This window comes from Humulus lupulus, chromosome 9, assembly GCF_963169125.1.
Source record: "Humulus lupulus chromosome 9, drHumLupu1.1, whole genome shotgun sequence".
In the NCBI taxonomy this organism is placed as follows: Eukaryota; Viridiplantae; Streptophyta; class Magnoliopsida; order Rosales; family Cannabaceae; genus Humulus; species Humulus lupulus.
The window spans coordinates 132,858,337-132,930,425 of record NC_084801.1 but is presented as its reverse complement, the minus strand read 5'-3'; positions in this window follow the sequence as shown (position 1 = coordinate 132,930,425).

Here is a 72,089-nt window from a genome sequence, read left to right as displayed (position 1 = left end):
CCCTGGCTTAGCTCAGGAATGGTATTGGAAATTCAAACCTAAATCCATCACTTCTTGGGAGCACTTCAGAAGGAATTCTGCAAGGTCTTCAGTGCCGGACGGATTCAACTAGTTTATGCCAACCAGCTAGCTGACATCAAGCAAGGATGAATCCCTGAAGGACTACATCCAGAGATTTATGAGAGAGGCAAACCGAGCATCCACATTAGGAGATGAAGGGAATTTTGTTGCCATCTCGGCAGGAATAATTTATCGTAGTCCCTTGTGGGATAGCATACACAGGAACCCCATCAACACCTTGTAGGAGTTCTTGGACCGAGTAGACAAATACATGAAGCTAGATGACACTATCATGAAGGACGAAAAAGACATAAACCATTCGACCATTATCAAGGCAGATAAGAACGACGCAAACCCTCAGAGCGGCAGTGGGGGAAATGGTAAGAAGAGGAATATCTTAGGTGCCGAGCAAGGTGGGGAGAAGAAAGCTAAGTCAGCACTCGCCGACAAACAACCTAAGCATCAGCCCTACTAGCCCAGGTTCACTAATTATACCGTCCTAACTACATCAAGGGCTGAGATTTACTTGGCAACATACCAGGAGGTGCCATACCGAAATCCACCACCCTTGTGCTCAGAAGGAAAGAGTGATAGGAATAAGTTTTGTCGTTTCCATAATGATTATGGACACGACACAAACAAGTGCAAAAAATTGAAGGATGAGATAGAGTTTCTTCTCCGGTCAGGAAAACTCTCGAGGTACCGAGTCAAGACTGAAACCCCGTGCAAGAATCCAGAATTCCGAAGGCAAAGGAGTCCACCACTAGAGCCAGCGACTATAGACTTCACACTGGATACCATATGTGGGGGGGGGGGGGGGGGCACATAGCAGGTAACAATAACAATTCTTGTGAGTGATATGCAAGGACCTTAAGACATGAGGTAGGGGAGTCTCCCAGTGCATGGCAGTCGAGGAATGGTCTCCAAAGAATCCAAAGTATGAAAGTGAAACTCTCACTTTTATGGAGGATGACGCCAGTCACGTGATGTACCCCCACAATGACCCTCTAGTCCTTACCATTCAAATCGCCAATGCCTGAGTGAAGAGATGCTTGGTGGATACGAGAAGCTCAGTAGATATAATTTACAAAACATCCCTTGAAAAGATGAAGCTCACGGTCAAGGACCTGACACCGTGTTCCCAAGTGATATATGGGTTAATGGGAGAATACCTAGCACCAGTAGGAACTATCAGACTACCAGTCACGATGGAGGATTCCCCCAGCCACGAGACTATGATGACAAAGTTCCTGGTGGTAGATTGTTCATCAGCTTACAATGTAGTGCTCGGGAGACCCCTCTTGATGGCGTTACACGCAACGGTATCTATCTAGCATCTGTCTTTGAAGTTCCCTACAAGCGTAGGGCAAGGATGCGTACAGGGTAACCAAAGGGAGGCACGAGAATGCTATAATGCGTCAGTGGTCAAGGAAAAGAAATGACCATGCATAAACAACATGGTAGTAGCCTGCTGCAAAGAGAAGGAACGAGTCAATGAGGTTGTCAACATGGAAGTTGATGTTGAAAGAAACACACTACTGGAGCTGAGGGATCCTTTTAACAAAGGTTTGTTATTATAGCATGTTTCCCAAAGCGAGGGAAACGACAACAATCCTCGCTTTGGGGATGACTTCATGGGGGTAGGACTAGTCAAAGATCTGGACGAAGTCCTACTAGATGAGGAGGACCCGACTAAAGTAATTAAAGTCGGGAATGAGCTAAAGGTGGAAATTAAGGCACGGTTGGTAGAATTTTTGAAGAAGAACCAGAACGTCTTTGCCTGGTCACATAAGGACATGGTTGGAATTTCTCCATCCATGATAAGCCATGTCCTCAATATGGACAAGAACTACCCACCAGTGCAACAAAAGAGGAGACTACTTGACAAAGATCGATCTCAAGCCTTAAATGAGGAGGTCGAGGGACTGAAGGAGAATGGTTTTATAAAGGAGGCCAAATGGGAAGTGGAGAACATGCGTGGAATTCATAGATTTGAACAAGGCCTGCCCCAAAGACTGCTTCCCACTACCCAGAATAGACCAATTGGTCGATGCAACTGCAGGATATGAAATACTCTCATTCATGGATGCGTATTCTGGGTATAATCAAATAAGTATGCACCCTCCCGGCGAGGAACATACCAACTTCCGGACAGACAAGGGATTGTACTGTTATAAGGTGATGCCATTCGGCTTGAAGAATGCAAGAGCCACCTACCAGCGTTTAGTGAATGGCATGTTTCCGAGACTTGATCAGCAAAAATATGGAGGTATATGTCGATGACATGTTGGTCAAGTCCAAAGAAGCTGGAGGGCATTTTCTAGACTTGGAGGAATGCTTTATAATACTTAGAAAGTATAACATGAAGTTAAACCCTCTTAAGTGCTCATTTGGAGTTGGTTCTGGTAAGTTTCTCGGATACATAGTCAATTCACGTAGAATCGAGGCTAACCTTGAGAATATCAAAGCATTGATCGACATGAAATCACATACCACAATCAAAGAAGTGCAAAGCTTAATAGGGTGAGTAGCTACCCTCAGTAGGTTCATATCAAAGTCTACGGACAAGTGTGTCCCTTTCTTTAACTTACTGAGGGGCAGCAAGAAGATCCAATGGACCGAGGAATGTGAGGAAGCTTTCCAAGCCTTGAAGGAGCATCTTGCTCAACCTCCCATCCTAGCGAAGCCAATAGATGGTGAAGTACTATTCATCTATTTGGCAACACCGAGCATGCAATCAACATTGTTTTGGTAAAAGAAGAGAACAGGGTACAACACCCTATGTACTATATCAGTAAAAGGCTAGTAGGTGCGGAGTCTAGGTATCCCCCTCTTGAAAAGCTATCCTACTATTTAGTAATCGCCTCGCGAAAGTTGCGTTCATATTTCCAAGCTCACTCGATTCGAGTCCTGATCGATCAACCACTGAGACAAGTTCTTCAGAAACCAGAGGCCTTGGGACGATTATTTAAGTGGGCAATGGAACTAGGATAGTTTGACATCACTTATCATTTGAGGACGGCGATAAAAGGACAAGCATTGGCAGACTTCATAGTCGAAGGCACCAACCTTGAAGACCTTTCCTACTAATTGGAGATTAGAGATACTGAGAAAGAAGAAGATACTCTTGTATGGAAGCTATATCTTGATGGAGCATCCAATGAACACAACTCGGGTGCAGGGATCATGCTGATCACTCTGGAGAATCACCGAATCCATTGTGCTCTTAGATTTGGATTCAACGCTTCAAACAATGAGGCTGAGTACGAGGCATTATTAGCAGGATTACGCTTGTCTCAGGATGTGCATGCACAGTCCCTGGAGATATTCAGTGATTCCCAGCTAGTGGTGTACCAGGTACTGGGGGAGTATCAAGCCAAGAGACTTAGGATGGTGCAGTACCTGAACAAGGTGAAGGACTTGTTGGCACAGTTCAAGAAATACTCAATTATACAAGTCCCGATAGCAACAGAATGCCAATGCTGAGGCCTTAGCCAAGCTTGCTAGTGCCAAAGATGTGGACATCCTAAATGTCGTTCCCGTTGAATACTTGGCAGAAAGAAGCACAACCGAGCAGGAGGCACTACCTGTTGAGTTAGGAAATACATGGATGACCCCTATTATTAACTATTTCAACCAAGGAGTAGTACCTAGTGATCGGAATAAAGCAAGGAAGTTGGTGAGACAAGATGTACGATATGGGACAGTCGAAGGGGTTTTGTACCAACAAGGGTACTCCCTACCATTGCTAAGGTGCGTTACACCAGACCAGTCAAAGCTGCTAATGAGCGAGGTACACGAGGGGTTTTGTGGAGATCACGCTGGGGGCAGAGCCTATCAAAGAAAATCCTAAGACAAGGATACTTTTGGCCGACGATGAATGAAGACTCGATGGAGTATGTCAGAAGATGCCACAAGTGTTAGATGTTCTCCAAGATACCCCGGGCGGCACCTAACGAATTAACACAAATGCAAAGCCCTTGGCCCTTCGTTGTATGGGGGATCAACCTGATTAGAAAGCTACCTGTGGAAAGGGGAGGAGTCCAATTTGCTATTGTAGCCGTGGACTACTTCACCAAATGGACTGAAGCAGAACCGCTCGCCTCCATAACCTCAAAGAAAGTCTTAGACTTTGTGGTGAAGAATATCATATGTCGATTTGGTCTACCAAAGAAGATAGTCTCGGAAAATGGGACTAAATTTGACAGTGATATGTTCACCGACTTTTGTGCGAGGCATGGAATCACAAAGAGCTTTTCCTCGGTAGTGCTCAGGAGGGTGTTCCCAAACACTAAGGACACTACAGCAGGGGTACTAGGACCTAACTGGGAAAAGCCATACCTTGTGGAGGAGGTGATCCCACCAGGGTCGTACAAGATAGCTTGATTGAATGGAGAAGTAATCAAGAACTACTGGAATGGTGAACACCTTCGCCGGTACTATTAGTGAAGTTGTTCAGCAGCGACACAAGTTTTAATTTGCAATTGTAGTATTTTTCAAATTATCTATATAACAGTAGTTGTACTTCAATGAATGAATTTTATTTCTTAAGTTTCTCTTAATTCTTTAAACTACATTCAACAAGGAACAAGTTCTAGGACCTTGTCACCAAATTAATGGATCATGTTTGATCTTGGTTCTTGAGGAGCCTTTCGACCCATACGATCCAAAAGAGAGACAGGTCCTAGGACCTTGTCGCCAAATTAATGGATCATGTTCGATCTTGGTTCTTGAGGAGCCTATCAACACATACGATCCAAAAGAGAGACAGGTCCTAGGACCTTGTCGACAAATTATGGATCATGTTCAATCTTGGTTCTTGAGGAGCCTATCGACCCATATGATCCAAAAGAGAGAAAGGTCCTAGGACCTTGTTGCCAAATTAATGGATCATGTTCGATCTTGGTTCTTGAGGAGCCTATCGACCCATACGATCCAAAAGAGAGACAGGTCCTAGGACCTTGTTGCCAAATTAATGGATCATGTTCGATCTTGGTTCTTGAGGAGCCTATCGACCCATACGATCCAAAAGAGAGACAGGTCCTAGGACCTTATCGCCAAATTAATGGATCATGTTCGATCTTGGTTCTTGAGGAGCCTATCGACCCATACGATCCAAACAAGAGACTGGTTCGAGGACCTTGTTGTCAAATTATGGATCATGTTCGGTATTGGTTCTTGAGGAGCCTATCGACCCATAAGATCCAAACAAGAGACTAGTCTGAGGACCTTGTCGCCAATTTATTTGATCACGTTCGATCTTTGTTCTTGAGGAATCTACGACCTATATGATCAACAAAAGAGACTGGTCCGAGGACCAGTCACCATCATCGGATCATAATCGAGTCTGGTCCTTGAGGGATTGATCGATAATTTGATCTACGACTCGTTACAGGCTCAATTAGCCCATCTAGACCTGGTTGGTCCAACTTAGACACTTCTGTTTACAATCATTAAATGAGTACACGAGAGATTACGTAGATCGTGATCGACACTTGCTACACAATCTGCATCTGTGTATAGGTATCATTACTACTGAGTATGAAACCATCACCCTACTACCAATGAGGGACAATCATTTGCTGCTTGCATCATTGGGTGAAAAGGATAGTACTATGTGTCTAAACGCTCGAAGCAAGGCATGGTCAAGTAGCAAGTGACCAAGGCTTTTAAACCCATGATCACTTGGGGGGCATATAGTACATACCAATTGGGGTATACAAAAGAAATGAGGATGTAACCTTAAGTACTAAGCAAGCTCAAGTTTTTCTAGGACATTTGTTCAACATATGTTCCGAAAGTGCAAAAAAACAAAAACAAAAAAGGCATTGGTGGTCAGCCTATCACCCATGGGGTGGTCGACCTGGCCTATTTTGTTCATGGTACTTGGTGAAGTATCATACTACTCACATTACCATGGTTGTTAGCATGAAAAATATAAAAGAGTAAGGTTAGTATGCCACGTGAAATACATGTGTTCAGAGTATATTGATACCTGAACCAATGAGGGTTGTGAGTTGATATACTTAGTAAGCATTGGAAATAAAAAAAATTCAACCAATACACTGAGTACTCATAACAAAAAAGCATAAAGGCATAAAATGTCATATGTAAAAATTGTAAAGTACAAGGTGTCTCACCAATGAGGAAAGATAGAATAAAAGACCAAAAGAAGACTAACTAGGGCGAGGAGTATAATCTAAAAGACCACCCCGAGCCTCGGCAGCCTCACGAGCTAGACACTTCCTAAGCTCCTTCACTCGCATCTTCTCGGGAAGGAAATCCAAGTTCAGATCTTTGTTGGACTTCTAGATCAAGTAGAAGCAAAAGAAAACTGTCTTTGAATACTCCTCTCGAGCCTTGTCTCAGGCAGCCTTAACCTCTTTCTCCTTCTCGACAAGAGCATCCTTCCGCAATTGGTCCATGTCAGCAATTAGCTTCTCTTTCTCAGCTTCAGACTGTTGGAGTTGATCGGCAAGTTTCCCCTCCATCTAGGTTATCCTGAGAGTCAACTCGGTCACTTCCTACTGCTTAAGCTCCACGGAACTGTGGAGGGTGTCGATCTCTCCATCCTTTGAAGAAATGTCAGCATCCCTAGAGTCAAACACACGCCTAAGGTCCAGCACCTTCTGGCGGACAGCTTTAAGCTTAGAACAAAGGTTGGAGAACGTAGAGGTATACTCTACAGACCTATTGAGAGACCAACATCAGTACCTACAAAAAATATATAAGTGTTAAATAAACGTCAACACACAAGCTAACGAGACAAGAAGAGAACTGTAAAGGACTCACACTCTGAATTTCTAGGAGTGACTTCGTTAGAATGGTGCTCAAGTCCTCATTCTTAATGCCATTAAAATTCACTGTCGTCTGCTCCAGATGAGATGCTTGATCCATGAGGGCACCTAAGTTCCCTATAGTAGACTGGTGTGACTCAGATAAGGGAGCGGGCGCAGAACAGGAGGCACCCACATCAGTGAAGATGGGAGGAACTGGTGTAGACAAAGATGGCTTTACCTTTGCGATAGGATTAGACGCCAAAGGAATCATAGGAGGCACCTCGGGAGGAACCTCCATTATCGACTCAGCCTCAACCCTGGTCCTTTTAGCCGCTCGGATAGAAGGACTGGCCTCGGTGGGAGTCGACCTCTGCTGGGTATGAACAAAATAGAACATGTCTGAACCTATAGAAGAAGATCCAATGTTCAAAATATATTAAGCACACACGAATCATAAAATAAAACTAATAAAGCGTTGAACCTTCTTAATGAGATTCGGGCTCGAACGTAGTCTCCTCAAAGTCATTCGAAGCAAGCAATGAGTACGCGATAGGTGCACCCACCTCATCACCCTCCTGTCCAGCTAGAAAATGAAAAGAGGGTGCCTCCTTGACATGAATGGGTTCTGGGGAGTCTATGGCATTCACGGGCTCGGGACCATCGTCATCCGAAACATCGGCTATAGTAGGAGGAAACAAGCCAACCTTCCTAAGGTTCTCTGAAGTAACGAGGGTCTTTACATTTTTCTCCTCAGGGGTCATGGAAATCAATACCTTAGCCCTAATCGTCATAGCCTGGGTCGAGAGCGGTCTATAAAAAGGACCAACGTGCTTAAACTTGGAGTAGTTGGCCTCTTTGTCCTTAGTGACGAAATAGTTGTTGGCATAACTAAACGCCTTTCTATTTCCAGAGATCCAGAAGGTGTTGGTACCCTCGCTCATATAATGGTGGATGTGGAAATACCCTGAGTTGCATTGAAAAGGGTTCGTCTTCAGGACAAATAAGTAGTGGATCTCATGAGGCATTGGAGCAACCCATTTTCTGCGGTGATAGATAATGTACAATGCAGATAACACCAAGATCACATTGGGAGCTAGTTGAGAAGGACTAATACCAAAGTAATCTGCAACGCTACGGAAGTATGGATGAAGAGGAAGTAGGGCGCCAGACTTGATGGCAGAGCGTTTCCAAGCACACATACCCAAAGAGGAGTCCTCAGTTATGTCATTTGGACCAGGGATAGTAATAGACACGCCAGAGAGTTCAAAGGTTTTCCTTAAGTTCTTTACCTTCTCTTCAGTCATGTCAGAGGCAGCCCCTTTGAACCACACAACCTCGTAATCAGCAGGGCGAGGCTTCTCAACGGGTTTCCATATGATCTCATTGGAAAAGGTGGCCCCATAATCTGATGAATGGTACTCTTTTTGTCATCTCTTCTTCTATTGTGCAGCTAGCGAGAATGTCTTGCTCTTGGAAGGAGGGCGAACCACCTTAGGCCAGAATCTATGAATGAATGCTCCTGAGGATGGGTAGCCTGGCGATGAGAGCCCTTGGTATGTTCTCCCTAAGAAGAAGAGTGATGGGGAACCCGACTTGTATCCTAATGCAAAGGGCGTTGCAATGAGTCTCGCTGACCGGGCATATTTCGTTGAGAAGAATGACTTCGCTGAGATGTGCCTTAAGAGCCGCGGGGCGTACTATGGTGAGAAGTGATCTGAGAAGAGCCAGGCGAAGAGCCTTGAGTGATGTGCCTGGCAATATGAGGATCATATTCGAAAGGTTGCCGAGTTGTCTATTTTACTCTCACCATTGGGCTATACCTTTTCAAGAAGTCTTCCTCATTGAACAAATATAAAGCGGAGCGAGGGAAAATCCTTTTCACCCTTTCCAAGAATTCCTGGGGAGTACGCTCGCTTACTAACTTGTCTGATGAAGAGGAGCTGGACATATGCAACAAAGGAAAAATAAAGAGTAAAGTTAGTAAGTGAACATAATGAAGCCAATAGATGGGGGCATATCCATGAACTAGGGAGCAAAAATAAAGAAATCAGGGGAAAAATTCTATATAGGGGGTCGGCCCAGTGAGACTAAGCTCAGGCCGACCACCATAGGACTCCCCTAGATTTGGAAAAATTGATCGAAGTCTTAAAGGGGGGTCGACCTAGTGAAACTAAGCCTGGGCCAACCACCTTGACTCCTTAAGATTACAAAACATGAAAGAACGGGCATAGGTGGTCGGCCTACTACCTTAGGCCAACCACCCCAGGGATGCAAACCTCAGAAAAATGCCAGAGGACTAAACTACAAGTCTCCAATAAATTGTACAGTACAAGGAAGACCCCAAAGAAATCAGTAAGAGAAGAGAAAAAAAAAATTAGGGTCCCAAGTGGTCGACTTATGCTTGGGCTGACCACCCTGGATCCCTTGAAGTCGCCCAAGGGTGTGGTGGTCGGCCCATGAGGTAAACGCTGCTCGGCCCATGAGGAAATGGACATCCTTGGAAATCGCATAAGGCAAGGGAAATGCAAGGGAAGTCCTAGAGGTACTTGGCCCATGATGGAAACCCTAGGGGTGGTCGGCCCATGAGGGAATGGACATCCCTAGAAATCGCCTATGCTAGGATTTGGAATCCTAGAAATCGACAGGCTAATGGATCTCAAAGAGGTGGTCGGCCTAGGGTTTTACATCCCTGGAAATCGCCTATCCTAGGGTTTCACAAACCTAAAATCGCATATGCTAGGGTTTGTAACCCTGGAAATCGTCCAGGCTAAGGAAATTATAGAGAAATCGTAGACTTGATTCAAACAAGTCAATTATTTTGGATCAAAATAAAACAAAACAAGAAGATTTAGACAGATTCAAAGTATTTCTTCTAAATCTAAGCACATTTAAATTAAATGATATAAGGATTAGGAGAAAATACTTACCCAAATAAAGATCTGAGTTTGATGAAGAATTGGAGAAATCAGGCTTAGAGACTCCTATGGGTGAGGCGCACAGAGCAAGGAAGTGAGAAGTGAGGCCCAACTTATAGCCTCTCAGGCTAACCATATATTTTTAGGAATTCAAATTTCCTTGAAAAGTATTTGGTATGGTTAAAATTTCAAATTCCTTAAAAAATATCTATATTTTTAGGAATTCAAATTCTTTGAAAAATATCTTATATTTTTAGGAATTAAAATTCCTTGAAAAATATTTTGTATTTTTAGGAATTAATATCCTTGGAAAATATATTATATTTTTAGGATGTCAAAACTCCTTGAAAAATATATTATATTTTTAGGATTTCAAATTTCCTTGAAAAATATACTAGATTTTTAGAAAATTAATTTTCCTTGAAAAATTTAGTTATTTTTAGGAATTACCAAATATCCTTGAAAAATTCGTGTTGAGAAAATTATCGATAGTTGATAAAAGTACTACGTAATGTCCCGAGGGACTTTGCTGTTAAAGTACTACTGCGATATGTTTCTAGGGCTAGATCAAGTTTACCGTAATGTTGAACACATTATGATAAACTTGGGGGGCAAATGTTATCCCTCAAAAATCCAGGGATGACGTGGCGAATGAGAAAGTGGCACGTGGCATCACAAATCAGGGAAAAACGTTGAAGTATTGAAAAAATACCGATGAGCAAAAAAGATAGGTCTAGGACCTATAGGGAAGTCGACCAGGCCTAAACCCCCTAGGGGTGGTCGGCCTGAGATGCCCAAACACCCCTCGGGGTGGTCGACCTACCCTATCCTCCATAGGGTGGTTGACCTACACTCCTGAAAAGGGTAAAACTCACGCTCATTCAGATTGAGATCAACAGGCCTTGTACCCAAAAGATCAACAGGCATAGCACCCAGAAGATCACAGGCCTAGCACCCAGACGACCAACAGGCCTAGCACCCAAGCTCTAAAGGGTCGTCGAGCCTAGCACCTAGACCAATCTAGACTTAGCATTTTCCCAAAGGTTTCAATCATGCATTGTCTACCACGATCCAAAGAAACAACGAGAAGACCCACGATCTCATAATCATGGGGATGTGGACACGTATCTCCACTACTTAATAATCGTGTACCAAACCACGATCCCAGTACTACTGATCATGTAACAGCCCCTGGGTACTATAAATAAAGGACCCAGGGCTTCATTGAAGGGGGATCTGAGGGATATTTGGGGAGAAACTCTGGGAAATTTAGTAATGAGTGAATACTTTTGTTCATCAGTGTAATTATCTATCAAGTGATTCAATACTAAAAGCTAAGTGGATTAGGTTATTACTGTTCATCAGAACAGGGTTGAACAACTATAAAATTTCAATGGGTTTGTTTAAGATATTTGTACTCAGTCGTTTATTATATTTATTTCGTTCAAAAGGTGTCGTATACTGTACATACGACCTTTGGCCAATTACACAAGTCAACATTGTCTAAATTTTACAACCACTTGTATATTTCGACAAACAAGTTAAAATATTTGATATCCAGTCTAAAACTATCAACAACCAGTTTGAATATTCAGACAACCTGGTTAAAACATTACATATCAAACCAAGTCCATGTACAAGTAAGATGGGAGTTTTGGATAACTACTTGCCGCTGAACGCCTTATAAGTTCCTGTGCGCACTCTCTTGCCTTCCAATAACTACACTTTACACCAAAATTCTTGTTCATTTCATTAACTATTTGTGCTAGATTTGGAACTTTTTCATACCTTCATATCTCATTTTCAAGTGCTCTCCAATAATAGAACAAGTTGCTTGCCGATGATAATTTTGTAGCATTTCTAAAGAACAAGTGTGCTCAATACAATGTTTGCGAATAATAAACAAACTTGTTGCATATGCCTTTGTCGCACAAATTCTCCACTTACAATTGGGGTCAACACAAACCAACACCACTAATTTCTTGTTTGACCTTTTCACTTTGAATTCAAAGTTGCATTGTATAGCAAGCATGTGTACTTTCATCTTCAACTCTTTCTTATCCACAAAATATTAACCAACACAAAAAAAATCTCTTCATCAATACTTGTTGCATTTGAGCTTGGTGTACTACTAACATGACTTCTTTCATTACAGTGATCACTAGGGGATACACAAGGAAGTGGACCAAGGTTATCTTCAAGAGTGTGAGGTGCAGAACTAGCATCAGGAACATTACATATGTATGTACCATCAAAGTAATATTCAAAAGTTCTATTTTCAGGACATGGGACATTCAAATTCACCTAACCAAGACCATCATCAATACTGTTTCTTTCCCCTCTTCATCATCACTATCTTTGTTGCCATCGTCATCGTCATCATGATCATCATCCTCATCATCCTCACCATCATCATCATATAAACCAATATTGTTATCATCATTTAAACCAGCATCATCAAAATCATCATCATTAGAAAGGTCTGCAATAGAATCAACATTTGTAATAGAAGCAATATTAGTGACAAGTTCATCCTTAATGAGTACATTTTCCATCTTCTTGAACAAACTAACAACGTCTCTACTATTTTTTATTACAATTGGTTCAATCTCCACCATTGTCGTTATCTTGTAAGTTAATTCTATGTCAAAGAGGTTGCGATCAATTTCTGTAACTTCATAAATATGTTCAACTAACTCCTCATAAGTTAGGTTAGTTTGTACCAAACTTGATCTTGATCGTGAGCCATTTGAAATCTATTTCCATGAGTCTTCATTCTTTTTCCACAATCTGTCACATAATATTACAATATTTTAGAATGACATCTGAAAAAAATACAATAAACAAATATAAATTATTAGTATTACTTACATTAAAAAGTTATATAAAAAATGAAAATCAAGTTGAAAACCTGGAAATTCGACAACCTGTCTGATAATTCAACTACCCGTATAAAAATTCAACAGGTGGTTGAAAATATACGACAACCTGTCTAAAAATTAGACTACCTGTCTAAATTCGATAGGTTGGTCTAAAATTTAGACAGGTGGTCGAAAATCTACGATTATTGGTCTGAAATATCAGACTCCTTGTTGAAAAATTAGACAAGTTGTCAAAAAATTATGAGTTTCTCTATCTCGAGAATGACTGAAACCACCACTAATTTTTTTAGATTTTCAAGCTTTAACCTTCATAAAACTCCAGAAATAAACCTAATTCCTTACTTATACTTTCAATATACTAAAACAATCATTTTGCATTTTTAATCTACAAAAATAATATAAAATCTCATTTTTGATAAAAAAAAAACTCTATAAACCAACCTTTTGAATGAGTGGTGGCCGGATTTGTGGAGAGACGGTGGCAGTCAATGATGAGTAGTGTTCACTGTCAGCGGCAGCGACAAGGGGCAATGATCGTTAGTGGCGGGGGTGGCGGCGGCAGGATGTGAGTGGGTGGTTGTGGATGGGGTGTGGTTGGATTGGTGAGAGGAAGAAGATGATAGTTTTTAGGGTTTTTGTTTTAAATTATTATTATTATATTTCAAGGGTAAAATAGGTAATACAAAAAATTCATTAATAAAATAGGCTATTTAGCTAAAAACTATTGAAACTAGGACAAAGTACAAATTGCAATATAAAAAGAGGCCATTTTTCCAAGGAGCTCTTTACAATGATAAGTAAAACTACTCTAATTTAATATGTGAATTCTTTTTTTTTATAGCAAGTACCTCAACAGAGGACATGGGGATATATTGAAAAGGCTAACGCTAGATGTCCAAACAACCAAACTAGCGAGAGCTACCAAAGAAACAATCCAAATTAAAACTAGAAAACTAAATGCGTTACAACATAAATGGAACACAAGAACTACAACTAGGACTAGTAACAAAATTGTCCACTGAGCTAAGCAGACTTAATTCACAATCTTGAACATCCTTGTAAAGTTTGTTAATAGACCCTTTCCAATCTTATCAGGTGCAATCTGACCCTCCAACTTGTTGATCCTTGCCCATTTGGCTAAGAAGCGAGTTGCATAGTTTATTGTTCTTGGAATATGGTGTAACTCCCACAACTACCACTTATCCACTGCAACTCTGAACTGAGAAATTAGTGCTCTCACCTTGGAATCCACCCTGCTGAAATCTGTTTCCTTCAGCATTTGGACAGCCCCAAGACAATCTGATTGGAAGACAATTCCCATGGAAGCGTCCACTTCACTACACTCAGCTATTTTTACCAAAGCTAACATCTCACCAATGAGGGGAGTTACACAATGGGGGGTTTGCTACCTTGTCATTTCTAAATAGAGCTGCCAGCGATCCATCTAGGCAGAGGAGGAAGCCAATCAGTTAACCAGTGATCCCCATGGACATTAGATCCCTGTATTTCGTTAAGTCTAAAATTGATTTTCTGAGCCAGGCTCAGAACACTAGACTTGTGGCCTCCACAAGTAACCTTGGTTCCTTTGGTGCCAAATTTTTTTCCATTATGAATGCAGAACCTTCCAAGAAGTTGCTAAAAATAAGCATCGATGGTCTATGATTGTCTTCCTTAAACCATTGCAACAAATCCTGCCAATTGAGTGTATTATACCCTATAGTTCCAACCCCCCATTGGGTAGCAAACCAAATATCTGTGGCATAATTACACTCCCAAAATAGATGCATTGTGTTCTCTACTCCTTCATCAGAGAGGGGACAAAGAAGGGATTCCAGTTGAACAAAGCAACTTAGTTTCTGTCTAGTAAGTAGAGCATCTGAGAGGACCTGCCACCACATGAGCTTCAGTCTAGCGTGGATTTTCGCTCCCAAAATCCATTTCCAAGACATCAAACTTGCTTGGAGTGGATTGATCATCTCGAATTAATCTATAAGCTGGCTTGATGGAGAAGGCTCCATTATTTTCCTTAGTCCACAAACAACCATCTTCTCTTTCAACATAGGATAGCACAATGTTGAGAATTTGAGAGGCATCATATGCTAAGAACCAATCTCTCACACTCTGTTCATCCCATTGGTTGTCTTTTATGAAGTTTTTGACCTAAATCAGCCCATAAGTAGCATCTTTTGTGGGTCTGGGTTGCATTTTCTCGACATCAAATACCCAGAGATGAAACCAAATAGAAGTGCTTTCCCCGTTTCCAATCTTCCTGCAAATTCGGTTTCGTAGGTGCTCCCTAGCCTTTGGAATGGCTTTCCACAGCACCGAGTCAAACTGCTTGGGTTCGATGTCTAGAAACTCCACTTGGCTACCATACTTGCTTTTCATGGTGATACTCCATAGGCTTGTGTTATCTATCAAAGCTTTTCAGGCCCATTTCGTGAGAAAAGCTTTGTTCATAGCCTCAGTTTTGCGAAACCCAAGGCCACCTTCCACCTTGGGTTTACAAAGTGTGTTCTAAGAGACTGTGTGTAGCTTTCGCCGAACATCCGAATCTCCCCACCAAAATTCCCTTAGAACTTTATCTACCTTTCGACAAGTTGCCAAAGGTATAACATCTGATGCAGAAACATAGTGTTGGTATTAAAAGGGAAAATCAGAGATACGCAACATAATGAGGTTTTAGAAAATTTATTAATACCAGTCAGGATCATACATATATAGATATATTAAATCACATACAAATAGATTAGAGACTACCTCTTAAAACCTATCAAGTATCCACGAATCTTTCGTATAAATCAATGAACTTCCAAGCCAGATTCTGAAAGCTCACACCTTGATCTTCCAGACCAATCCTCAAACACACAAGGATGTGTATGGGCATGTAGGATTCAAAATGTTGATTTATGACTCTCTAGATGTACTCAACACATGAGATCTAGAGATGTTTGATAGAGAGAAGATGTCTTGAATAGTTTTTTAGGTTTAGGAAAACTATTGCTTTCTTTTCAGAGAGAGAGATTATGAAAGTCTATGAAAACACTTCTTGAAAAGTATCGTTTCTTTTATGGTTTATAAAGATAATTAACTAATTTAATTAATCTATTTTTTATTTAAATTAAAACTGATTAGTTATAACCAATTTAATTATTTAATTTAAATTATATTTAAAAAATAATTAAATATATATAATTAAATAAACAAATGATTTGAAATTCAAAATTCAAACCCAAGGATAGGAAATCCATGTGTGTGGTGCCACACTCACTGTACAGTGAGTGTGTCGCCCCACATATTAGGGTTATCCCTAATTTTCTCATTTGTTTAGTTTAATCAATCTTTAAGGCAATATATTTATTCCAAAATAAATATTAGTTAATTCAAAATTAACTTTATCTTAAAACATCAGTTTTAAATAAATAAATATCTTATTCTAAATAAAATAATTATTAATATCTCTTTTTGTATTAATCCAAAGATAATTAATATTTATTTTAACTTATAGTTTTTCAAAATAAAAACTATATAGTTAAATAATTAATTAATTAATTCATAATTAATCAATTGCCAATAATTATCACATAATTATTTCATTGCCCTGGAAATTTTTTTTTTTTTTGCAATTAAGTCCTTCTCTCTACAAATATTTATTTTGACATCCCTACCCTTGACAGTGTAGGACAGAGGTCATCTGGGGACCATGGACCTATAATACGAAGCTCCAATAAACCAGATTGTTAATTAAACTCTTTAATCTAATAATCTTATTTATTAATTCCATGATTAATTCAGTATAAATATGGAATTGCACTATAAGTGTTTATAGAATTATATTTATAGAGTTTTCTCTTGTAGTCCATTGATATAATCAATAAATGTGGTTCTGTCATCCGTTTATTGGTTCGTTAATTAGAGCTGGTGAAGATTACCGTTTTAGCATTCTAATTACCTCTTGATCCTTAAGTATCATTAATTCACTAGCGAATAATTACTCTATAATCAAATTATAGATTTGAGCTCAGTAACTATTCAATTCCAGAATTAACCCTTAAGGGAACCAATATTCGATCCATTAGGTAAGTATGGATTCCATTATTGTAAATCATGTTCTCAGCCATTCATGATATTAAATCTCAAAAAAAAAAGTCATTAGCCTCATTATACTAAGAAACATTAACTAGTGAATCAAAAGATCCAATAAACACAAACAGGAGTTCATGAATACTCAAGATTTAGACTGATCTACAAATGATCATCTATTATGATAAGAATTAAATCTTTATGTCAAATGACAAGTTTATAAAGATAATTAATTCTCATCAGTCATGTAATATATAATCTCTATTATATACAACAATTTTACTAAGATGTCTATCTACATCAGTAATCCGAATCTAGATCACTTGCATCTCGTATGCTTAGTAAACCGCACTAGTAATCATTCATTAAAGATTCCATACTTTAATATGTTACTGACTATTTTATTCATTATATATGATATTAATTCACTCGTAGTAATACAAGATTATATTCTTATGAATGAATAATAAATTTTCTTAATATTATTATATAATTAATTCAAACAATAATTATAACATTCAAATATAATAAAATTGTACTTTTATTTAAATCAATAAAATGTCATTACATGCTTTTAAGGCATTAATTCTAACAATCTCCCACTTGCTCTTAAAGCAAGTGAGAGTCTCCCTTTATCCCATGTTGCATACATGACCCATAAATGACTTTGCAGAAAGTGTCTTGGTAAATGGGTATGTCAGGTTCTATTTCGACGCTATCTTCATAACAGTCACATCACCTCTGTGCACAATCTGTATAACCAGATGGTATTTCCTTTCTATATGCTTTCCTCTCTTGTTGCTTCTAGGTTCCTTGGAATTAGCTATTGTTCCATTGTTGTCACAGTACAAGAATAGTGGCTTATCCATATCTGGAACTATTTCCAGATCAGAATAGAACTTCCTCAACTAAACTGCTTCCTTAGCCGCTTTACAAGCCTCTATATACTCGGCTTCCATGGTTGAATCTACAATATTGGATTGTTTAATAATTCTCCAGACTACAACTCCTCTACCAAGAGTGAATACTGATCCAGATGTCGACTTATGACTGTCCTTGTCTGATTGGAAATCAGAATTAGTGTATCCAGTAGGGTTTAACTCACCCCTTAAATATACAAGCATATAATCTCTCGTTCTTCTAAGATACTTGAGAATGTGCTTTACAACAATCTAGTGTTCCAAACCTTGATTTGATTGATAACGACTCACAATCCCTACTTCATAGCATATGTCAGGCCTAGTACACAACATAGCATACATAAGACTCCCAACTTCTAAAGCATTGGGATACTTTCTCATGTCGTCTTCCTCCTGTGGTGTCTTTGGACATTGCTCTTTGGAAAGAGTAAGTCCATGTCTTGTCGGTAACTGACCTTTCTTGGAATTCTTCATAGAAAACCTTTCAAGCACCTTATATAATTAGCTTGAGAAAGTGCCAAGAGTTTGTTCTTCCTATCCCTTAGGATTTGGATTCCCAAAACATAGCTCATCTCGCCCAAATCTTTCATTTGGAACTTTTTGGCTAACCACTTCTTTACGTTTGACAGTGTCTCTACATCGTTGCCAATGAGGAGAATGTCATCCTCATAAAGAACTAAGAAAACCACCACTTTTCCTGTGATATATTTATATACACATGCTTTGTCGACATTTTGTTCAAAGCCATATGTTTTAATTATTTCATCAAATGTGATATTCCAAGATCTGGATGCTTGCTTTAATCCATAAATGGACTTCAACAACTTACACACCTTTTGATCTTCCCCATTCTTGATGAACCCTCCTCATTGTACCATAAAGATACTTTCATAAAGATAGCCATTAAGGAAGACTGTCTTGACTTCCATCTACCATATCTCATAATCATACATGGCAGCTATGGATAAGAGAATGCGAATGGATTTCAGCATGGCCACAGGAGAAAGTGTTTCTTCATAATCAACACCTTCTCTCTGAGTGTAACCTACTAGCCTTGCTTTGAAAGTCTCCACTTTCCCTTCTACACCTCTTTTCTTCTTGTATATCCATCAATGGGCCTGACATCTTCAGATGGGTCTACAAGTTCCCAGACAAAATTGGAATACATGGATTCCATTTTTTGGTTCATGGCTTCTTACCATTTCTCCTTTTTAGGATTATCCATAGCCTCTTTGAAGGTTAATGGATCGTCCTTGTCTGTGTCAGAAACAAGGACATGTGCCTCATGTTCATAGTGAGATTGTCTCACAATCCTCCCCTATGATAGGATAGATTTTTAATACTTTTAGTCTTAGTTTATTTTAGTTTTATTATTATTATTTTATATTTTTAGTTCTTTTTATGTGTGGTTCTTGTATTTTCAGGTTGTCATTTGTTACATGGATATTTGAGAAAAATTTACAAATTTATTTGAAATATTATCTTCAATCAAGAGAAAAATAATATAATATGTATATTTGAATTGATTGGAGAAGATAAAGAAGAATTCAAACTTAAATTGTTGGAAAAATCTGAGATATTTTGAATCTGAGAAAGTTTCAGTATTTTGATTATATCTCCTGATTCAATTATCTAATTTATGTGTTCTTGGTGGCTTTAGAAATCTTATTCAAAGCCCTACAAAAGCTTGTTTCACAAGAAAAGTCAAAATCAGACGTTTACTTGGTCATATTTGAGCTACAAGATTACACAAGCTAGAGTTACGAGATTTGAAATTCAAATAAAGATATTTTGGAGCATTATCAAGTAACAAGAGAAACATCTAGAATTATTTTCACATCTTTATCACTATAAAAATAATGTTTTAGATTATTTGAGATCTCTCTATTCTCTTATCTCTCTTACTCCTCTCTCTTTCTCTTTTTCTTCTCTTTCATCTTTTCTATTCTTTTCCATGTACTAATTTTCTTTTTAGAGTATTAATGGATTATTCTTGAAACCTTAAGATTATCTGATGCAATTTTATGAATTTCCTATCAATATTGTGAATTGTTTGACTTGTGTTTAATGGTTGTTGTTATCCCTGTTTTCCACCCATGACATGTGGCAAGACCAAATGGGTCTATGGGCCCACAGAGAGGTCTGGGCCCATCCTGAGCCCAATGAACAAGGAAGAGAGACATCTCGATGGCCCAAGCGATGTCCGGCCCAACAAGAGTTGACAAGCACAGTTTGAATAAATGTACCGGGATAGTATTGCAGGCTAAGTTACCTTCCCGGTCCACACAAACCTTATCATGAGTCCAGGAGAAGTCTCCATCATCACAAGGTCTACCTTGATAAATGAACCCGGGTATTGGTGAGCGAACCAGGACCCCAGTAAAACAGACCGGGACATTTGTAAATGAACCTGGACCATACGTCCAGATAGGGTAAGCCTGACCTTCCCTGATGCTGACATGTCCCCGAGAAATCTGGCAGTTGGTCCCCTCAACTAACCTACATAAGAGGTTACGCGTGGAACGTACGATGTTCCTAGGAAATAGTACTGCCACTACTCTGACTGTTCATCTTTAATTCTTTCTTTTTAGCTCTTACTTCTTAATATTTTCTAGTTTCTGAAAACATGGTAAACATTTTGGTGCTTTCATTAAGAGCTGAAGGAAGCTTGAATCATTCTCGATCATCTATGAAAATGGTGAACACTAGGCATACCGTGTTTGATTATGCTCATAAGCAACAACAAGACAATGGAGAACCATTGCCCAACCAACAGTTTTCTCAAGACCAACCAGAGAACATGCCTTATCAGGGGCCTCTGCCCAATGATTCCCAGAATTTTGGAGATAGGGGTGACTATGACTAAGGCTATTACGAGGAAGACGAAGGGTAATATGTGGATCGCGAGGCTGAAAACCCCGTTGATCTTGATGAGAAAGATATGGATCCTGAACAGGAGGATTCAGAGGTGGTCCGCTTGAGACAACAAGTCCTAGATCAAGAAGCCAGAATAGTTGAACAAAAAGAAGCCACCCGCCAAATGCAAGAGTCCCTCCTGGCTCTTCAGGTCCTTATTGCTGCCCAAGGATTGGCAGCAAATCCTTCATCCATTCCTCCTCTAGAAATGCAGTCACTTGTCCCACCTATCAGGACTGGCGTGCCCAACGATGCTAGCCCTATTCCGGGACCATCCCCGCATCCCAGAGTCGGCCCATCGAATCTTGCTCATGAGAAAGGAAAAGCCAAAATGGTCGATGCTGTTGGAAAAACAAACCCCCAGAAGAAAGCTCACCCCGTTCTAAGAACTGGGGCTAACCCAAGGCAATTCCCTAAGAAAGAACGGATGAATCATGTCCCAAGATAGGATCACTCGAACGATCTGCAGGGGAAGAGCCTGCAGGGTATTAAGCTCTAGAACGTCCTTAAACAGGACAAGCAGAAAATACGCTTTTATCCCAGCACCTCCGTGAACAAGGATCACAGAGGGCGCAAACGTAGAGAAGAGCCAGAAGCAATCAATTTGGGAGATGATACTTCCCGAGTATACTAGCGTGACGGCCTCAATTCTCGAAAGGAGAGGGCTCGCAAGGAAAAGATTCGTCCCCGAGGAGGCAATTTGAGGAATAACCTCAACGACAGAAGGAACTAGAGAGTCCCCTTGGATGATGGAATGGCCAGACAGTTCATGGAACAACTGGCTGCTCTTGAAAAGGTCACAAACCGCTTGGTCCAGAAACAAGAAGGCAGAGGTTCCGATTCTGAAGAAGAAGAAAAGGAGCCATGCGCCAAGCACATATTAGTTGTTATGCTACCAAAGGAGTTAAAGATGTCGGACCTACCTGCCTATACCGGGAATATGGACCCCAGAGATCACTTGTCTCGCTACAATCACCTGATGACTGTAGCTCACGTCTATGGCAACGGCCAGTGCCTATGTTTCTCAATCACTTTGGCAGGACCCGTAGAAGAATGGTGGAAAAGACTTAAGGTGGGATCGATCCAGTCTTAGTCTGGATTACAGTCAGCATTCCGTAAATAGTTCGTGGCTTCCATAAAGCTGGACATGCAAGTTAGTGCGCTGGAAAATGTCAAGCAACATCCCACAGAAACCCTTAGGGCTTACATCCAGCGCTTTAGGGAGGAAGCCTAAAAAACTAAGGTGGATGACGGACAATGCCTGGAGGCTCTCCAGTCCGGGATTAGAGCTGGTTCCCCTCTCTGGGATGACATGCAGCACAGCAAGGGGTCCAATATTGAAGAATTCTTCAGGAGGACCCAAGGTTTCATCAATTGGAAAGAGGCCCGAATCCAAGCATTTGGGTGGCATCCAGTATCCCAGTCGACTGCCCAAACCTTCACCAGATACGGAGCGCAGTATCTGGAAAATATCTATCCGACACCCCCAGTGGCGTTCGGATCCGCTGGGACCCTTGGAATGCAATCCATGACCCCGACAGTCTATGGACCCACTTCAACAGGGTATGCTCTGGCTCCATCAGTTTCATTTTTTGGGTACGGAGTGGCACCCACCGGGTACAGTGCCGCTCCCGGCGATGCCCAACCGCCTCAAGTCGAAGGAGCTGAGGCAAGCATAAACCCTTTTCGTGGAAAGAGATCAGGCAGGAGCTAGAACCATCCGAGCCATCAAAGAAAGGAAAAAAGGGGTACGAGCTCCAATACACGGAATATACCAACCTGGTGGACACCTGGGAAAATATCTACCTGGCAACGGGCAACGTAGTCCATTACCGGAAGCCAACCCCCATGTTTAAAGGGGGAAAAGAATTTGAGGGACACCAACAAAAGGTTCGCTTACCACAAGGACGTGGGTCACATGACTGAAGAATGTCGTCAGCTGAAGAACGAGATCTAGAACCTGATCAAACTGGGGCATCTCCACCAATGGGTCAGGATGCCAATGGGGGTTCTGGGACTGTCAGCAGTTCCCGGACAACCTATGGCCCCAGGTGCACCTAGATCGTACTGGCCTTCTCAGGGAGGGCACGCTACAAGTTCAAGAGCACAGGCCCCCTAGGGGGGCCCAATAGTGCAAGCACCTGGGCCCGGAATGCCATATCCTCCTGAAATTATGCCTCCACGGGTAGACGGCCACGTGGCCACCATATCAAGAGGCCTGCATCTGGGAGGGCCATCTCGAAATGATCAGAAAAGATACCTCAGCGAGCTCGATCATGACCATGAGGTATACGCCTTGGTCCAAACTCCAGCCTATCGCCCAAAGTTGATGAACCTGCCTATCACATTCATGGAAGAGGATGCCCGAAACGTTCATTTTCTACAACATGACCCCTTGTTCATTGATGCCCAAATAGCCAACAAAAGGGTATCCCGAGTGTTGGTGGATGACAAGAGCTCCATCAATGTACTGTTCATGCCGACCTTCACAACAATTGAAGTGACAGAGGCAGATCTGGCTTCATGTCCAACACAGATCTACAACTTCAATGAGGATTCAATTCTCCCGATGGGTAAGATTCAACTACCCGTGACGTTGGGGAACGAGGTTCAGGGCTCGTTCAAATATTGCACTTTCATAGTGGTGGACTGCCCCACTGCGTACAATGTAATTTTTGGTCATCTCGCTTTAGTCGATTTTGGCTCCATCACCTCCATCTGCCATCTTTGCATGAAGTTCCCATGCGATAATGGAGGAGTCAAAACTGTGTGGGGAGATAAAAAAAGCTCCTGAAAGTGTTATCACGTCTCTGCCCGACCAATCTTCATGGTCCGTGAAGAGCCTCTTGAAGAGGTAAATGCTGATCTAATCCCACCACCACAACCAACATGAAGGGTGATCCGGGAGGAGGATGAATTGGATCCGCGAATAGTGCATTAGAACCCATGGAGGAGGTGGAAGAGGTGTGCATCGATGACACCGACCGGACCAAAGTGATCCGAGTCAGGAGAAACCTGAACTCGGAGGTCAAGGCTGCCATAATGACCGGGATCGACCGCAATGTCATATGTCACGCCTTGAACATTGACGAAAATGCAACTCTTGTCCGACAGAAGCGGAGACCCCTAGGGGCGGAGAGTGCGGAGAGGGCAAAAGCCCTCAAGTTAGAAGTCGATAAGTTTTCCTCGATCAACTTCATTCGAGAAGCCTTGTATCCCATTTGGCAGGCCAATCCGGTATTAGTACCGAAGCCAAACGGGACATGGAGGGCTTGCATCGACTTCATCATTCTTAACAAGGCCTGCCCGAAAGATTGCTTCCCTCTGCCCTGGATTTACCAGATGGTGGATGCTACATCCGGGTATGAGTTATTGAGCTTCATGGATGTTTACTCTAGCTACAACCAGATCTCAATGCATGTAGTAGACCAGGAACACACCAGCTTCCAGACGGACAAGGGTGTATACTGCTACATCTTCATGCCCTTCGAGCTTAAGAATGATGGGGCCACCTATCAGAGGCTGGTCAATAGGATGTTCCAGAACCAACTAGGGAAGAACATGGAGGTCTATATAGACGACATGTTGGTCAAGTCCAAGACCTCAGCTGAACATGCGAATGACCTGGCAGAAGCATTTGCCATTATCCAAAAGTATAGGATGAAGTTGAACCCCAAAAAGTGCACTTTTGGTGTGGCATCCGGGAAGTTTCTGGGCTTCATAGTAAGTTCGAGAGGAATAGAAGCAAAATCGAACGAGATCAGAGAATTGATCAAGATGTCAGCGCCCCGGAAGTACAAAGACGTTCAAAGCTTGACGAGAAGAATAACAACTTTGAGCCACTTTGTTTCGAAGTCCACAGATAAGTGCATCCCATTCTTCAATATACTTCATGAAAGCCAGAGGTTTGAATGGACGGCCGAGTGTGAAGAGGCCTTCCAAAAATTGAAGGCACATTTGGCCCAGGCACCAATCTTGTCGAAACTTTTGGAAGGGGAGCCATTGTACCTGTATTTGGCAGTGTTGGAACATGCCATCAGTGCCGTTTTAGTGCGAGAAAAGGGAAAGGTCCAGCTCCTGATCTATTACATAAGAAAAAGGTTGTTGGGCGCAGAGTCCAGATACCCATTAATCGAGAAACTGGCATTTTGCTTACTGTAACGACCCAAATTTGCTAATAGGGCTTAAGGCCTTGATTAGCGTGCCTGGAGGGCAATAAATGATTTAATATGTTAATATGTGAATTTATGTGAGTATGTGATAGAGATGCATGTTTAGTTGAGTTAAATGTGCATGTGGGCCCCGTTTGGATTTTAGGGGTATTGTACGCCCTGATTTTCCCACGGGCTGATTAGCAAGCTGAGCTGCGGCCTAACCTTGATTATCTCGTGGACATCCCTCGCAACCGGAGCTGCGTCGTAAGGTCATACCTCCTTAGCTCGAGGATGGTTGGGGGTTCGCCTCTGATAACTTAAAGACAGAGTCCGGGCTACGATGACCGAAGGTCGGGTCAAGCATCCAGCCCGCAGTACGAGCTGGGGTTGAAGGTTGTGACCCTTTATAAAGTCAGCCACGCAAGGTAAACGTGCATATATCAGACATCACGTGTCTGATATATCCCTGACTTCTCGGACACGCAGCAGGAACGTGCGTATTCAGACATCCTCAACTAGGTTGGGCCGTGCGGCCCATTATCCCCTTACCTATTGATTTGACCACACTTATGTGTCAGGTTTAGGAATTAATCATGAATGTCACAGAGTCGACATGATGGGTAAGAAGGTCACGGGATGGCCTTCTTACCAACTCCCAGGTGCCTTCTCCTATAAATATGGAGACCTTGGGAGTTGATAAGGGTTGGATTCTCTCTTGTAACAAAGACCTTATAATTGTATCCCCTGAATATAGCAATAATATCGACTAGTGGAGTAGAAGGATTTTAACCTTCGAACCACTTAAAAAACGTGTCTCGAGTAGCCATCTCTTTTTCCTAAGATCATATATCTGTTTCGGTTCACCTTTAGCACTAATCCCTTTCTCTTCTTTTCTAAATTTCCTGTTGGCGAAGAACTGCGTCAACAATTTGGTGCTTTCATTGAGAGGTTAAGTCTGATTAGTGCTGTTGCAAACGTTCAACTATGGTGACTACTCGGTCCAGGCATGGTAACGAGACAGAACAACATGATGGGCAGGAGGCTCATCATACTACCGTCCCTGGCGAACAAGTTCCTGAAACCCAGCAGCGGCCAGGAAAGCAGCCGGCGGGCCAAGATGATACTGGTAGTTTGGCGCCCCGGCCGCATAATCCGAACCCATGTTACTATACTGTGGTGGAGATGGAGAACGCTCAGCTGAGGAGCCAGTTAGCAACAGCTAGTCAGCAAATCCAGGATATGCTGGCCCGACTACCCCCTCTCACAACCGGCGTTAACGTCGGAGAGAGGCAAGGCGAGACCCCTAAGTCTCGCTGGGGTAACCGGTCCAGGCATAGCCGTTCGGATGGCCTTCCAGCAGCCAACTCCACCCCTTCATCACACCATCGGGAGGCAGACTTCAGAGGAAGGCCTAGAGTCGAACAACAGCAATACAGCCATTCGGTCAGAACGTCGACTCCTAGCTCCCAACCATCCTCGAGAGCGCCCAGGAGAGCTCGAGGAAATTCCCGAAGGAGATCCGGGGAGGGCTCACAGCATCAGCCCATTCCCAACGACCATCCTGCGCCCCATCCAGATCGCCAAAGACGGGACCAGCGGGCTGGCAGGGCCGAAAGGCCCCCACTGAATTTAATCCGACCTGACGGAACCAGGATTGCCTCTCCAATCAGACATCCTCCATCTCTGATCAGATATATGTCTCCTCCTCGGCCTGTTCTAGATATCCCAGCCTATGGGAATAATAGGAGAAACCCGCCATCAGCTGAACCTTCCCGGCGTAGCAGGGCGCCAAGGGAAAGCCCGGATCATCACCACCGAGGGCGGACTCCAGGCCTGTCTAGCAGGAGCCACGGGACCGACAGTCGCCGGAGTGATCTTTCAGGAGGAGACCTGCGTCAGCGTTTGAGTTCGGCACAAAGTCACCAAACCACCCAGGGAGGCGACCTTCGAGATCGCCTTAACTCTCATAGGGGGGCACCGGCAGGAGGAGAGAGCCACGCTCGCTCAAGGGGTGCCCTGTCCGAAGTACGTAATGGTGGGAATGTCCCAAATAACCTATCTCAAGATAGAAGGGGCAATAACCCACCAAATATGTACAATGGAACTGGAGCTGAAGATCAGCCCCGGAATAACCACGGACATCAGGACCAAACCCTCGAGCGCCTGACTCAGATGGAGGAGTTGATGAGGAAGCTCCTGTCAGAAAAAGAGAAAGATGAATATGATTCAGGGGACGAAATGGAACTCTTCGCCCCCAGCATAGCAGCAACGGCGTACCCATCTGGTTTCCGTATGCCGCACTTGTCAAAATTCAACGAGGACGAAGACCCCTCGGACCACCTGGGGATGTTCAACACCTTGATGATGGCCCACAACATTGGCCCCGAGCTGAGATGTCTCATCTTCCCTTCCACCCTGATTGGACTTGCCAGACAGTGGTTCAAGCAAGGTAAAAGACAGTCAATTAGCTCCTGGAAGACTTTCTCAGCAGATTTCAAGAGGGCATTCCGAGCGTCTCAGGCAGCCCGTGTTCAGGCCGACTACCTGGCTAACATAAGGCAGCAGCCCGGTGAGACTCTAAAGGCCTACTTGAGCAGATTTGCGAACGTCGCTGCTCGTGCCAGAGATGCGGATGATAGCTCCAAGCTCATGGCCATGAGAACTGGAATCCTCGTCGGAGGAGATCTCTGGAAGGATATACAAAGGAAGGGAGTCAGCTCGGTTAACGAATTCCTTAACAGGGCCCAAGAGTGGATAAACTTGGAGGAAGTCGAAGCCTCGGCTGCGGGAACCAGCCAGGTCCCCGAACAGCCCTCTGGAGTGGGGACGGAGGTCATGGCAGCGACCCAAAACGTCGCACAGAACAACCAGACCGGTGGAGGCAAAAGAAAGAGTAATGGTGAGGGCAGCCAGCACAGCCAAAAGAAGAATAAGTCTGTGGACAAAGTCAAGCCCGTCTTCGCGACTTATACGGAGCTCACCCAGTCTAGGGAGAATATCTTCCTAGCCAACTCTACTCGCCTCCCCTGGAAGAGGCCCGAGCCGTTGAAGCACCAAAAGGGGAAGAGAGACACCTCCAAGTTTTGCCGCTTTCACAACGATGTTGGCCATAACACCGATGATTGTAGGCACTTAAAGGATGAGATCGAGACTCTCATCCGAGCCGGTCCTTTGGCTCAATATGCGCGAAACAGGGTTCCAGCCGCTCGACCTGCTCCAGAAGTACCGGCTAGTCAGCCCGGGTCTCGGATCGATCAAGACGTCCCCCCGCCCTTGGATGGAGGGGAGATATCCACCATATCTGGAGGGCCGCATGTGGTTGGTACGAGCAGGGGTGCCTAGAAGAGGTACATGAACAAACTTAAGGCACACAATGGAGAGGAGTTCGTTCCAGAGCGGCGCCTGCCGAAGCAGCAGCGATTGGAGAGACAGCCGATCATTTTTATAGAAGATGATGCAGACCGTGTCCAGTTCCCGCACAATGACCCCCTGGTTGTGGCGGTTCAACTTGCCAATTGGAGGGTTAGGAGGGTATAGATCGACAATGGAAGTTCGGTGAACCTCCTATTCCGGTCCACTTTAGAAAAAAATGGGTTTGACCGTCGCTGAGCTGAAGGCGACCTCCATGATGCTGTATGGTTTTTCGGGAGAAGGATCTGCAGCAATAGGGACGATCGGACTGGTGATCACCCTGGGGGAAGGATCTCGGACAGTCTCCAAGCTCCTCGAGTTCGTGGTCATTGACTGCTCCGCTGCCTACAACGCAATTTTAGGACGATCTACCCTCATAGCTTTCGAGGCCGTCACGTCCATTCGCCACCTCGCGATGAAGTTCCCTACTTCGACGGGAATATGCACTATCCATGGTGTTCAACTCGCTGCAAGGGAATTCTACAGCATTTCCATGAAGGGAAAATCTAAACCCGGGCAGCTGGCAATGGCCATTCAAGGTGAAGAGGAATCTCAGGGACCCTCAGTGGATCCTGAGATTGAAAATCCTCAAAGCGTCAAGGAAGATATTGACCCTCGAATAGGGGAGGAAAGGTCCGAGCTCCAAGCAATTGAGGAGCTCGAGGAGGTGAACATTGATCCGCAGAATCCGTCACGTACGGTCAAGCTCGGGAAAAACCTCTGTAGCCAGAGGAAGACGGAGCTGACCAAGTTTCTGCGGGATAGCCTGGACGTGTTTGCTTGGTCCCATGAGGACATGGTGGGGATCAGCCCAAGTGTCATCATGCATATGCTTCATCTAGATAAAAGCGTTCCCGCCAAGTCCCAGAAGCAAAGGCGTTTAGGAACGGCTCGAGCTGAAGCCCTAGAGGAAGAGGTGGCCCGGCTCAAGAAATGCGGCTTTATCCGTGAAGCCAAGTTTCCAATATGGGTTGCTAACCCCGTGCTGGTCCCGAAGCCTAACGGGAAATGGCGGACCTGCATCGACTTCTCCGACCTGAATAAAGCTTGCCCTAAGGATTGCTTTCCATTGCCCAGGATTGATCAGTTGGTAGATGCCATGGCAGGGCACGAGCTCATGTCCTTTATGGACACGTACTCGGGCTATAATCAGATCGTGATGAACCCGGCGGACCAGGAACACACTAGCTTCATGACCCCAAAAAACGTCTACTGTTGCAAGGTCATGCCTTTTGGTCTGAAGAACACCGGAGCTACTTACCAAAGGCTAGTAAATAGAATGTTCGCAGATCAGATCAGAAAAAACATGGAAGTGTATGTTGATGACATGCTAGTCAAGTCAAAGACTGCAGATAACCATGTTTCTGACCTGAAAGAATGTTTTAAGATATTACGGGAATATGGTATGAGGCTCAATCCCCAGAAATGCACTTTCGGGGTCGCGTCGGGGAAATTCCTTGGGTTCATAGTCAATACCCGAGGAATCGAGGCAAACCCCGACAAGATCAGATCACTGCTCGAACTTCCTTCGCCCAGGTCACGAAAAGATGTCCAAGGTCTGACCGGAAGGGTAGCAGCCCTCAACCGGTTTATTTCCAAGTCCACCGATAAGTGTTTGCCCTTCTACAACCTGCTTTGAGGAAACAAGAAGTTTGAATGGACAGTAGAATGCTAGAGTGCATTCCTCGACCTGAAGGCACATCTTGCCGAGCCGCCCGTACTGTCCAAGCCCAAAGCAGGAGAGCCTCTTTTTCTCTACATGGTAGTTACTGAGGACGCAGCAAGTGCCGTTCTGGTATGAGAAGAAGACCAAGTTCAGAAGCCAGTCTATTACATTAGCAAAAGACTTCTCGGAGCTGAGTCCCGATACCCGTTGATGGAGAAATTGGAATTCTGTCTCATCACGGCCTCTCGAAAGCTCAGACCATACTTCCATTCCCACTCGATACACGTCATGACCGATCAGCCTTTAAGGCAGGTATTGCAAAAACTTGAAGCATCGGGACGGTTGCTAAAGTGGGCCATCAAACTCAGTCAGTTCGAGATTATGTATACTCCGCGAACTGCCATAAAAAGTCAGGCCCTGGCCGATTTTGTAGTCGAATGCACGGGATTCTAGGAAGATCCCGCAGACTCACCCTAGGTCACGTCGTCCCAGACGCCGTGGAGGATCTTTGTGGATGGTTCATCCAATGAGAACGTCTCCGGAGCTGGAATCATCTTGATATCCCCCGAGGGACATAGATTCCACTCGGCACTGAGATTCGGGTTCAAGGCCTCCAACAATGAGGCCGAATACGAAGCTTTACTGGCTGGACTGAGGGTAGCCCGAGAGTTGAAGGCGGGCTCCGTCCAGTGCTTCAGTGACTCCCAGCTCATGGTAAACCAGGTTCTGGGCGAATATCAAGCACGGGGACCCAAGATGGTCGCTTACCTGGCAAAGGTAAAGGCTAAGCTGTCCACGTTTGAGCAAGGCTCGATCGAAAAGATACCTCGGGAACAGAACGCTAATGCAGATGCTCTTGCCAAGCTCGCCACCTCTGGAGAGACGGAGACCTTGGGGTTAGTACCAATAGAGTTCTTGGAAAAACCAAGTATAGAAGTAGACGGGACAGAGGTCGAGATGATCGATGCCAGGCCGTCCTGGATAACCCCCATCCTTGAATATCTTGTCGAGGGCAAGCTGCCCGAAGGATGTAACGATGCACGGCGAGTCCTGTATCAAGCTTCGAGATATACGATAGTCGATGGTGTGTTGTACCGACGCGGGCACTCCCTACCTCTCCTCCGGTGTGTTCTTCCAGGTGAGGCAAAAGCCATCCTGCAGGAGGTGCACGAGGGTTTCTGCGGAGACCACGCTGGGGGGCAAAGCTTGGCCTTAAAGGTCCTTAGGTAGGGATATTATTGGCCAACTCTGTCCAAGGACTCGATCTCATACGTGAAGAAATGCGACAAGTGCCAGCAATTCTCTCTAGTTGCCCGAGCTCCTCCAGTCGAGCTGAAGATGATCTCGTCCCCATGGCCGTTCGCTGTCTGGGGAATCGATTTGGTGGGCGCCCTCCCTACTGGAAAAGGCGGGGTCCGCTACGCCGTGGTAGCCATCGACTATTTCACGAAGTGGGCTGAGGCAGAACCTCTGGCAACGATAACGTCCAAAAAGGTGCTTGACTTCGTGGTTAAAAGCATTATCTGTCGATTCGGTCTGCCCAAGAAGATTGTCTCCGATAACGGTACTCAGTTCGACAACGACCTGTTCACCAAGTTCTGTGAAAGATACGTAATCATCAAAAGTTTCTCCTCCGTGGCATATCCTCAAGCGAATGGCCAGGTCGAAGCTGTCAACAAGACTCTAAAGGCGAGCCTCAAGAAGAGATTAGATGAGGCAAAGGGAGTCTGGCTAGAACAACTCCCCCAGGTCCTATGGGCGTACCGGACCTCGCATCGGACTCCTACGAGTCATACTCCTTTTCCCCTAACCTTTGGGAGTGAGGCAGTCCTCCCCGTGGAGGTTAAAGTGCTTTCGCATAGGGTCCAGTCTTACGACCAGGACTGCAACTACGAGCTACTGTGCAATTCCCTTGACCTAGTTGATGAAAGGCGAGAAGATTCGCAACTCCAGCTCGCCCATTATCAGCAGAAAATCATTCGCTATTTCAACTCCAAAGTTAAAAAGCGCGCCTTTAGCATTGGCGACTTGGTCCTAAGGAGAGTTTTCCTGGCCGGGAAAGATCCCAAAGACGGAGTCTTGGGGCCAAACTGGGAAGGACCGTACCAGGTCATCGAAATCATCAAGGAAGGAACTTATAAGTTGGCTCGGCTTGATGGAGGGGTAGTCCTGCGGACTTGGAACGCTGTCCATTTAAAAAAATATTATCAATGATTCACTTGTAAGGCCTCGAAGGCCATGTTTTGTGTGTGAATGAGAATCAGCTTTTTGTATGTGTTTGCAAGTGTAATTTAAAGTAACCACGAAAGACCCTTTCCCAGTTACTTGGGGGGGCATATGGTACCTAGATATAACCAGGTCTCCTTAATGACTTAGAAGTTGGTTCATATCAATTGACCGATGTTTTTCTTAAAAAACGCGAGATATTGACAAGGATTAACGATAACTAAGTCCTATCCTGGATATAACCGGGTCATAAAACTTAGAAGTTAATTTAAATCTGTTGATCGTTGTTCTTCTTAAAGAGCTCGAGATATGGATAAAAGTTAACACGGACAAAGTTTTCAAATTAAGTTCCTGGATATAACCGGGTCATAAAACTTAGAAGTTAATTTAAATCTGTTGATCGTTGTTCTTCTTAAAGAGCTCGAGATATGGATAAAAGTTAACACGGACTAAGTTTTCAAATTAAGTTCCTGGATATAACCGGGTCATAAAACTTAGAAGTTAATTTAAATCTGTTGATCGTTGTTCTTCCTAAAGAGCTCGAGATATGGATAAAAGTTAACACGGACTAAGTTTTCAAATTAAGTTTCTGGATATAACCGGGTCATAAAACTTAGAAGTTAATTTAAATCTGTTGATCGTTGTTCTTCCTAAAGAGCTCAAGATATGGATAAAAGTTAACACGGACTAAGTTTTCAAATTAAGTTCCTGGATATAACCGGGTCATAAAACTTAGAAGTTAATTTAAATATGTTGATCGTTGTTCTTCCTAAAGAGCTCGAGATATGGATAAAAGTTAACACAGACTAAGTTTTCAAATTAAGTTCCTGGATATAACCGGGTCATAAAACTTAGAAGTTAATTTAAATCTATTGATCGATGTTCTTCCTAAAGAGCTCGAGATATGGATAAAAGTTAACACAGACTAAGTTTTCAAATTAAGTTCCTGGATATAACCGGGTCATAAAACTTAGAAGTTAATTTAAATCTATTGATCGATGTTCTTCCTAAAGAGCTCGAGATATGGATAAAAGTTAACACGGACTAAGTTTTCAAATCAAGTTCCTGGTCATAACTGGGTCATAAAACTTAGAAGTTGATTTAAATCTATTTAATCGTTAAATCTAGTTAACACGTACTGTTAAGTTTATCTGCTTCTAGTTCGAGACGCTTGTAGACAGAATATTTTGTAGGCGAAATAGGGTAACGAGTTAGTTTAAAATCCGGGATCATGCTTTTTAGGACGTAAAATCGAAGTAAAAATTCGATCTTTTGGCTAATTGAAAAAATAAATTTTTCCCGCCCTAAGGGGAGTTGAAAAAGCTTTCTCAGAAAAACTTTTTACTTTCACCCTTTGATCCATTTTTCAAACTGTTCGTGTAGAAAGATTTAGCTTTTTGTTAGAATGTTGTTGTATAAAAACTTAATTTTTATACTCGACCAGCGTTATTCTAAAAAGCTTTTAAAAGTTTTCTATCCTCACCTCCCCATTCTTCTGTATGCAGACTTTAATGCCAGATTTGTGGGGAGGTGAAAGGCCTATTGATGACGACCTTCTCGCCCAACTGCTCGAGGGAGAAGATCAACCAGCTGACCGTGTCCACGAGATCCCTTTTTCGCGATCCTCTTCCAGACCCCATCCTTCTCCTTTAATGGCCCGTTCCAAATCTTCAGGCAAGAAAAGACCCGAGTCTGAAAACAACCCAAATTCTCCTGCCCGGCCTGATTCGCAGGCAAGGGCTCCCTTGACCAGTGGTCGAGAAAATCTTGTTCCTGACCCTAATATCCAAATTAGGGCCAGCCCTCGCCATCAGAACTTGCCTGATGTCGAGTGGTATACTTCCCCAGCCAGTTCAGTAACTCTTCGAATGATTGCTAACTGCTTCAAGAAATTCCCCCTCACAGGGGTTTCCATTATACAACCCGCCGCAGACCAGAGGGCTAACCTCCCCGGGGGTGTCAACAGCGCCTGGTCTCGGTATCATATTGAGGCGGGAGCTTATCTCCCCCTTCATCCCTTTTTTGTGGGGGTGGCCAACTATTTTGGTGTCGCCCCCTTCCAAATAACTCCAAACGGATATAGAATGCTGGCCGCACTCTATATCCTGTATAAACTTAAGAAATGGCCAGAACCTTCACCCCACGAGGTTAACTATCTCTTTGACCTCAACTCCAACTCGCAACAACACGGAACGGGTTTCTTCCATTTTTGTCACCAGGAAACCAATCGAACATTCCTGAGTGATACAACGCATATCTCGAATGTGGGGCAGTATAATAAGGAGTACTTCCTTACCCCGGACATATCCAACAACAACTTGGCCTTCGCACGAGGAGGTAAGCACCATTTCTGACCGATCGATACTTTTATTCAAGGTGTCTCCTTTCGTTTTTCTCAAACTGTAATCTACTTTTCAGGCCCTTGGTTACATCCGACCCCAACACCAGCCATGGTGTTGAGGTCTAATACTCTGGCCAGGATGTCCGACGCAGCAAAAAGCGTCAAGATCCTGGTGACTGAAGAAAACTTGAGGCGGTCTGGCCTCCTGGCTCCTCGCCATGAAACTAGAGGGTCCGTGGTGGACGAAGCCACTGCCGAGGGGGTTCCCGAGAAGCAACCTCCTGTGTCTCCTTGGAGGAGGAGGCCAACGGGGATTACTATTAGGGAGCCCACGGGCAATCCTTCCGCAGAAAGGCCTTCTGCTCCCCAAGGCAAGGGGAAACAAAAGGCCAAAGAGCCAGCTGTGGACTTGGGAGAGTCCTCTGATGATAATGGTAACACTATTTTACTTTTAAATGGTTTGCCAATTCCTTGTCATTTGTTCGACGGGGAAGGCAATTTTACGTATACTCCAAAATTAGGGCCAAACTTCTTCATGCCAGATAATGAGTATATGACTAATAGAGTCAATAGTGTAGCGACCAGTAGTTGTAGCTTGGGTATTCACTTTGTTGCCTTTCTTCTGTTGCATATAATGTATTTCCATCTGCCTCTCATTCTTATCAGTTTTCTGTGTTTACTTGCATGCAGATATGGCCACTCCCAATATCTTTGACATGTATCAGGCCGAGGAGGAAGAGGAGGTTCCCCAACTCCAGCGGAGATCCAAGAGGAGAACTGGCGAATCCAGCCGAGGCCCTCTAGCCAAGAAGGGTCGAACAGAAGACCTTCCCAAGGACGCGCCAACTGGGCCAACGGGGCAAACTCCTGGGCCAACGGGGCAAACTCATCCACCAGCTCCTACTAAGAAGCAGACCCCTCCTGCCCCACCAAATCCTCCGGCTGCGCCCACTAGAGAAGAAATTACCCGTGAAGAAGCTCTCGGGGCCAAACTCATGAGCCGCACCCTTCGATCAGCCAGGGATCGCCTTGACCGCATTGGAAAAGGTGACCATGTCAGAGATGCAATGGTCGAGGCTGAAAATATGGGGGCCAACCAGGTTCTGAACAGGGCCCTGAATGAAATCTCCAGTGTGAGTACTTCTTCACTTTTTTAAGCCTTAGTCTTTTATTCTTCATAGCAGGCTCTAACTCTCTTCTTTGTTCACAGGCCTTGCTATCTGCTATCACTGCTCGTACCCGTATCCAGGCTTCCATCGAGCAGGCTAAGGCAAAGGCTGCCGAGAGGCATCAAGTGAAGGCGGCTGAGTAGCTTTCGGCTGCAGAGGCTAGGCACGCCAAGGAGTTGGAGGCAATGGCTCGAGAAAGGGATGCTACGGTGACCAAATTGTCAGAGGCTGAAGCTACAAAAGATGCTGCAGTAAAGTTGAGGCAGCAGTATCGAGATTCCAACCAAACCCATCTTCGCGAGATCAAGCATCTGGGAGAGACACTCAAGTCCAAGGACGAGGCTATTGTCACTCTTGAAGGCAAGGTGAAGCAGCTGGAGCTTGACAACTCCAAAAATCTTGAAAAGTACAAAAGGACGACGCTCCGATGTTTCTACATCTTCTGGAAACATAATCAGGGTGCCGACTTTAGCTATCTTTCGGAGGAAGTCAGGGCTGCTGAGTTGGCTCACTGCACCGCCCAACTAGCCGAGGAGGAGGCAAGATTGAGGATCCCCGCCTCTCCAAGCATTGTTGGTGTGGAAGAAGAAGAAGTTGTCGAGGACGTAACCAACCAGGATGCTGCCCAGGACCCTCCGGCCCCAAATGCCTCTTAAACTTTCTCATTTATTTTTTCTTTCTTTTTTGCTATACGACCCACGGGTCATGATGTAAAGACAAAATTTTCTTTTTAAACTTTGCTGCATGGGCAGTAAACTCTTTTTCCTTTTATTCGAACAGTTACATCCAAGCAGCGATGCTTGCGGTGTAAAAGCTTAAATCTTGATGCTATAATATCTTTATTTATTATAACATTTGTCCGTATGACCGAACTTAGCATAGTACTTTGGCATGATTTAACAAAACATAAATTTTGAAAAATATTCTAAGTATTTTAGCATGCTTTCACTCATTTTGTTCATGTGTTTACATACCTTTGAGAGTATGCTTTGCTATCGATGTGCCTTATATGCCCCCCAAGTGATCGAGGAGCTTTAGGTCCTTGGTCACTTGCCCTGACCATAGCCTGTTCGAACATTCCTGTTCGTGCGGAAAAATGATACTTGTAATACAGCAAAACAACACACGTAATGAACAAATACTTGTAAATGTAAATTCACAAAGGTTGGCAAGAATGACTGGCTGTGCACAGTCCCTTATAATCTCGTATTAAAAATGGACTAAACATGTCTTTACGAGTGATTCTATAATAGAACCTTACATATACGAGCAGTTAGCCATACAACGTGGCTAACCCTCTTTGCAAAACTTGTAAAAATTAAAAAAAAATTAATACAAGCCAGTCCTTTAAAAAGGGTTGTTTACTGGTAATACTTGCGCAGGTGTTCTCCATTCCAATAGCGGGGAACGAGATCTCCATTTAAGCGCGCAAGTTTGTATGTGCCTGGATGAAGGACTTCTTCAATTTGGTAAGGTCCTTCCCAATTTGGTCCGAGTACTCCAGCAGTAGGGTCGCGGGTATTTAAGAAAACTTGTCGCAACACCAAGTCACCGACGTTGAATTTTCTTTTTTTAACTTTGGAGTTAAAGTACCGGGCGACTTTTTGCTGGTATGCAGCAACTCGGAGTTGAGATTTCTCTCGTATCTCATCGATTGAGTCTAGGGACTTCATCATTAGCTGGCTGTTCTGATCTTGGTCGTACGTCAAACGCCGATGTGAGGGGGGATCTAACTCAACATGCAACATGGCCTCATACCCATAGGCTAGGGAAAATGGAGTATGTCCTGTTGCTGTTCGGTGAGACGTTCTATACGACCACAGGACTTCAGGCAACTGCTCTGGCCACGCTCCTTTAGCTTCTTCAAGTCTTTTCTTCAGGGTTTCTTTAAGAGTCTTGTTTACGGCTTCGACCTGCCCATTTGCTTGGGGGTGTGCAACTGAGGAGAAGCTTTTAATAACTCCATGCCTCTCGCAGAAATCGGTGAATAAGTCGCTGTCAAATTGGGTCCCGTTGTCTGAAACTATCTTCCTGGGCAAACCATATCTGCATACAATGTTCTTGATGACGAAGTCAAGAACTTTCTTGGTCGTGATGGTTGCGAGTGGTTCAGCTTCGACCCATTTGATGAAGTAATCAACTGCCACAACTGCGTACTTTACTCTGCCTTTCCCTGTAGGCAGGGATCCAATTAAATCTATCCCCCACACTGCAAAAGGCCACGGGCTCTGCATCTGCTTCAGTTCGTTTGGAGCTGCTCGTGGGATCTTGGAGAACCTTTGACACTTATCACATCTTCGTACATACTCCATTGAATCCTCGTTCATCGTTGGCCAGAAGTAGCCTTGCCTTAGAATCTTTTTTGCCAAACTCTGCCCCCCAGCGTGATCCCCGCAGAAGCCTTCATGCACCTCCTTCATGAGTTCCTTAGCCTTTTCTGGTGTAACGCATCTGAGCAGTGGAATTGAGAATCCTCTTCGGTACATAACACCATCGACCAGTATGTATCTGGCAGCTCGTCTTTGTAGAGTTCTGGCTTTGTTCCTATCTGTTGGTAGTGCACCATTTGTCAGATACTCCAAGTAAGGCGCCATCCATGTATCCTCCATTCAAATCTCCATACTGGACTCAGCTGCTTGTATGCTCGGCTTACTCAGTCTTTTTACTGGCACAATGTTCAAAGTGTCAGCATCCTTTGCGCTCGCGAGCTTGGCTAAGGCGTCTGCGTTTGAATTCTGATCTCGCGGGATCTGCTGGAGGGTGTACTTTGTGAATTGGGCTAGCAGGTCCTTTGTTTTATTTAAGTAGGCTACCATCTTTAATCCTCGTGCTTGATATTCTCCTAGGACCTGATTCACCACTAGCTGTGAATCACTGTAGATATCAAGCGTCTTTATGCTCATATCCTTTGCCATTCTCAATCCAGCGAAGAGTGCTTCGTATTCTACTTCATTGTTTGATGCAGTGAAGTCGAACCTGATGGCGCAGTGAAATCGATGCCCTTCTGGCGTTATCAATATCACTCCCGCTCCAGCGTGGGATTCGTTGGATGAACCATCTGTGAATAGCTTCCACGAAGGATTTTTGTCTTGAGGCTCGGGCGCTTCAGGCTGTTCGCACTGCTCGCTGTCTGGGAGTTCTGTGAACTCTGCAATAAGATCTGCTAAGACTTTTCCTTTTACTGCTGCTTGCTATGAATAGGTTATGTCGAACTGCCCTAACTCGACTGCCCATTTTAACAATCGCCCAGCCGCCTCGGGTTTTTGAAGGACTTGCCGAAGGGGCTGATCAGTTAGAACTGTGATAGGATGGGCTTGGAAGTAGGGGCGCAGCTTTCTAGAGGCAAGGATCAAGCAATATGCTAACCTCTCGATTGGCGGATATCTCAATTCTGCCCCGATCAGTCTCTTGCTGACATAGTAGACTGCTTTTTGTGCACCTTCTTCCTCTCGCACTAGCGCCGCGCTGGCAGCAACTTCAGTAATCGCCAGATAAATAAACAAAGTTTCTCCTTCGATCGGCTTTGATAAGATGGGAGGCTGTGCCATATGAGCTTTCAGTGCCTGGAATGCTTGCTCGCAGTGTTCTGTCCATTCAAACTTTTTATTCCCCCTAAGTAGATTAAAGAATGGGACGCACTTGTCTGTTGATTTTGTAATGAATCTACTTAGGGCTAAGATTCTTCCGGTTAAACTTTGTACATATTTGATCCTTTCTGGCGACTTCATATCGATCAGGGCCTTTATCTTGTCGGGGTTGGCCTCGATTCCTCTTGAATTTACGATAAACCCCAAAAACTTCCCTGATCCGATTCCAAAGGAACACTTGAGGGGATTTAATTTCATTTGGTACATGTTTAACATAATAAAGCACTCTTGTAAATCCCTCACATGCCCTTCTGCTTTCTTAGACTTTACCAGCATGTCATCCACATATACCTCCATGTTTACACCGATTTGCTCCTTGAACATGTGGTTGACTAGCCGTTGGTAAGTCGCACCTGCGTTTTTCAGTCCGAAGGGCATTACTCTGTAGCAATACAAGCCCGTATCGGTCCGAAAGCTAGTGTGATCCTCATCAGGGGGATGCATGCTAATCTGGTTATAGCCCGAATATGCATCCATGAATGAGAGGATCTCGTGCCCTGAAGTAGCATCGACCAGCTGGTCGATCCTTGGGAGTGGGAAGCAGTCTTTTGGGCAGGCTTTATTGAGGTCTGTAAAATCCACACAGGTCTACCACTTGCCGTTAGGCTTGGGGACCAGCACCGGATTGGAGACCCACGACGGATAAAAAGCCACCCTTATGAATCCATTCTCCTTTAGCCTTTCGACTTCTTCTTTTAAGGCTCGTGATCTGTCCTTATCGAGCAGCCTTCTTTTTTGTTGCACGGGTAGAAAGGTCTTGTCTATATTCAGGACATGGCTGATTACTGTAGGATCTATCCCAACCATGTCTTTATGCGACCAGGCGAAGACTTCCTGGTTCTCTCGCAAGAATTCCACCAGTGCGTGCTTCGTGGTAGGCTCTAAGTTTTTCCCAACCTTTATGACTCTGGTCGGGTCTTCTTTGTCGAGTTGGACCTCCTCCAGGTCCTCTACGGGTCCAACATTTTCTTCAAAATCCCCAAAGCGAGGATCCAAATCTTCAGCCTCACTTTGGGCAACACCCTATTTGGTGAGTTCATCACCTGACTGGGCTTGCGTATCAACTGCCATCTGCAATCTATCTGGGGCAGTGCTCCTTGACGTTTCACTTTTTGCCTTTGTGATCGAGGCGTTGTAGCACTCCCTGGCTTCTCTTTGGTTTCCCAAAACACGTCCTACCCCCGCGTCTGTTGGGAACTTCATGGCTAGGTGCCACATAGAGATGACAGCCCGTAGATCAACCAGTATGGGCCTTCCAATAACGGCGTTGTACACCGAAGGACAATCGACCACTACAAAAGTGGCGAGTAATGTCCTTGTTGCAGGCGTTGTACCTGTCGTTACTGGGAGTTTGATCATTCCGGCTGGGGCGAGTCCTTCTCCAGAGAAGCCGTATATCATTTGATTGCAGGGCTCCAAGTCTTTTACGGACAATTTCATGCGTTCCAGTGTTGACTTATACAGGATGTTGACTGAACTTCCTGTATCGACCAGTACTCTCTTCACCATCATATTGGCCATCTGGATATCCACGACCAGCGGATCGGAATGTGGGAACCGGACGTGTTGAGCATCGCCATCAGAGAAGGTTATCTCACCTTCCTCTGACCGAGCCTTTTTTGGTGCACGGTCCTCCACAGTCATCGTTTCGATGTCCTGGTCGTGGCGCAGAGTCTGAGCATATCGTTCTCTGGCCTTTCCGCTATTTCCCGCGAGGTGCGGGCCTCCGCAGATGGTTAAGAGTGTTCCAACCACGGGGGCAGGCTGTAATGGTGGCGAGCGTTGGCATGTGGACGCCTGCTCGTTGCCACCTGGAGCTTCTCGTTGGGAATTTCCCGAGGCCCGTACGTATCTTCTCAAGTGTCCTTGTCTAATAAGGAACTCGATTTCGTCTTTTAACTGGTTGCATTCATTAGTGTCATGTCCGTAGTCGTTATGGTAACGACAGAACTTGGTAGTGTCTCTTTTCGAAATGTCCTTTCGAATGGGTCCAGGTTTCTTGTAAGGTACACTGGAGCTTGTGGCCTGGTAAACCTCTCCCCGATACTCAACGAGGGCAGTGTAGTTAGTGAACCAAGGTTCATAACGATTACCCTTTGCTCGTTTGTTGTCGGAGGTGGAAGGCTCGTTATACGGCCGTTTTCCACCATTCTTGCCATTACCGTTGCCGTTCCGGTTGCCTTTGCCGTTGCCATTAGGTTTGGAACCATTGGCGGCTTTGGCGGGTTCGGCAACCTTCTTACCCTTGTTTGAGGGTTTTCCATCATCAGCAATGGCTTCTTCGAGCTTGATGTAGCGGTCAGCTCGGTCTAAGAATTCTTGGGTAGTTCTTACTCCTTCTTTTCGGAGACTTTTCCAGAGGGGAGAGCAACGTTTAACCCCTGCGGTAATGGCCATCATCTTGCCTTCATCTCCTACTGTTTTTGCTTCAGCTGCCGCTCGCATAAAGCGCTGGACGTAATCCTTCACTGACTCCCCGTCCTACTGGCGAATTTCGACTAGCTGGTTTGCTTCGGTTGGGCGCACGCGACCAGCATAGAATTGTCCGTAGAACTCTCGTACGAACATTTCCCAAGAAACAATGCTCGCGGGAGGGAACTTGAAGAACCACTCCTGCGCAGCTTCAGAAAGTGTTGCAGGGAAGATCCTGCACCGAGCGTCTTCGGACACTTTCTAAATGTCCATCTGAATTTCAAACTTATTGACGTGCGAGACTGGGTCTCCATACCCGTCAAAGTTTGGAAGCGTAGGCATCTTGAATTTGCTGGGGGTTTCGGCGTTAGCTATCCTTTGAAAAAAAGGAGTGCCTTTCCTCCTATCGTGGTCGATGTAAGATGTCCGTCCTCCGACCAGCTGCTGCACTGCCTGGTTGAGGGCGTCTATCTGGGCCTGCACTACGGTAGGAATTGTGGCGGCCTCTGTTGCCGGGGGGACGTTCTCGCCGTGCCTCTCGCGACGATCATTGAGTAAATCTCTCAGGTCCTCTTCTCTTCTCGGCCGCTCGCTACCCCCGAGCCGGTTGAAGACATTATTCTGTCTGGGCTGCCCCCCAGCATCCTGTCTATTTGGTTGGTCATCTTGAGGTACCTGGCTCCTTCTTTTACCTCTTTCTCCACTTCTCCCACCGTCATTTCCTTTGCCTGAGTCGGCCTCATTATATCCGTGGCCATCTTTGAACCTCGACTGGCTATGGTGAGATCGACTGTTCCCTCGATGTCCGTTCCTGGCTGAACCATCCCGAGCGTTAGAGGGTGGCCTGCGCTGGTCGCGGTGTCCCCGTGCATCATCGTGCCGTGGGGGGCCCCAGACCGCAGAGCCTAACTCTGAGTCTCTCCTGTTGCCAGGAGGGTACTGACCTCTGTTCGGTAGGTTCGGCCCATCATCCCTACGGCGTCTAGGGCTGCGAGGCTGATGCTCGGCCCTATTCTGCCTCTGTTGCGGTGGATTACCCGAGCAGCTTAGGATGGTGGCTGTGCCTCAGGATCCTGTGGGACATCGTCATGGGGCATCTGAGGCTACTCGGGCCTTTGCAGACTCGAAGGTTGGATCGGCGGGCTCGAATTAGGACCCCTCTGGGGTGGCCCATTCACCGGTTGGTCAGGCTGCAAGGCAGGTGCAGTCTGATTTCTGGCCAATAGCAAGGCTGCCTCAAGGGCTGCCATGGCTTCGTTCTGGTGGCGGTCCACCTCCGCCTGCCTTTCGCTCAATTTCGCGCGCTACCGTTCAATCTCCTGCTGCTGCCGCGCCATAACTTCAGCGGCGGTCTCCTGACTGGCTCTCAGACTAGCCAGGTCTTCCTGCAACGCGCCCAGGGTACTCTTCAGCGTTGCATCATCCATTTCCTCCTCCTCAAAGTCCAGTTGTGGCTCATCCTCCGCCATGCTTGCAGGAGGAGGTGGCGGGTTTGACGGTGCAGCGGCGGCCGCCTGTCCAGTTTTCTTTCCAGCTTTCGCCATTAGTTTTCTCAACAACGATAAATCAAGCTCTCAATGAAAGCACCAGAATGTTGACCCAAGATTTGGCCAACTGACACGGAGTCAAAATATGCTTGATATGAATGAAAGAGATGAGAAGAACATAATGACAAAAGTAAATAAGACACAATATTTTATAGTGGTTCGGCCCCAGGATCTGGTAATGACCTACGTCCACTTAGAATGATATTGATATAAAAACCAGAAGAGTGATCAAAGAACTAGGGTTCAATGAGTTTCACCACTTTCTCAAGTACAATATGGTATTCCTAGGATAATTACTATAATCTCTCACGTATCAAAAGCCAAAAGTCCCCTCCCTTGAGCTATCTCTTGCTATTTATAGGCTCAAGGGGGATTACAAAAGATTGTTACAGATATTCTTTCCTGAATAATCGAATACTCAGGAGATTGTGTGAGATAAATTCGGGATTCATAAAGATCTTCCCATAAATGTCGCCTTGTACACAGAACTATCGACCAAACTGGTCGCGGGTAAGAAAGGCTTACACTGCTTCTAATGTGTCCTCTGGTCGATACTCTAGCAGAACGTTTCTAGGTGTCAGCCACGTGTCCAAGGATTACTTGCCACGTCACCAATGCTAATTTTATGGATAACAAGAAGCTTTTTGAGCTTAGCGGGGTACTATCGGCGGTTTGTTGAGGGGTTCTCCATAATAGCTACGCCATTGACAGAACTGACAAAGAAGAAGACAAGGTATGTCTGGACGGACAGATGTGAGAACAGTTTCAAGGAGTTGAAGCGGCGATTGATCACCGCGCCAGTGTTAAGCTTGCCGACAGATAATGAAAAGTTTGTGGTTTACTGTGATGCATCCAAACAGGGTTTGGGGTGCGTGCTGATGCAAGCTGGTAAGGTGATAGCCTATGCATCAAGACAGTTAAAGGAGTATGAGCAGAGATATCCCACTCATGATTTGGAGTTGGTTGCGGTGGTGTTCACACTTAAGATTTGGAGACATTATCTCTATGGTGAGAAGTGTGAGATTTACACCGTCCACAAGAGCCTAAAGTATTTCTTTACTCAGAAGGACCTGAATATGCGCCAGAGGCGGTGGCTGGAATTGGTTAAGGATTATGATTGTGATATCCTATACAATCCTAGGAAGGCTAATGTGGTGGCTGATGCATTGAGTCGAAAAGGCCCACGACAATTGTTTAGTTCGAGGCAGATATCTGATAAGCTAGCCGAGGAGATGACCAGAGTAGGTATAGAGTTGGTGGTTGGTCAGTTGGCCAACATCACTCTTCAGTCTACACTCATTGAGAGGATCAAGGAGGTGCAGGGGAAAGATTCCCAATTGAGAGGTCAAAGAGAGAATGTCTTAGTCGGAGCGACTAAGGACTTTTCTATTCCAGAGATGGGGTTACTGAAGTACAAGAGTCGGATCTGCATTCCGATGGATTCTGATATCCGGCGGGAGATCTTAGATGAATCGCATACCACTCCCTATTCTTTGCACCCGGGTACAACGAAGATGTACCAGGATTTGAGAGCTTTGTATTGGTGGTCGGGCATGAAGAAGGATGTGGTAGATTATGTGGCCAAGTGCTTAACTTGTCAGCAGATTAAGGCTGAGCATCAGAGGCCAGCGGGGTTGCTGCAGCCTCTGGGGATCCCAGAATGGAAGTGGGAAGATATCACCATGGACCTTGTGGTTGGTTTGTCGAGGAGCTTGGGACAGCATGACTCGGTGTGGGTGATTGTGGATATGTATACCAAGTCCGCCCACTTTTTACCTGTTAGGACAACTTATACTGTGGAGCAGTATGCTGAGTTGTATGTGAAGGAGATTGTTCGACTTCATGGGGCTCCGAGGTCGATAGTATCCGACAGAGACCCCACCTTCACTTCCAAGTTTTGGGAGAGTCTGCAGAAGGCTATGGGCACGCAGTTACGATTTAGTACCGCTTATCATCCTCAGACAGATGGACAGTCTGAGAGGACGATTCAGATATTGGAGGACATGTTGCGAGCCTGTGTGCTAGATTTTGGGGGATCATGGAGTAAGTATCTTCCTTTGATCGAGTTCTCGTATAACAACAGTTATCGGGCGACCATCGGAGTGGCTCCGTACGAGATGCTTTATGGAAGGAAGTGTAGATCACCTATTCATTGGGATGAGACAGGTGAGAGGAGATATATGGGTCCAGAGATGGGTCAGAGGACCAATGAGGCGATTGAGAAGATTAGAGCGCGAATGCTCGCCTCCCAGAGTCGTCAAAAGAGCTATTCAGACCTGAAACGTTGGGGCATGGAATTTCAGGTTGGTGACCATGTGTTTCTTAGGGTTTCACCTTTAAGGGGAGTGAAACGGTTTGGTGCTCAAGGCAAGCTGAGCCCTAGGTTTGTTGGCCCCTTCGAGATTCTGGAACGGGTTGGAGAGGTAGCTTATAGACTAGCGATGCCTCCAGCTTTATCAGGGGTTCATAATGTTTTCCATGTATCCATGCTCCAGAAGTATGTGTCAGATTCGACGCACGTTCTAAGTTATGAGAATCTGGAGCTTGATCAGGATTTGTCCTATGAGGAGAAGCCGGTTCAGGTTCTTGATCAGAAAGATAAAGTCTTGCGGAGCAAGACCATCACCTTGGTGAAGGTGTTGTGGAGGAACAACAAGGTTGAGGAGGCGACGTGGGAACTTGAGTCAGAGATGAGGGAGCAGTATCCCGAGTTGTTCAGGTAATTTCGAGGATGAAATTTCTATAAGGAAGGGATAGTTGTAACGACCCAAATTTGCTAATAGGGCTTAGGGCCTTGATTAGCGTGCCTGGAGGGCAATAAATGATTTAATATGTTAATATGTGAATTTATGTGAGTATGTGATAGAGATGCATGTTTAGTTGAGTTAAATGTGCATGTGGGCCCCGTTTGGATTTTAGGGGTATGTTTGTGATCTTAGCCCGTTGAGGGCGTAAATGTGATAAATATGATATGCATGTGATATATTTCTGTGTAGCACGATCCGAGACAGTCTTGGGGAGCGGTTAGCCAGAAAGTCACAACGGGGTTGAGAATCCGACTCAGGGCGAGTTGAGGGGTATTTTGGGTATTAGATGTATTATGGGGTTATTGGGTTATAGAAATAAATAATCGGAGATATATTTGAGGTTAGAGTGTCTAGGAGGGAATATTGGGGAAATTTACCATTTTTCCCTCGGGGACGTTTCCGGTACCCCGAGCCTTGAGGTAACCCTATAGATTTAAGTTAAATAAAACAAAATAAAGGAACTGTTGGGAAACTTGGAAAAACCGACCTTAGACTCTACCATACTCTCTCTTTACTCTCAAAGCTGCACTAAGGGGGAAATCTTGAGGAAGAGAGCTAAGAAATTCAGAGTTTCAAGTTGGGGCTTTGGAGAATTGCAGCTTGGAATCTAGAGGATTGGCTCAGAAGTATAATCTAGCAATGGTAAGTTCCTAATATGTTGAATTGTGTCAATTCATCAGCTGGTTTTAAGGTTGAATATCTGAGTTTGCATGTTAGCTAAGTTTGAAATGTGTTCTTGATTGTTTGGCTGAGTTTGGGGCTAGACTTTGTTGGGTTTTGATGCTAATACTGTGTTAGAACCTTTGTGGTGATAATCTAGAATTGCTAGTTCGGTTTTGGGTGAATTGGTTTGGGGAAAATGCGGGAAAAGATGGATATTTCTGGGTTTGGAGGCGAGGGTCGCGGCCCTAGGAGGGGCATGCCACGGCCTGTGTGCGTGCGCGGCCATGGGAGGCCATGGTGTTTGATGAACGTCGCGGCGCTTGGCTAAGTGCGCCGCAGCCTGTGCGTGCTTCAGGGAGGTGCTAACCTCTGTTTTGAGGCTAGCCGCGACACTTGTGGGTAGGGCCGTGACTCTTAGTGTCAGGTTGTGTTTTTAAGTGTGTTTAGGCTTGGGAACTCAAAGGTTAAGGCTCGGGATGGATTTTATCACCCAGATTAATAGAATTCAAGGTTCTGGAGATTAGTGATATGGCTCAAAGTTATTTAATGGATTAGAACTTGATGGATGAATATTATTAATGTGTTGTGACTAGGGTTTCAGTGAGGCTCAAGTTAGAGGACTGTGCTCGGGATATCGGTGCTCGGAGAGCTCGGGACGCAGGTAAGGAAACCCCTGTTCTCATAGAGCTTGTATGCAGGGCTGAGCCCCAATATGTTTGAATTGCATGTTGTAGCCCTTTGATTGAATTTTTTAGTGTTCAGTATATGTGTACTATGCTATGAACGCGATTATGTGAATATTCGGCAAGAGCCGGGAACGGCGCAGGTCGAGGTCGGCAGGGGCCGGGAACAGCGTTGGGCACGTTGAGTGCAAGGCCAAGTACGGCAAGGGGTTCGATAGCAGCATTAAGCACGTGGAGTGCGAGCTGCCAGGGCGAGACCCTAAAGGATACCTGGGATATCCTCACGGTGTGGACCGCGAACCCAGGGCCTGGTAAAGCGCCTGGGACGGATTGGCCATATGTGTTTAGCCTATTGATGGCCTGTTTATATGCTATGTGTTTGTTTTGCATATGTTATCTACTTGTGGGTTTTCTTGCTGGGCTTCAGCTCACGGGTGCTCTGTGGTGCAGGTAAGGGCAAGGAGAAAGCCAACCAACCATGAGTGTAGCAAGCATGAAGCGGCGTGTACATGTTTGGCCTGCCTGGCTGCCACAGTCAGTGGATTTTGGGAGATGATTGTAATAAAACCTAGATTTTGTCATTTAACCGACTTGGTTGTACTTATATATTGTAAATATTTCTAAATAGTATTTTGGGATCCCAAGTGTTAATCTTTTAAGATTTTCAATGAAATAGAGTTATTTCTAAAATTTTTACTCTGTTTGTGATTTTATTACACTTTCTCTTTAAAAGCCTCGATTAGCGAGTGATTGCACATTTTTAAACTCACTTAGTAACGGCTCTAAGGTAGTAGGACGTTACACTTACTGACCGCCTCCAAGAAGCTGAGACCTTACTTTCAGGCCCGTGCCATTAAAGTACTGACGAACCATCCCCTACGACAAGTACTACAGAAGCACGAATCATCGGGGAGACTGTTGAAGTGGGAAATGGAGCTTAGCCAGTTTGACATAGCATACGTCCCCAGGATTTCTATCAAGGGACAGGTCTTGGCCGACTTCATCTTAAAATGCACTGGGATAATCGAAGATGAAGAACCCGTCGACCCCATAATGCCTCTGTGGAAAATCTTCATATATGGAGCCTCAAATGAAAATGGAGTCGGGGTCGGGATCATCTTGTTATCCCTACAAGGTCACTAGTTGCAAAGCACCCTACGCTTCCAGTTCGAAGCATCTAACAATGAGGTTGAGCACGAGACCATGCTGGCCAGACTAAGCTTGGCCCGGGAGGTAGGAGCAGCTAGAGGTCCACAATGACTCCCAACTGGTGGTTAGGAAAATTTCAGGGGAATACCAAACGAAGGGGGAAAATATGGTTGCCTATGTGACATGAACCCAGGAGTTACTCCAATCTTTCAAGAAATACTTCATCCACCAAATCCTCAGGGAACAGAATGTGTTTGCAAACACATTGGCAAAATTGGCCACGGATGTTGAAGCAGAACTCTCCGAGGTGGTCCCGATCGACCATCTACCCGTGCCTAGTATTCAATCCCCCACAATCATCAATGCCATCGATTACTCTACGTCCTAGATGAGCCCTCTCATCCATCACCTAACCACTGGGGAATTGCCCGTGATAGGGCTGCCACCAATTAACTTCAGTACTAGGCTCCCAGATTCATCATGATGGATGGAAAACTCTATCATGGGGGTTTTTCCATGCCCTATCATAGATGCGTATCTGGGACAGAAATGAGTGCAATCATGCACGAAGTGCACGGAGGTTTTTTTGGGGATCACACAGTCAGAATCAGCTTGTCCAAGAAAATCCTAAAGCAAGAATAACTCTGGCCAACGATGAAGAAGGATTGTGTTGATTACGCCCGCAAATGTGAACAGTGTCAAAGGTATGCGAAGATCCTACGAGCCCCTCCAACATAAATAATCCTGATGACTAGTCCCTGGCCTTTTACAGTGTGGGGAATCAATTTAGTAGGATGGCTCTCGATTAGGAAGGGTGGAGTGAAATACGCCATTGTAGCCGTTGAATATTATGATGAGTTTTAAAGCTAGATTTTGTTAGGTTTTGTTGCTGAGACTGTTCTAGGACTTCTGTGATAAATGAATTGGATTGCTAGGTTGATTTTCGGGTAAATTGGTTTGGTTTTGGTGGTAAAAATGGAGGATTTTTCTGGGTTCGAAGGGTTGGGCTGTGGCATTGTTCTTGTTGTGCCGCGGCCCTCTAGAACATTTTGGTGGTCAGGAAGAAGGGCGGGCCGCGGCACATCCTAGCTTGGGCCGCGGCGCACATGCCCTGTTTTGAGGTTGGGAGTTTCTGGTTGAGGCGGGTCGCGGCATGGGTTCTTGTGGCTGCGATACTTAGTGTGTTTTTGCACTCCAAGGAGGTTTGAGGCTCGGGAATCCAAAAGTTAAGGCTTGGGATGGATTTTATCACACAGATTGATAGAATTCAAGGTCCCGGAGACTAGAATTATGACCCAAAGTAATTTAATGGATTAGAGCTTGATGGATAGATGTTGTTGACACATTGTGACTAGGTTTTCAACAAGGCTCGGACTAGGGGAATGTGCTCGGGACATTGGTGCTTGGAAAGCTCGGGACACAAGTAAGAAAACTGTTGTAACCGTAGAGCAGGGCACGCCCCTATATGATTGTGTTGCAGGGCATAGCCCCATTGATTTTGTTTATATGTGTTTAATTATTTGTTTAAGTATGCTATGTGTGCATATATGTGAATGAACGGCAAGAGCCGGGAACGACGAAGGCTGAGAACGGCGAGGGCCAGGAACGGCAAAGGCTGAGAACAGCGAGGACCGGGAACGGCGAAGGCTGAGTACGACAAGAGGCCAGGTGCAGCGTTAAGCACGCAGAGTGCGAGTTGCCAGGGTGAGACCCCTAAAGGATACCTGGGATATCCTCACGGTGTAGACCGTGAACCCAGGGCCTGGTAAAGCGCCTGGAACGGCATGGTTGTTTGTGTTTAGCCTGTTGGCGGATTTGTTATGTGTTATTTGATGGTTATGCATATGTTATTTGCTTGTGTGGGGTTTTCTTGCTGGGCCTTGGCTTATGGATGCTCAATGGTACAGGTAAGGGCAAGGGGAAAGTCAACCAACCATGAGTACGGAGAGCGTGAAGCGACGCGTACATGTTTGGCCTGCCTGACTGCCACGACCAGGGGCATTTTTAAGAGATGTCTGTATTAAACATAGTTTTGTTGTTTAGTCGACTTTAATTATATTTTTGAGTTGTAAATATTTCTAAACAGTATTTTGGGATCGCAAATGTATATCGCTTTATAATTTTCAATGGGTGATTATATTTTCAAATTGTATGACTTTCATTACAGTTTAGCTACACTTTTAACCTAAAACCTCGATTAGCGAGTTAATTGCAGGTTTTAAACTCACTTGGTAACGACTCTAAGGAAGTAGGGCGTTACAACACCTTACTCCAAGAATCCCTAGATCTCGTCGAAGAGATCCAAAAGGAATCATAGGTGCAGCTGAAGATGTATCAGGGAAAGATCGCCTAACACTTTAACTCTAAAGTTAAGAGCCGGAGGTTCGATACCGACGGTCTAGTCCTTAGAAGAGTCATCCCTGCAACTCAAGATCCAGGAGTGGGGGTTCTGAGACCAAACTAGGAAGGACCCTATGAAATCCAAAAAGAAATATGTCTGGGAACATATTCCTTAAGGCGACTAGACGGAATGTAGGTCCCAAGGGCCTGGAACGCAGAACACCTCCACCAGTACTATCAGTAGTCGGGAGGATATGATTTTGTTCCTTTCTAAAAAAAAAATTCTACCAATGTACACCCCAAGGAAATTTCTTGTTTTATGGAAATAGTGTATACAAAACATCATATGAAATGTAGTAAGGAAAGAAAAAGTTCATGTCCGTCTTCATTTTTTACACAAACAAGTGACCTAAGACTACATTCTTCGGTCACTTGAGGGGTAAGGCCATCTGTACAAGTCCAGGAATAAAGACAAAAGAGGAAGCAAAGCTCAGATCTTAGTCATGATCCGGACTCGTATAGACTGGGGGTGCAAAACCCAACTCCCAACAAAATAGGTTGCAAGGGTCAAAGCCCAGTCCTAACCTGGATCCGCCTAATCTGGGGGGTTCAACCAAAATAGGATGCAAGGCCCGAAGCCTAGTCCTAGCCCAGACCCACATTGTTCGGGAGGTTCGAAACCCGACTCCCAATAAAACAGGATGCAAGGCTCAAATCCTAACCCGGATCTATATGCTCTGGGGGTTAAAAACCCAACAACTAAAAATTGGTTTAGATCTAACATGGTCCTAGATAACCAAATTCCTATTCAAGTCTTCCTTACAAAGGCCCAAAACCATTAAAATGTAAATCTTAGGTTTAAATTGGTTAAAGTTAGTCTTATAAATGGCCCAGGCTGCTGGAACCTGAACCTCAGGTTTGAAATAAGCTAAACAACTAATCTCTGATTGTAACGCCCTAGATAGCCAAGACCGTTACATCGTGTGTTTACAAAAGTGCTAGAATTGCTAATCAAGTCGTTAAGTTGAAAACGTGTTATTGAAACTGTAACGACCCAAATTCACTAATAAGGCTTAAGGGCCTTGGTTAGTGTGCCAGGAGGTCATGATGGGAATTATGTGTGATTTTTATGATTAAGACGCATGATTATGATTTTAAGCATGTTATATAATTATGTGAATTATGTTATGTGATAATTATGATGTGTGAATCGTACCACGTGGGTGCTGTGATACCAATGTGATGCACGTGCCAAGACGGTCCTAGGAAGCTAGATAGTGGTAACTGGTAATTTGGTAACCTGCGTAACTATTAGTAACCATAGAGAGTAACAGGTTTTATGGGGAAAGTGGTAGAATTGCAAAGCTGGTAAAAGGACGAGTATGCCCTTGGGGGTTAGTTAGGAAGGGGTATTAGTGGAAGGGTAGAATAGTCATTTGGTATGATAAATGACCATTAGCTGAAGGGAAAAGATCATAAACGTTATTTCATTTGGGGCATGATTGATTTATGCTGAATATGGAGACCTAGAAATAGAGAAAAAGAAAAGAAGAAGAAGGAAGCTGAATTTGAGTCTTGGAAGGAAAATCAAGAGGGTTGAAGTAATCAAAATCAAGCTTAAGCCAAGAATATTCAGAGGTAAGATTTTGGTTATGGTATATCTAAGTTTCAAGTCTGATTTTTGGTTGATAAGTGTGAATTGAAACAAATTGGTGGCTGGTTTTGTATAAACTCAGAATTGGGTAATCAAAGGGGAAGGAGGTTTAAAGCTAGAGGTTGGACTCACCACTCAAGGTAAGGTTTCTGTGTAATTATTAGGCTTATTTCTGTTAAGGTTTAGGGAGTTTGGAGTGTGGTTCGTGTTTGGGTTTAAGTTGTTTTTAATTCTCTGGTTTGAGTTACAAAGCATGAAACTCAAGAGTGAATCTTGGGAATAGTTGTGTGAATGGGCTTGAGTATGATGTTTCTAGGTTGCTGTGGGGTTTATCAAGGATCTAGAGTTGGTTTTGGGACTTAGGATGGAGTTTGGGGTGATTTGGAGTGAGTTAGGCTCGGGAAAAACGCGAAGGAAAACCCAGAATTTTGGTCCTGCGAAGGCGCGCCGCGGCACAGTTTTAGCGTGCCGCGGCACGAGGCCCCTGACTTGCTGGGTGCCGTGGCACAAGGCCAATTTCAGGATATCAATTTTGGCAATTTTGGCCCTTTGCTCCGGGGGTTCGGGGGATGTCTCCGGGGTATAGTTTTAAGGTTTTGGGGGTTCTGAGAGTGTGGGTTAGGTTCCGGGAAGGTAGTTTTGGATTGGTTAGTGACAAAGAATGTTTTATTTGTGTTGTGATTAGGACTTTGGAGAGGCTCGGGGTAGAGGACCGTGCTTGCGGCTACGTGGCATTGAAAACCAGTGAATTGAAAGGTAAGAAAACTGCACCCGAATGTATGATTGTAATGGGACTAAGTACTCCCGAGAGTTGTATTGTGTCAATGTTGGTATTATGCCAAGGGACACGTAAAAGCGATCTAAGAGTACCGTACATGAATTTTAGCGCACGGGGTGCGAATTGGCCACTGGGAGCCAGAAACAATAGGATAACAGAGGGAGCAGCCTGTGAGCGCTAGCCCTGGTTATCGTCTGTGCATTATGTATTATGAGCTGAGATGCTTAGTATATGAAATACTTGACTGATGATATACTTGAGTTTATGAGATGCTATATGTGTAATTGACTTGTTTGCTAGTTGTTCATGCTCTGTTGTTGCTGTGTTTTCTTGCTGGGCCTTGGCTCACGGGTGCTTCATGGTGCAGGTAAGGGCAAGAGCAAGCTGGACCAGGCCTGAGGTGGAGAGCTCAGCGGTGAAATGTACATAGCCAGCTGTTCGACCACCATGGTCGAGGAGTGTGTCAGGACAGGGAATTACCTAACTGCTTGTTTTTGCCTTAATATGGCCAGTCAATGTATTTAAACTTTGTAACTTTTGTAAATGGCTTTTAAACTGTCATTTTTGGGATCCCATGTAAATAAACAATGTTTAGTAATGAAAACATAACTTTTGAGACCAAAACACTTTTAACCCTAGTTCCTCTACTGTTTCAATAACACGCTTTTACTTTAATGACTTGATTAGCAAGTCTGGCACTTTATAAACACACAGTGTAACGGTCTTGGCTATCCAGGGCATTACAGAAACTATTGTGGAACTAGGGTTAAAAGATTTTGGTCTTAAAAGCAGCATTTCTTATGAATAAAACATTCTCTATTTACACGGGATCCCAAAATCAATAGAATTAAAACCATTTACAAAAGATTCAAGATTTAATTATAGTATTAGCCATACTAAGGCAAAATAGACAGTTAAGCAATCCCTACCCTGATCCACTCCTCGGCCATGGCGACCGAACAGCTGACTATGTACATTCTGCCCCACAACCCTCCACCTCAGGGTTGGTCCAACTTGCCTTTGCCTTTACCTGCACCACGTAGCACCCGTGAGACAAGGCCCAGCAAGAAAACACAATAACAGAGCATAAGCAGTCAACAGACAATCCAATACCTCATATCACGTAGGCATGTTCTCAATCATATAATCATTCATGATAATCAAGTATTCAGCATACTAAACATATCAACTCATATCAATCACCAATTTACAAATGATAACTAGGGTTAGTTCCCTCAGGTCGCACCCTCTGTTTATCCCACTGACTCCGGCCCGCTTAAACCGAGCTCAGTGAATATAAAGCTGTCCTTGGCTACCAGTGGCCAAGCTGCGCCCTGTGCGCAAATATTGTATATGGCACCCTTAAGCCGTCTATCACATGTCCCATGGCATAATACCATCATTGACATTATACAGATATCGAGAGCACTTAGTCCCATCACAAACATATACCGGGTGCAGTTTTCTTACCTTTAAATTTACTAGCTTTGTTTACTTTGATCGTTGAGCACGATCCCTCTTGAACCCTAGCGCGCACCTAGTCACAACCACAGGTCAGAACCATCACCAAACCTCAAGTCCAAAACCTAACCTCAGGACCAATCCCGAGCCCTTGGGAAGCTCCAATTCCACCAAATGGGGTGGTGGAATCGAACCCCTGGGCAAAAACCCTTGAAAATAACTCAAAAACCCTCTTCTGGAAGCAGGGTAGCGCTACAACGCTCTTTGGAGGGCGCTACAGTGCTACAAGCAGAACCAAAATCTCCCAGACAACCAAGCCTAGCGCTACAGCGCCCAAAGGCTAGCGCTACTCACAGAACCAGCACCCCTGCATTTTTCCTTCCTACGATTTCCCCGAGCCAACCGTTACCAAAACTTTTCTAATCTTCAACCAAACTTAAAAACAAGCTTATCAACACACTCCACTCATCCCAAGCATCCCAAATACATAAAACCCAATCACATGCACCCATAATCTCAAAATTCACCATGGTTGAACCTCAAACTCAGAAACTTCAGCACAGTAGTCAAAACCTCAGAATTTAAAGTTTAGAATTTCATACCTTCAATGGGGATTCGACCCTAAGTCAACTTCTACACCTCCTTGGCTTACTCCTCCTCAAAACCTTGGCTTGAATTCCCTAGAGTTCCCACCAAATTCAGCTTAGACACCATAGTTCAATAGCAAAACCAAAAACTGAAGAAACTTCAAAGTCTTACCTCAACTAAATGGCTTATTCTTGCTAAACCCTTGCCAAATCTTCAAGTCAAACCAAGAACTCTTGCCTCAAGCTTACTCTGGTTTCCCCTGGGTTTCTGCTCCAAAATACCTCAAGAATTGATGGAGAAACCTAGACTGACCTTGACAAAATGGCCTGCTCTTCTTTCCCTTCTTTTCTTTCTTTCCTCAGACTTCTACTTCATTCTACAAACTCCACTAAGCATAAAGCCTCAATTATGCCTATCTTTATATGCCAAATGACCACAATACCCTCCCCTTTAATTCTAAATCATTTAATCCACTTAGGGGCATTTTGGTCATTTTACCCAATTCCCGCTAATTCCTCAAGTGTCTCTAATATTTTCCGCTTACTTCCTGATACCTAATTAATCACCAATTATATTCCTCGATGTCAAAATAGACCCCAATATATTCTCTAAATTCCCATTTATAACCCCAGGCTCGCCCCGAGCCGGGTATAAGTCCCCGCCATGACTTTTTCGCTAACCTGCTCACTAAGATCGTCTCGAATCACAGATCACAAATATATCCACATAATAATGTGGTCTAAAAAATTATCACATATATATACAATTATGCCCTCAACAGGCCAAAATTACAATTATGCCATTTCTAACCTAATCAGGGCCTACATGCATACTAATACACATAGCCATGCATCTCAGATATTCACATAGTCATATAGCATGCTTTTAAATAATTAAATCACATATATTCCAATTATGCCCTCCCGGCACACTAATCAAGGCCCTTAAGCCTCATTAGTAAATTTGGGTCGTTACACTGATGGTCCAGACCATTGAAACCTGAACACTAGAGTCAAGACAAATAAATCGGATGATAATTATTAACTCTTTAATGGTCTAGGCCGTTGGAACCTGATCCTCGGGGTTCCTTTCGATTTAATTAATTAAGTCATATCTAAAAAATCTCTAATGGTCCAGGCCGTTGGAACCTGAACCATAGAGTCCGGATAAATCAGTTAAGTTATATTGGTTAAGTCCAAAACAGTCGAGGTTGTCAAGACCTGAACGTGGGTCACAGGATAGGTTAAATACATTTCTACAATATTCCCCTAGTGGTCCTAGACTTTGGAACTAGGACCCAATAGTAAACTTGGATTCACTTAGAGTGATAAAACACTTAGTGAATTTAGAAAAAAAATAAACGAATATAAAGGGGATAACATTATGTAGAGAAAAATAAATATATAACAATACAAAAAAAAAAATTATCTTGGACGCATCCGCATCCATAAAAGTAATACAACTACAAAAAACAGAAAGGAAGCCCTAACTAAAATACAAAGGCCCAGACCTAGGCTTCGTTCTGATCTGGAACATCTGGAGTATTCTCACCCTGTTCATCCCCAGCTAGGAGCGTCGCATCAGCTTTCTCCTTGACTTTGAATTTAGCCCTCTTTGTAGCCAGATTCAGATAGAGGAGGAGATTCATGTTCTTGTCCTAGAGCCAGGCCATGTAAATGGCCTCGTCAAAAGAGGCTGCCAACATCTCGTTAGCCTACTCTTTCTCCTGGCGAGCCTCTTCTTTCCGCTTCATCTCCAACTGGACCATGCCCTCCAAATCTTGGTTTCGGGACTCAAGGTTTGCCACCTTCTCCCGCTCCTGGCGAAGTTAGGCCTTAGCCACCTCCAGAAGGGCTTTAATCGAAGCCTCCGAGCCATGAACACAACATTGTTCCATCTCCAGGTTGTCCACCAACTTTTTATGTTTGGCGTCCTTCCTGGACAAAACTTCACCATGCAGAGCCCGAACCTAGGTGGCCTCCTCACACTCAGTCTCAATCGAGCAGCCTCCTTGGCAAGAGCCTCCCTGGCAGCTTTCTGCTAATTAGCGACCCCCTCCAGCTCCATCTGGGCCATCTCTAGCTCCACCGCCATCTCGGCCACCAGATCTGCATTCCTATGGGCCAACAAGGCATCCTGGAATGAATCAATGTTAGAAAATTTACAAGGAATCATGATAGTAAAATAAAAGACTAGACGGGCATATGGCTTACCATGGTGGCCTGATGACGAATGGCTTGGGAGATGAAAAGGGCATCCTGGCTAGCCAAGGTGGCATATCTCTTGAGCTGAAGATTGGACATGATAGCCCCCACCTGGGCCAGCAAATCCGCAGGAAGAGGAGTTGTGTCCTGCCCCAACTTAGGCTGAAACCTGATCTCGGCTACAAGTCGGTCCACGATCTGTTGGGGACCATTGAAGGCCTCCGGATTTTCATCAAACTCCACTGTAACGTCCTACCTCCTTAGAGTCATTACCGTGTGATTTATAAATGTGTCATTAGCTCACTAATCAAGGTTTTAGATTAAAAAAGTGTGATTAAACCAAAGTAAAGACTCATTTAATGAACCTTAGATAAAAAGAGTGGGTCATTCATTAAATTTCATAAAATTGTTACATTGGGATCCCAAAATACTATTTTAAAATACATTTACAATCCAAAGATATGGTACAGTTGACCTAAGCGACAAAAGTGAACATCTACCACGTGTTCCTTTAAACAATCCCAGTCGTGGTGGCCAGGTAGGCCAAACATGTACACACCGCTCCATGCCCTCCAACTCATGGTTGTTCGACCTTTTTCCCTGCTCTTACCTGCACCATAGAGCACCTGTGAGCCGAGGCCCAGCAAGAGAACTTCAAGCATGGCATACAATAATATCCTTCCACAAATACATACTTAATCATAGACAACAAGTAATTACACGTTTCCATTAGAATGCATAACATAACCACCATAGAATAGCTCAATAACACAATGGCATAACAATCTAATAGTACCCCAATACAATAACACAGCAGTATCATAACACAGTAATATAATAACACGACAACTCAATACTACAACAGCAGAATACCACAGCAGTGGCCTCTGTCGATCGGCGTGCGTTACCAAGCACCAAGTCCGCAGTCCTAGCCGAACGGGTGTGTACAGCACCATTGAGGGTCTCACCTTGGTGGCCTGCATTCAGCATGCTTAACACCGATCCCGGCCCCTTGACGTACCCAGCTTCTTGCCGTTCCCGGCCTTCGCCGTTCTTGGCCTTCGTCGTTCACTCACAAACATGCATCACGTAACATAATATTCACAGATATTTAAACGCATATTAAACATAAGTATTAGGGCCATGCCCTGCAATACAAACAATAGGGCCACGTGCTGCTCTATGGATACAAACAGTTCTCTTACCTAGTGTCCCGAGCTGACAACCCAAAGAGATCCCGAGCACGATTCCTAATCCCGAGCCTGAGCGATAAAACCTCCACAAGGATCACGAACCCTAAGCTACTCCTCATCACTTCTAGTTTGTTTTCCCAAGTCCCCAGCCTTGATTTTCAGTCAATTCCTCAAGGAATTCCCCTTAGATCCAAGCACACCAAAGAAAGAGGGAGATAAACGTGTAGGGAGAGAGAGGGGGATAAGGCTGAGATGTTCTATTTCTTCTAAATGTTTCCCCCAGGCTCTACATAACTCAGAACATCTGAGTCACTCTAAGGTTGGGTCTATCCCTTGGCCAAAGGACCAAAATGCCCCCAAGTCCATCTTTAATGTCTTAATGCCACCAAGGGTAATCCCGTCATTTTCCACATCCCGCTAATTCCACGAGTGTTCCTAATAAATTCCCATTTAACCCCGACATACCCAAATAATTGCTAATAATTACCTGTTACTTGGAAAACTCCAGGCACATGCCAAGTTCTAAAAATACCCCTAGGCTCACCCCAAGCCGAGTATCTGACACCGTTGTGACTATTCCATTAATCTGCTCCCTAAGATCATCTCAGTCCACACATCTCAAATAAGCCCTGTAACACTGGGGTCTCACTCATAACATATGCATAATTACATTTATGCCCTCAAAGGGCCAAAATTACAAACACGCCCCTATTCACAGAAATGGGCCCTCATGCATATTTAATACACACAAACATGCATGTCTAATCACCTTAGCACATAATTTATTTATAACACGTCATCATGCATAAAATCCATTGCTTGCTCATAAAATCCGAATTAGGCCCTCCAGGCACTCGGCCTTAATATCAATTTCGGGACGTTACATCCACCTTCTGTCGGATGGTCAGAGCTCGGTACACCTCGTCCCGTTTGTCCCGACCGTCGTCCCAAGCCCGAGACACCATTTTCATCCTCTCCTCCTAGAGGAGCAAGTCCCCTTCCTCGGGAAGGACTAGGTTGATGGGAAGCCCTGGAGACTTCGGGACCTCTTGTGTAACAATGAGGCTTTCTCTGGAGGAATGCTCCTCAGGTAGGGCTGGATCCTTAGTCTTCTTCCTCTTGGCCCGCTTCGAAGACCCAGCGGCAACCGAGTTCGTTTTCCTCTTGGCCGCCCTTCCTCCTTGGGAAGGTACCTGCTCCAAATTAATAACTTGGAGAGGAGCAGACTGGGACGGGACCGTTTCAGCGTGCACCACCGGGATGGAACTCGCATAGGTGGATAGTTGATGAAATTAATAACCCTATATTTTTATCCATTGAATTAGAATATCTATTATTGAGTCTTTTATTGTTATTGTTATTTGTTTTATTTATTTTTGTTTTAGTAAATTCAATATTCATTCATCGTCAAATCAATTATAAATAAATAGTAATTCATTGGTAATTAATATTCAATCTGTTGGTATTAAATGATCAAATCAAAAGTATGCAGCGGAATATATGGACCCATTTTAATAAATATTAATACCAGCCAAGATCATATACATATATATATATATTAAATCACATACAAATAGATCAAGGATACCTCTTGTAGCCTATCAAGTGTTCTTGAGTCTTTTTGTATAAATCAACGATTTTCCTATCCAGTGTTCTGAGATCTCACACCCTGATCTTCCAAACCAATCCTCAAACACACAAGGACATGTGTGGGCGTGTATGATTCAAAATGTTGATTTATGTGACTCCCTAGATGTACTCAACACATGAGATCTAGAGAGACTTTGACAGAGAGAAAATTTAGAATAGTTTTCAAGTTTTGAGAAAACTATCACTTTTGAGAGAGTTTGAGTAATCATATTTTTTGAATATCAGGTATATCAGATTTACAAAGATATTTAATCTAATAAAATAATCTTTATTTAATTAAAATATAATTCAAATTAAAACTGATTAGATATTTTTATTTAATTATCTATTTAAATCATATTTAAAAAGAATAATTAAATAACTGATTAAACAAATATATTTGAAATTCAAAATTCAAATCCCAGGGATAAAATACTTGATGCTAGGCGCCACACACTATATTGTACAGTGTGTGTCGCCCACCCCTATTAGGGTTGCCCTAATTTTCCAATTTGTTTATTTAATCAACTTTTAAAACAAGATATTTATTCCAACATAAATATTAGTTAATTCAAAATTAACTTTATCTTAAAATATACGTTTTAAATTAAATAAATAAAAATCATATTATAAATAAGATATTTATTATTATCTGTCTTTATATTAATCCAAACAAGATTAATATTAATTTTAACCTATAGTATTTCAAAATAAAAACTATATAGTTAAATAATTAATTAATTCACAATTAGTCAATTACCCATAATTATCAAATAATTATTTCCTTGCCCTGAAAAATTAATTCCTTTGCAATTTAGTTATTTCTCTTAACAAATCTTTCTTTTGACATCCTTACCCTTGGTAGTGTAGGACAGAGGTGATATGGGGACCATGTACCTATAATACGAAACTCTAATAAACCAGATTATTAATTAAACTCTTTAATCTAATAATCTTATTTATTAATTCCATGATTACTCCACTATAAATATGGAATTGCACTCTAAGTATTTATAGAATTATATTTACAGAGTTTTCTCTAGTAGTCCATTGATATAATCAATATATGTATTCTTGTCCTCCATTATTAGTTCGTTAATTAGAGCTGATCAAAATTACTGGTTTACCCTACTAATTACCTCTTGAACCTTAAGTACCATTAATTCACTAGCGAATAATTAATCTATAATCTAAATATAGATTTGAGCTCAATAACTATTCAATCCCAGAATCAACCCTTAAGGGGACCAATATTCGATCCATTAGGAAAGCATGGATTCCAATATTGTAATTCATGTTCCCAGCCATCCATGATATTGAATCTCCAAAACAAAAGTCATTAGCCTCATTATTCTAAGATACCTTAACGAGTGAATCAAAAGATCTAATAAACTTAAACAGGAGTTCGTGAATACTCAAGATTTAGACTGATCTACAAATGATCATCTATTATGACAAGAATTAAATCTTTACGTCAAACGACAAGTTTATAAAGATAATTAATTCTCATCGGTCCTGCCATATATAATCTCTATTATATACAACACATTTACTAAGATATCTATCCACATCAGTAATCTGAATCTAGATTACTTGCATCTCGTATGCTTAGCAAACCGTACTGGTAACCATTCATTAAATATTCCTTACTTTAATGTGTTACTGACTATTTTATTCATTATATATGATCTTAATTCTCTTGTACTAATACAAATCATATTCTTATGAAAGAATAAGGAATTTTCTTGATATTATTATATAATTAATTCAAACAATAGTTATAACATTCAAATATAATAAAACTGTACTTTTATTTAAAACCAATAAAATGTCTTTACATGCTTTTAGGGCATTATTCCTAACAATCTCCCACTTGCCCTCAAAGCAAGTGTGGCATTTCCCTTAATCTCATATTGTGCACGTGACCCATGAACGACTTTGCAGGAAGTGTCTTGGTTAATGGGTTAGCCAAGTTCTGTTCCGACGCTATCTTCATAACAGTCACATCACCTCGGTGTACAATCTCTCTTACCATATGGTATTTCCTTTCTTTATGCTTCCCTCTCTTGTGGCTTCTCGGTTCTTTGGAATTAGCTACTACTCCACTGTTGTCATAGTACAGGATTAGTGGCTTATCCATATCTGGAACAACTTCCAGATCAGTGTAGAACTGTAACGACCCAAAATCGTTAATAAGGCTTAGGCCTTGATTAGTGTGCTAGGAGGGCATAATTAGTTTATGTGTATGTTTAATTCGTTAAATACGTGTCATGCATGATTAATATGATTATATGGATATATTATATGCATGTTTATGCGTATTAGATATGCATGTGGGCCATTTATAGCTTATAAGTGCATATTTGTAATTTTGGCTCGTTGATGGCATATTTGTAATTTTGGCTCGTTGTGGGCCATTTGTGGGCCCTCTAAGTGATATATGATTGATACCACATTATTATGTGGATATATTTGCAGCATATGGCTCGATACAGTCCTAGTGAGCGGACTAGCGAAATAGTCACAGCGGGGTTTAATACCCGGCTCGAGGAGAGCCTAGGGGTATTTTTGGGAACTCAGAGAAATATTTTCGCAGTTATTAGATGATGAATAAATTTTTGGTATTAATTAGACATGATGAGGTTAATTGATTAATGGTAGGAACACTGGAGGAAATAGCAGGAACTGGGAGCAGAATGACCATTTTACCCCTTAGTACCCTTATTGGAATAATAAGCTTAGAGGGGCAAAGAAGTCTTCTATTTAAGCAAGGGATAAACTCAGTAAAATCCTAAGGAATAACTAGAAGATTTTGGAATACTCTCAGCTCATTCTCACCCGTTCTCACTCACAGTTCTCTCTCTCCCTTAAGCTTGAGGAATTTTGATGAATTGAAGATTGGAACCAGGGAAATTCAGCTGGGGGAACCTAAGGATTAAGCTGAGTTCATTCAAGATTACTGCTGGGGAAAGTAGGCTACAAATTGAGGTAAGAGTTCTAGTCTAATACTCTAATTTTGATGAGTTTATGTTAAGAGGTTTGAGTTGCATGGGGCTTAGTTTTGGTTAGCTGATTTATGGTGTTAGGAAGGGTAGAGATTGTTGATAAGGTTGGATATGATGTTTAAATTGTGGATATAATGATTTTGGATTTGGTTCTGAATTTGGCTAAGAGTTTCGTTGAATTTTTGAGGTTTTTGGCTGGGAAGGATGAGGAGAAAACCCAGAAATTCTGGGTACGTGGGGGCGCATCGCGACCCAACTCATGGACATCACGGTCTGCATACTCAGAAGGCCCTGGGTGTGCTCCCTCTCTTGAAGGCGCACCGCGGCCCTAGGGGGGCAAGTCGCAGCCCGCCTCCCCTTGAGGCTTGGGGGCAAGTCGGACCCTTAGGGCCAGGTCGTGGCCCGCCTAGGGGATTTTGGCCTAGGTTGGTTTTTAGAATTAGAAGAGCTCGGGGGTTCGAACCTAAGCACTCGGGACGATTTCTACTACCCGGTTTAGTAAAAATCAAGGTCCCGGTGGCTAGATAATGTTTTCCTAAATATTTATATGGATTAGAAATTGATGATTACCCATTGGCCACTGTGACTAGGTTTATCGCCAAGGCTCAGGACTGAGGCTCATGCTAGGGACCGTTTTGTATTCTCCGCTCAAAAAATGAGGTAAGAAAACTGCACGCTTCAATGGTTGTGAACTGGACTGAGATTCCCAATATTTGAGTATGTGTGTTGTATGACTGAATGATCGATATGGTATATGAGATTGAACGACCTAAGAAAGAGCTAGGGTTGATGACTTGCGCAGAGGATGCGGCTCGACCACTGTGAGCGGGAGTCAGCTAAATAAACAATGGCTCGGCCTAAGCGAGCCAGAGTCAGTTGAGTAAACAAAGGGCTTGGCCTAAGGAAGCCGACCCTGTACATTTGTACATTGATTAAGATATGTTTCTGATCGTACATGTTTACTATTGTTAGTTTGATGCCTATGATTTGTTGAACTTCTAGATGGCTGTCTTATGATTGAATTATTGTTATTATTGATTATGTATTTTCTGTTATGGTTTTCTTGTTGGGCCTTGGCTCACGGGTGCTACATGGTGCAGGTAAAGGCAAGGGAAAGCTGGACCAACCATGAGTTGGAGAGCTCTGGGGGCCAAGTGTACATTGTCAGCTACTCGTCCATGATGACTGAGGGATAGTACAGGGATGGAGCCTTAAATTTTGTATTTTTCCATTAGAGTGGCTACTGGTTGTACAAAACTTTTGGGTGTTGCAAATTGTCTCTTAAACCCTGTTTTTGGGATCCCATGTACCAAACATCTATTATAATGAAAATTAATTGTTAATGATCAAAATCTTTTAACCCTAACCTGATACTTAACTTTAGGAACACATTATTGTTCAAATGATTTGATTAGCAAGTCTTGCACTATTTTAAAATACACAGTGTAACGGTCTTGATTATCTAGGGCGTTACAACTTGGTATCAGAGCCGTTTAGGTTTAAGGGTTCCTGAAGACTGACTAGGCATGTACACTCGCCTCTAAAGACAAGCTCGACTTAGGGTTTGGTAATTGTATATATGTGATTATATGCCTGAATGTTTGAATGAAATAAAAATGCTTTGTTGCATGATTAATAGTGAGCATGTGATACTGATAGGGCCTGGCCCTTGGCTACTGTGTGATTGTTATGAGGCGAGCTTATTAGCATTGTTGCTACATGTGAATGAATATTTGAACGCTTGTTTGCATTTTGATTGCTTTTGGTTGTTTTAGTTTTGATGGTGTACTATGGAAAGACTATTGACCTGTCATCATTGCCTGACCGCTAAGTCGTTGATTCCAGATAAACTTTGATAGCTATGCATCCAAGGCGATATATGCAACTAGTCGCATAGGGTCTGAGGCTAGAGATGGTGATCAGGGCCAGAACCCTCCGCCGGTCCCTGAGAACTGGCAGCAGATACTTGCTGATATGCAAGCCTAGTTACAAAGCCAAGAAGAGTAAATCCACCTCTTGAGACAGCAAGCTCCGCCAGGGAGTGTTGCACCTATTTTGCCACCTGCTGTGGCACCAGTTTACAGCCACCTAAGGTTGGGAACAGGTGGGAGCCACTATATGAGTAGTTCAGGAGACAACATCCTCCAACCTTTGAGGGAGGACTAGATCCAGGTCGAATAGTGGATGAGTATGATCACTTCTATCCTTGATTTTATGAGGGTGGAAGGTAATGACAGGGTGGCATGTGCACCTATATGCTTAGAGAGGATGCCCGTATTTGGTGGGAGGTGGCATCACAGACCAGGGACATTTCTACTTTGAGTTGGGATGGGTTTAGAGATCTATTCAGCCAAAAATACTTTAACGTTGTCATCGGGGCAACGAAGGTGAATGAGTTTGTTGGGTTGGTACAGGGCAGCATGACAGTTATAGAATATGCCATGAATTTTGATAGGCTTGCGAAGTTTGCACTAGATTTAGTGCCTACTGATTAGCAAGATAGGACAGATTTATTCGAGGGCTTAATGCTATGTAGCTCGAGATGTGAGAATCACAAAAACACCTGGGGGGAATGACCTATGCCCAGGCTGTTGAGAAGGCTCTTACTACTAAAGAGGCAGAGAATAAGATTTGGAGGGAGAATGAGGTGAGACAAGAGGTTCGCAGGGTGGTGCCTCCATACACAGGGTTTGGTAGGGGCAGAGGCCCTACTGATTTGAAGAGGAAGATCCCTAACACTTCGACCACTGTCGGTCCTTATAGGAGGGATCAGGGTGCTCAGGGTGGCCGCCAGGGAGGCGGTGATACATGGAGAAGTTACCCAGAGTGCACGAGGTGCAGAAGGTGCCATCTGGATGAATGTTGGGTAAAGGCTTTCTATGTGTATGGGGTGGTGGGACACCTCAAGAAGGACTGCCCAACAGCAAAGAAAGAGGAATCAGGGAAGGTGGACAGCTTGACTCCAGCTCGAATGTTCACCTTGACGCAGGTAGAGGTCGAGTCTAGTCCCTCGGTAGTGACAGGTCAGCTTTCTAGCCCTGGCTCTTCTTATATTGTATTGATTGACACTAGTGTTATACATTCGTTTGCTTCTAGTAAAGTGATTGATAGATTTGTAGACCTAGTGAGTATTATACTATGGGGTTTGGGAATTTACTGCCTACAGGGGAACTGGTAGTTTCTAGGAGATGGATTAAAGCACTTCCTCTGATGGTAGATAGTAGGGAACTATCAGTAGACTTGATCGAGTTGAGCATGGATGACTTTGATATGATTCTAGGAATGGATTGGCTTGTCAGATATGAGGCTACCATTGATTGTAGGAAGAAGATGGTGACTTTTGAGCCTGAGGGAGAGGATCCCTTTGTTTTTATGGGTGTTGTGCATGGACTATGCATACCCATGATATCAGCATTGAAGGCTATGAACCTATTGCAGGGAGGTTGTATAGGTTTTCTAGCCAGTGTGGTGGATACCACCAGAGTTATGCCAGCAGGGCCGGGAGAGACCAAATTAGTACTCGAGTTCTTAGATGTGTTTCTTGAGGATTTACCAAGACTGTTACTGCACCAAGAGATTCAGTTCGTCATCGAGTTAGCACCAGGGATAGAGCCAGTGTTGAGGGCACCATATAGGATGGCTCCGGCAGAACTGAAAGAATTGAAGATACAATTACAAGAGTTTCTTGATTTAGGGTTTATTAGGCCTAGCTTCTCGCCATGGGGTGCTTCGGTTTTGTTTGTGAAGAAGAAGGATGGGACTCTGAGAATGTGCATAGACTAATAAGTTTACCATCAAGAACAAGTACCCCACACCAAGGATTGATGACTTGTTTGATCAGCTGTAGGGAAAGACGGTGTTCTCGAAGATAAATCTTCAATTTGGTTATCATCATCTGAGGATCAAGGACGAGGATATATTGAAGATGGCCTTCCAAACGAGGGATGGGCATTATGAGTTTCTGGTCATGTCGTTTGGATTGACCAATGCCCCAGTAGCATTCATGGACTTGATGAATAGGGTACTCAAGGACTTCTTGGATCAGTTTGTGATTGTCTTCATCGACAACATTTTGGTTTACTCCAGTTCAGAGGTAGAACATGAACAACATCTCCCACAGGTATTGCAGAGATTGAGAGAACATCAATTGTATGCCAAGTTTAAGAAGTGTGAGTTTTGGTTACCAGAAGTGACATTCCTTGGACACATTGTTGGTGAAGACTGGATTAAGGTGGATCCAGCTAAGGTGGAGGCAGTGAGAGATTAGTCGAGGCCAAGGAACGCCTTAGAGGTTAGGAGCTTCCTTGGATTAGCAGGATATTACAGGCTGTTCATGGAAGGGTTCTCGAAGATTGCTACACTGATGACAGAATTGACACGGAAGAATTTGAGGTTCGTCTGGTCAGAAAAGTGTGAGGATAGCTTCCAGGAATTGAAGCAACGACTGATTACTGCTCCAGTGTTAAGTCTTCCTTTGGAGGGAGGGAAGTTTGTGGTATACTATGACGCATCGAGATTGGGATTGGGATGTGTGTTGATGCAGAATAAGAAGGTCATTGCTTATGTGTCACGGCAGTTGAAGGAATATGAGTAGCGGTACCTTACCATGATCTGGAGCTGGCTGCGGTGGTATTCACACTAAAAGTTTGGCGACATTACTTGTATGGAGAAAAGTGCGAGATATACACCGATCATTAGAGCTTGAAGTATTTCTTCACCCAGAAGGACTTGAATATGAGGTAGAGACGTTGGCTAGAATTGGTAAAGGACTATGATTGTGACATCCTTTACCACCCAGGGAAAGCCAACGTAGTGGCAGATGCGTTGAGCCAGAGGGGCCCGGGAAAGTTGTTTACCTCTGCGCAGATATCGAGAGAGTTAGCAGAGGAGATGTCTAGAGTGAGGATAAAGCTAGTTGTGGGCCGGTTGGCCAATATCGCTTTACAGTCGACCCTTCTAGAGAGGGTAGGAGAGGGTTAGATGGATGATGCACAGTTGCAGGAGGTCAAAGGGAATGTCGTAGCTGGAGTGGCTAAGGACTATTCCATTTCAAAGACTGGTTTATTATGGTATAAGGGTCGGATTTGTGTCCCAACAGATGTGGATATTAGGCGAGAGATACTTGATGAATCCCATACTACACCATACTCACTCCATCCAGGCACCAAGAAGATGTATCAGGATCTACGAACGTTATATTGGTGGTCTGGGATGAAGAAGGAGGTAATGGAGTAGGTGGCCAAGTGTTTGACCTGTCAGCAGGTGAAGGCTGAGCATCAGCGACCAGTGGGGTTGCTACAACCTCTGGGTATTCCTGAGTGGAAGTGGGAGGACATTACTATGAATTTTGTGGGAGGTTTACCCAGGACAGTGGGGCTGCATGACTCGATGTGGGTTATAGTAGACAGATACACCAAGTCAGCTCATTTTCTACCAGTGAAGACGACCTATATTGTGGATCAGTACGCAGAATTGTACGTAAGGGAGATTGAATGTCTCGATGGGGTTCCCGAGTCTATAGTATCGGATCGAGATCCCATATTCACCTCCAAGTTTTAGGGTGGTTTGCAGAAGACTATGGGGACTCAGCTGAAGTTCAGTATAGCCTTTCATCCTCAGACTGATGGACAGTCTGAGAGGACGATTCAGATATTGGAAGACATGCTCAGGGCATGTGTGATAGACTTTGAGGGGTCTTGGAGTAAGTACCTCTAAATGATTGAGTTTTCATATAACAACAGTTATCAATCAACGATTGGAGTAGCTCCATACGAGATGTTATATGGAAGGAGATGTAGATCACCCATTCATTGGGGTGAGATGGGTGAGAAGAAGTATTTGAGACTGGAGTTGGTTCAGAAGACTAATGAGGCTATCGAAAAGATCCAAGCTCGAATGCTCGCTTCGCAGAGCAGACAGAAAAGCTACGCTGATCCTAAGCATAGGGACGTGGAGTTCCAGGTAGGGGACCACGTGTTTTTGCGAGTCTCACCACTGCAAGGGGTGAGAAGGTTTGGTAAAAATGGCAAGCTGGGCCCTAGATTCATAAGACCTTTCAAGATCCTGGAGAGGATCGGGCTAGTAGCCTACAGGTTGGCACTGCCACCATTCTTATTGGGAGTTCATGACGTATTCCACATATCAATGCTTTGGAAGTATGTCTCAGATACAACTCATGTATTGAAGTATGAGGATTTGGAGTTTCAAACAGATTTTTCATATGAGGAGTGACTAGTTCAGGTCCTAGACAAGAAAGACAAGGCTCTACGGAACAAGACGATTCCTCTAGTCAAAGTGTTATGGAGGAATAGCAAGGTCGAGGAAGTGACCTAGGAGCTTGAGTCAGCGATGTGGGATCAGTATCCCAAGTTATTCAGGTAAATTTCGAGGATGAAATTCTCAGTAGGAGGGGATAGTTGTAACGACCCAAAATTGCTAATAAGGCTTAGGGCCTTGTTAGTGTGTTGGGAGGGCATAATTGGTTTATTTGTATGTTTAATTAGTTAAATACGTGGCACGCATAATTAATATGATTATATGAATATATTATATGCATGTTTATGAGTATTAGATATGCATGTGAGCCTTTTATAGCTTATAAGGGCATATTTGTAATTTTGGCCCGTTGAGGGCATAAATGTGATTCTATGTGATTTATGATTGAGATCACATTATTATGTGGATATATTTGCAGCATATGGCTCGAGACGGTCCTAGTGAGCGGACTAGCGAAATAGTCAAAGCGGGGTTTAATACCCAGCTCGAGCAGAGCCTACGGGTATTTTTGGGAACTTAGAGAAATATTTTGGGAGTTATTAATTAATTAGACGTGACAGGGTCGGTTGATTAATGGTAGGAAAACTTGAGGAATCAGCGAGAACTGGGAGTGGAATGACCATTTTACCCCTTAGTACCCTTAGTGGACCAATAAGCTTAGAGGGGCAAATAAGTCTTTTGTTTAAGCAAGGGATAAACTCAGTAAAACCCTAAGGAATAACCAGAAGATTTTGGAAGATTCTTAGCTCATTCTCACCCCCTCTCACTCATAATTCTCTCTCTCCCTTAAGCTTGATGAATTGAAGATTGGAACCAGGGAAATTCATCTGTGGGAACCTAAGGATTAAGCCGAGTTCATTCAAGATTACTACTGGGGAAACTAGGCTACAATTTGAGGTAGGAAATCTAGTCTAATACTCCAATTCTGCTGAGTTTATGTTAAGAGGTTTGAGTTGCATGAGGCTTAGTTTTGGTTAGTTGATTTTGGGTGTTAGGAAGGGTAGAGATTGTTGATAAGGTTGGATATGATGTTTAAATTGTGGGGATAAGGATTCTGGATTTGGTTCTAAAGTTGGCTAAGAGTTTGGTTGAATTTTTGAGGATTTTGGCTGGGAAGGATGAGGAGAAAACCCAGAAATTCTGGGTACGTGGGGGTGCATCGTGACCCAACTCATGGACATCGCGGTCTGCATACTCAGAAGGCCCTGGGTGTGCTCCCTCTCTTGAAGGCGCACCGCAGCCCTTAGGGGGCAAGTCGCAACCCGCCTCCCCTTGAGGCTTAGGGGCAAGTCAGACCCTTAGGGCCAGGTCGTGGCCCGCCTAGGGGATTTTGGCCTAGGTTGGTTTTTAGAATTAGAAGAGCTCAGGGGTTCGAACCTAAGCACTCAGGACGATTTCTACTACCTGGTTTAGTAAAAATCAAGGTCCCCGTGGCTAGATAATGTTTTCCTAAATATTTATATGGATTAGAAATTGATGATTACCCATTGGCAACTGTTACTAGGTTTATCGCCAAGGCTCAGGATTGAGGCTCATGCTTGGGATTATTTTATATTCTCCGCTCGGAAAATGAGGTAAGAAAATTGCACCCTTGAATGGTTGTGAATGGGACTGAGATTCCCAATGTTTGAGTATGCGTATTGTATGACTGAATGATCGATATGGTATATGAGATTTAATGACCTAAGAGAGAGCCGGGGCTAATGACTTGCACACAGGACGCGACTCGGCCACTATGAGCTGGGGTCAGCTAATAAATAATGGACTCAGTCTAAGTGAGTCGGAGTCAGTTTAGTAAATAGAGGGCTCGGCCTAAGGGCGCCGACCCTGTACATTTGTACATTGATTAAGATATGTTTTTTATCATACATGTTTACTGTTATTAGTTTGATGCATGTGAATTGTTGAACTTCTGGATGACTGTCTTTTGATTAATTGATTGTTATTACTGATTATGTATTTGTTGTTATGGTTTTCTTGCTGGGCCTTGGCTCACAGGTGCTACATAGTGTAGGTAAAGGTAAGGGAAAGTTGGACCAACCATGAGTTGGAGAGCTCTAGGGGCGAGGTGTACATTGTTAGCTGCTCGTCTGCCACGGCCGAGGGATAGTACAGGGACGGAGCCTTAAATTTTGTATTTTGCCATTAGAGTGGCTACTGGTTGTACAAAAACTTTTGGGCATTGTAAATTGTCTCTTAAACCCTTTTTTTGGGATCCCATGTACCAAACATCTATTATAATGAAAATTAACCATTAATGATCCAAATCTTGTAACCCTAACCCGATACTTAACTTTAGGAACACATTATTGTTCAAACGGCTTGATTAGCAAGTCTTGCACTATTTTAAAATACACAGTGTAACGGTCTTGGTTATCCAGGGCGTTACAAGAACTTCCTCAACCAAACCGCTTCCCTAGCTGCTTCACAAACTGCTTGTATTCGTCTTCCATGGTTGAATCAGCTATGCTAGATTGCTTAATGCTTCTTCAAACCACATCTTCTCCACCAAGAGTGAACATTGACCCAGA